At 39.5% G+C, this 72,089-nt stretch overlaps 3 protein-coding genes across 3 annotated transcripts; all 3 read right to left on the bottom strand.

Annotated features, from left to right (window-relative positions):
* Window positions 1–3,921: 3,921 nt before the first annotated feature.
* LOC134676893 (gastrula zinc finger protein XlCGF58.1-like) lies at window positions 3,922–10,255 on the bottom strand. Its single transcript, XM_063535277.1, has 4 exons — window positions 10,131–10,255; window positions 9,641–9,727; window positions 9,415–9,501; window positions 3,922–5,969 (listed from the first exon to the last, which is right to left on the bottom strand). Exons 1-4 carry the CDS (start codon window positions 10,240–10,242, stop codon window positions 4,054–4,056), a joined length of 2,202 nt encoding a protein of 733 aa, XP_063391347.1. The 5' UTR covers window positions 10,243–10,255; the 3' UTR covers window positions 3,922–4,053.
* Window positions 10,256–10,891: 636 nt separating this feature from the next.
* On the bottom strand, window positions 10,892–13,531 carry LOC134676733 (uncharacterized). Its single transcript, XM_063535119.1, has 3 exons — window positions 13,203–13,531; window positions 11,396–11,887; window positions 10,892–10,983 (listed from the first exon to the last, which is right to left on the bottom strand). Exons 2-3 carry the CDS (start codon window positions 11,859–11,861, stop codon window positions 10,892–10,894), a joined length of 558 nt encoding a protein of 185 aa, XP_063391189.1. The 5' UTR covers window positions 11,862–11,887; window positions 13,203–13,531.
* Window positions 13,532–39,357: 25,826 nt separating this feature from the next.
* LOC134676731 (zinc finger protein ZFP2-like) lies at window positions 39,358–48,359 on the bottom strand. Its single transcript, XM_063535117.1, has 5 exons — window positions 47,906–48,359; window positions 47,133–47,465; window positions 40,088–41,301; window positions 39,801–39,871; window positions 39,358–39,367 (listed from the first exon to the last, which is right to left on the bottom strand). Exons 1-5 carry the CDS (start codon window positions 48,357–48,359, stop codon window positions 39,358–39,360), a joined length of 2,082 nt encoding a protein of 693 aa, XP_063391187.1.
* Between the last annotated feature and the right edge of the window lie 23,730 nt (window positions 48,360–72,089).

The following is a 72,089-nucleotide window of genomic DNA, read 5'->3' as shown; positions in this document are numbered from 1 at the left end:
ATTAATTTATATTGTATTACTAACAAATTATATGGGCTTTTATGCCTGAAATAAAAAAAATGATTGATTGATTGATTGATAAGACCATAACGGAGTAGGTATAGACATAACGTAGCCGTGGTATGCTACTAGTACTAGGTCTGCCTCACGTGATACAGATTCTCGTAACTTTCGGAGTGGTGAGTATAATAAGCGTAAACCTTATTACAAAAGGCATAAGGTCCACCGATGGACACTTAAATGCCTGTGCACACCGGCTGCGTGTGCGTGACGTGCACGTGTGCGTGCGGCGTTGTAGTATACAGATCCTTATGCGAGAGGGCACACCCATAGACTTATAATATATAAAGACGGTGTCTCAGCGAGCTGTCACTGTTGCCACTTTTGTTTAGTGTACGATTAACAATGAGGCCCACGTTGCTGTAGCCATGTCGATAAAGTCATATCGATAAACTATCGACATTTCTTGCAATTTTAATTTTACTTCTTCTTCTTCTTTTCGTGTCGTACTTCAAAGGCTTAACGATACCTAAAATGACCAAAAACGCTTTTATTCTTTATTGTGGTTATCAGATCACAATTTTACAGTCACGCCCCAGCAGGGAACCAGGGGAAAGTTCAGATATTTAATTAAAATACATAAATACCTCCTAAAATAGGTGTTCCGCAATAATTGAATTATATTATTATATTATAATATATTCATTATCCATTAGCATTTCAATTATGTTAATGTTTAACGAAGATATTGAAGCTTCAATTAATCGCTATTTCGTTCCGCTGTGTAGCGTTTATCGATATATAACATGATTAAAATCGACTTTTCACATCCCTAAAAGAGCACACATATACGCTTTTACGCACACATACACAGCCTGGGCGCATCAAGAAAGGCAACACTTGATTTGAAGTCCACCTTGTCAACAGTATGGTTGTCCTTATTTGACAAACGGCATTTTAAAAGAGCGAGGAGAGAGAAATGATACTAGTTGCTGCGTCGTGAAAGAGAACAGAAAACGTTGGGCCCTTGGGCACACCGCTTGCGTGACGTGTGCGTGTGCGGCTCCAACATTTTAGCGCACGCACACGCGCACGTCACGCACACGCAAAACCGGTGTGCACAGGCCTTAAGAGTGTTGCCGTTCGTATTACCTACAATGGAGCCGCCATTAACAGGCGTTCCCCTCTGTCGAAAATAGGCGGCCAATGGTCAACCACATGTCAACCATATGTATGTACATTTGATGTGCCCCTCCCCCGCAAAAAACGGCAGACTATTTTGTACCGAAAATTTTAGACATGGCGTCTCCGTTGGTTATATCCTCTAAGTATTACCTATCTTAATACAAAAGTCAACCACGAAATGGATTACCTAGGATTATTTACATTTAAATACGTCACATACAGCCTGGCAAAAAAGAGTAGAAATCAAAAAGTGGCGACACTTTAGTGTCGTCTCTTTCAAATCAATATATATAAGAGAACGGGACGACACTACAGTGTTGCCACTTTTTAATTTCTACTCTTTTTTGCCAGGCTGTACCTATGACATGACATGAACAAACAAGGAAAGCTATATAAAAAGTGTTTTTTCAATGTCTTCTCATAATATAATTACATGGTTGGAAAATAACCTTAAAATTAATGTTAATAAAATAATATTTATAGAGTTTTATGCGCCCCAAGGGACCTAAATGTGTTAGTGCACTACTGTGCAATGAAAACTGTAATCAACAAATAGAACAAGTCTCTTCTATTCGTTTCTTAGGAGTTACTGTGGATTGTCATAATGATTGGAAACAGCACACTGAAAATCTTATTGATAAGTTGAACCGATTTGTTTTTGCACTTAATCGACTCAAATCCATCACATCCCAAAAAACCGCCCTTCTGGCTTTTCATGGTTACGTGATGTCAAATCTTAGGTATGTCCTAATATTATGGTGGGGCAACAGTACAAACGTTACAAAAGTATTTGCTCTCCAAAAAACGCGTGCGCGCAGTCTATGGGGCTCCACAAACTGACTCGTATCGACAAATTTGTTTTTTTTTTTTACATATTAACACTTCTTTCACTCTACATTTATGAAGCGAGTCTATTTGTTAAAAATAACATACTTAAGCTCATTCTGTAGCTTTGCTTCAACCTCAAGATACAATACCAGACATGGTTTCAACCTACATTATCTGGGAACAACCTCTGCCCTTGTTAATAAAAATTTATAACTATCTCCCTAACGGATTAAAGAAATTGGACTTAGGGGTCACTGACCTGTCCCAGTAAACTGAGATAGTGTGCGTGAACTTCGTTTGTGTGTGTAATTTGACAGAATTTGAAAATTTACCCTTCTCTACCCCTTCTTAATTATATGTAATAAGTAGCTACTATTCATAAAGTGCTTGTTGCTACTTGCTAAGCCTAGGTACTTGAATACAGTATATTTGAAGTTAAAGTTGAAATTATAAATAACCACGCTATATCGTGGTCCCACCGGGACCAGGAAACACGGGAAGCCGAAAGAAAGGTGGACCGATGAAATAGTGGCTACAGCCAGGCGTGGCTCACTCCGCGATTCCGTCGCTTTGCTACAGGTAGCTAAAAGTACATCCGTTCCACACCAATTTTGGTGGCTAGCTATAAGCCGCGCGTGGCGCTGTCGCCACATAGCGGTCATACCTGTCCTGATCGTAACAGACGCATTTTGTTAAAGAGTGAGTCTTCTGTACGTAGTATTATTACTCGTATTTATTCTGTGCTACAGCTGGCAAGGACTGGCCACAGAAGGCCAAGGATAGAAAAACTTGGCGTAACTGGAGAAGGCCCTCAGTCAAACAGGGCCCAGGGGTCTTTACGAACAAACTTATTTAAACATACTTAATGATATTCCATACAACATACTTTAATCTCGTAGAGAATAGGTAATGTTACGCGAAAGCTGCGTAGGTGGCGTCACTCCCACAATAAGTCCCAATCTAAGGCAGGCAGCTGAGTTTCGATATCGCGTTTCCCAGTAAGCATTTTGTAAACAAACCGCCTTGATGTATCAATGTCATGTTTGATTGTCTGTGAAAACTTGTCAAAAAACAGTTTAAGGAACAATTAGGGAATGCAATCTCGCACCAAGATTGGCGATTCGAGATCTCGCACGAAAAATCTGAATCGAGATAGGGTGTTTCGAGATCTCGACCGTCATACTTTCGAGATCGAGATTAATCTCGACGAGATCGAGATTTGACAAAGTAATTAATAATGTGTTATTTTGCTCAAAAATCTCTAAGAATTCCGTATATACTACTTATTTAGAGTACCTATGTCGAGTTTTATTATGAAGATCTTCAAATTAATCAACATTTAATAAATAAAACTGCTTTTATTAAAAAACTAATATAATATGTATGTAGCTCTAATTTGCACGTAATTATGAAAAAGTGGTATAAATAATTTATATTTTTACAAAATTGTAAGCAGTGGCAGTAACATGATCAGTTGATAATTTGACAAGCACTCAGGAACTTAAAAAAATAGGGTAAGCGAGCAAAAATCATAAATAATTGTGACTAGGTACGTTAAGTGCGTCCGATTTTTACGTACAGAGCGCGCCACAGTGCTTTTATCGTCAGCTAAAGCCGGCCGCATACAATAGCACTGCCTGAACATGAAGCTAAAGTCAAAAAGATTATTCAAAACAAAGTAATTCACACGGATCAATCATTCAATCTCGTTCGAGATCTCGAAAATATTAATCAAGATCTCGACCGAGATTGCTAAAATCGAGATTTCCTGTTAACGAGATTGAATCTCGAAAATTTGTGCGAGATCTTGAAATTGCGAGATCGAGATTGCATTCTCTAGGTACAATCAATGAATCAATTGAAGAATAAGGTACAGTATGTATAAGTTACTCTATGGTATACTTAAGTCACTAGTGTAATACTCCCTATTAATAAAGGTTTTTTATTTTATCAATTTATTTATTTTACATTTAAAATACATTTAAACGAACATGTCGAGTGCTAAAAGTTCATTTAACGTACATCGCATATTATGGTTTTTTAAATTCTTAAAATATCTGATCTTAAACAAGAATAAGGCTTCGCTCCAGTATGGTTTCGTATGTGTGTGTTCAAACTGCTCTTGTGCGCGAAACGTTTTTTGCAGATTTCGCAAGAATAAGGCTTCGCTCCAGTATGGCTTCGTATGTGTGTGTTCAAACTGCTCTTGTGCGCGAAACGTTTTTTGCAGATTTCGCAAGAATAAGGCTTCGCTCCAGTATGGTTTCGTATGTGTGTGTTCAAACTGCTCTTGTGCGCGAAACGTTTTTTGCAGATTTCGCAAGAATAAGGCTTCGCTCCAGTATGGCTTAGTATGTGTCTGCTCAAACTGCAATTTTGCGAGAACCGCTTTTTGCAGATTTCGCAAGAATAAGGCTTCGCTCCAGTATGGCTTCGTATGTGTGTGTTTAAATTGCCCTTTAGCGCGAACCGTTTATTGCAGATTTCGCAAGAATAAGGCTTCGCTCCAGTATGGCTTCGTATGTGTGTGTTTAAATTGCCCTTTAGCGCGAACCGTTTATTGCAGATTTCGCAAGAATAAGGCTTCGCTCCAGTATGGCTTCGTATGTGTCTGCTCAAACTGTAATTTTGCGAGAACCGTTTATTGCAGATTTCGCAAGAATAAGGCTTCGCTCCAGTATGGCTTCGTATGTGTGAGTTCAAATTGCCCTTATGCGCGAACCGCATTTTGCAGATTTCGCAAGAATAAGGCTTCGCTCCAGTATGGCTTAGTATGTGTCTGAAACTGCAATTTTGGGAGAACCGTTTTTTGCAGATTTCGCAAGAATAAGGCTTCGCTCCAGTATGGCTTCGTATATGTGTGTTTAAATTGCTCTTTAGCGCGAACCGTTTATTGCAGATTTCGCAAGTATAAGGCTTCGCTCCAGTATGGCTTAGTATGTGTGTGTTCAAATTGCTCTTTTGCGCGAACCGTTTATTGCAGATTTCGCAAGAATAAGGCTTCGCTCCATTATGGCTTAGTATGTGCCTGTTCAAATGGCCTTTTTGCACGAACCGTTTTTTGCAGATTTCGCAAGAATAAGGTTCCATTCCAGTATGGCTTAGTATGTGTTTGCTCATAGAATCTTGTTCCGAATATTTCTTATCACACATCTGGCAGGAGAACGGTTTTTCACCAGTGTGATACCGATTATGTCTCGTTAAATGAGAAGCTCGTGTATACCGCTTTCCACATATTCCACATGCGTATGGCCTCTCGTTTATATGTGTTCGTTTGTGCGCATTGAATTTCCAGACACTTGCAAACTTCATATTACACAGCGCGCACGTATATATCGTCCCGCCTGTGTGAGTTCGCTTATGAATTCGAAATTTTTCCCATTGCCTAAAATGTTCTTTACAAATTTCACACGTAATACCCGTGTGGGTAACTTTGTGTATATTTAAAAACATTATGTTCGAAAACTGCTTTTTACATATTTCGCACATATATGGTTTTTCACCTGTATGAACTTTTTTATATTTCTTTAATAGTCGCACATCCTGAAACTGCTTGTTACACGGTTCGCTCGAATATGGCTTTACACCAGTATGAATACGTTCATGAATTTTCAAACAACCAGAAGTTTTAAAACGTTTTTCACATAAGTTACACGAATAAAGCCTTTCGGCAGTGTGAATTCGTTTATGTATAATCGAATACACTTTTTGTGTAAAATGTATTCCGCATGTTTCGCAGGGGTATGTTTTCTTATCTTCTTTATTACATTCGAAGATCGTTCGCACTGTTTTTATTATTTTAGAATCCGTGTCAGTATGTGTTGTGACTCGGGTAGTGTCGTTGCCGGCGAGAACCTCGTGGTGTTGGAGACGTTCGAGCCGCACGCAGCAGTCTCGGAGCGCAAGCGGAGAGTTTCGACTAAGCACGCGCTCTTGTGACGGTTTTTCTTCAAATACTGAAATCAAATTGTTACACTGATTGACGTATATACAGGGTGGAAAGATAAGTCGGGCCCTGGAGGGAAACTACCTTAAATCCTTAAGCTGGCTCGTTTTACTTAAAGGAGACATTCCTTTATTTTTAAAAAGAAACAAAACTGCATTCAAAGTATTTTTCTTTTTTTCTTCACTTTGGCTTCTGTAAAAAAATCTTGAGTACTAAATATTAGAATTTATGGCTATTTTGTACGACGGACGAGTGTAAGACCTAATGTTTCTTGGAGAAATGTTATCATTAACATTAACTGTATCGACTAGTAGAATAAAATTGTGAGTTTTTATTTTTTTTAATTTTTAGTCGGTTCGAGTCCCGGGCGAGGCAAGCGAGTTTTAGAAAATCTTTGAATGCAGTTTTGTTTCTTTTTAAAAATAAAGGAATGTCTCCTTTAAGTAAAATGAGCCAGCTTAAGGATTTAAGGTAGTTTCCCTCCAGGGCCCGACTTATCTTTCCACCCTGTATATCTCAGGACTGGCCTTACGGCAATATGAATGGGGGCATGAATGGGGCTAGTTTTTATGTGGAACGTGAATTAAATGTCTTTATAAAACATTGACGTATAGATCTAAAAACTGGCCTTACGTGCACTAAAAATGGCATTAGTACAATGGTGTCACTCACGAATTTGAGCCAATCGTGCAGTCTAACGCAACTAGTTGTGATGCGTACTCATCAGCCAATCGCGTTGTAGCGGTGTCACACCACTATACCACTCATGCCCCATTCTTATTGCCCGTAAGGAGTCCTGAGATATATAGGTATAAAAATACACCCAAGGCCAAAAGTGTGGAAACAACGTTGTTTTCTTTAATATCTCATGTATATATCTTTGTTGTATATTTGTCTCCTAAAATTTGCATTGGGCAACACCAAAATACATATTAAAAATTCCCGCTACATATCAAAATATCCAAAAATATTGTCGAAAAGATAAAAAAAGTTAGGACAAAGATGATAGTTGAGGACAGTCTTTTCAAAAGGGCTTATTTCTCTATGGACACCATACAAAAATCCTCCTCTCTTTCAAATCCAGCATTTGAGTAATTTACTATTCAAATTGTTTTCAAATCGCCAATGAATAATATAAAATCTAACTTTTCTATCGAAGTATAAGCTTCCATACTTTTGGCCTTGGGTGTAGGTACTTAGGTACTAATTAATTATGGATCATATTGTCTGTGAAATAAATAATAATTTGTAAATTGTCAAGTTGAAACGATAATTTAATTCACTGATATTTACCTACATTCTTGTACTAGTAGTAGTAAAACACTTTATTGTACAAAAATCAAATTAAAACAGGAAAAAAAACAATCGTCATTAGTACAAAGGCGAACTTATCCGTATACTATGTATAATCCTTCCTTTTTTATAATCCTTGTACTATAATTATAATCTTCATTGTTTTGCAAAATAAGCACCTAACTTACACTACATTGACCTACAATCACGATATATAGGCCAAGCAATAAGAAGTTATAGAGGGAAATGCTAGGAACACAATTTTTGACTACGTAACTTTGTTTGGGCTAGTTAGGAGGTGAACATATCAAAAGTCCCCGGCCGTAGCCCCGGTGCTGGGGGGTAGAGGGGGGAAAGAAGGTCTCATTTTTCGGTTTTTCACTTATATCTTGGAAACTTTGCGTCTTAGCGACATGACTACTAAGACAAACCAAAAGCTGATAAAATTTGTTACAAGTTTTATTCAGTCAACTTTTTCGATATCTTGAATAGTTTTTAAGATATCCACTCTTGAAAGTTTATTTAGGGCTTTCAATTTTATCTTGATATCTACATTAGTGACGCTGCTAGACCGTGTTTGGTATCATTTTCGTATAAATCGGGGGTGCTGAATTCAGTTTTGGTATCACATTGACACCATTCCTAAGAAAAAACATATAAACTTTAAACAAATACCTTTTTTTTTAAATTCCTCTTCACGCTTAAACCGCTCAACCGATTTAATTGAAATTTGGTATACAGATATTTCGAGTCCCAAGACAGGACATAAGATACTTTTTATCTCTATAATCATCCTTTAAAGTTGTGAAATGGAGTATGGGGGGAATTCAACTTCGTCGACGAAACTGAATTCCTGAGGTTAATACTGCTCAAGGTAAGGTTTGAAGTCATGTTTGGTATCATTTTCATCTAAATCACAGATGTATTCCGTCCTAAATTTCATCTAAACCGGTTCAGCGGTTATTGACTCCCCATACAAACTTCCACCCCACTTTTCACACCCTCAAAAGATGTTTTTGGTTATTAAAACTATTCTATGTTCTGTGTCGAGACTGAAACTATTTCTATACCAAATTTCAACGAAATTGGTTCAGCAGTTTAAGCGTGAAGAGGGATATAAAAAAATATGTTTTTTTTAATTTTGGTTTTACTTCGGAATAGTGTCAATGTGATACCATAAATGAATTCAGCACCCCCGCTTTATACGAAAATGATACCAAACATGGCCTAACAGCATCACTGACGTAGATATCAAGATAAAATTAAAATCCCTAAATAAACTTTCAAGAGCGGGTATCTCAAAAACTATTCATGATATCGAAAAACTTGACTGGATAAAACTTGTAACTAATTTTATCAGCTTTCGGTTTGTCTTAGTAGTCATGTCGCTAAGACACAAAGTTTCCAAGATATCAATGAAAAACCGAAAAATTCGACCTTCTTACCCCCCTCTACCCCCCAGCAGCGGGGCTACAGCCGGGGACTTTTGATATGTTCACCTCCTAACTAGTCCAAACAAAGTTGCGGAGTCAAAAATTGTGTTCCTAGCATTTCCCTCTACAACGTTTTTTGAGCATTCATTTCCTGACCTAATACCTAAGATACAAGTATTAAGTTACTTAGTTTAGGTATTGATGTAAAATAATTATGTTAAAGCCAGTTGCAATTTTTGCTTATAGGATCTTTTATTTTATTTGTTTTCTTTTCTAGACCATGATTGTACATTAATAATATTTAAGTAACTATTTAAACGTATTATGATTGTTTGTAATTGTTGGATATTTTTCAATGAAATAAATTTTATTTATAATAAAATAAAAATAAAAAAACCGGCCAAGTGCGAGTCGGATTCGTGTTTCTAGGGTTCCGTACATAAGTCCGACCTAGTCACGCTTGACTTCTAATAGGTTTTACTGTCATCTATAGGTAAAGAACTATTTTGTGTATTTTTTTAACTTCGAACCTATGAATTTTAAAATTATAAAAAAAACATGTCCATCTATGGGTCAATTTACATATGTGTACCAAATTTCAACTGAATTGGTCCAGTAGTTTCGGAGAAAATAGGCTGTGACAGACGGACAGACAGACAGACACACGAGTGATCCTATAAGGGTTTAGTTTTTTCATTTTGAGGTATGGAACCCTAAAAATCAACTTACCTACTGCTGTTGAAGATTCTTTTGCATAATTGTGGTCTCCGAGGTAGTGTGGTAGAGGTTGCACGTCACAGAAGATAGATGTTGATTCTATAAAAAAATAAAGCCATTATTAACGATGCTCCGATATAAAAACAATGCCGCGCGACGCAGTGCGGCGTAAGCGCCATCGACAATAAGGTCCCTTTTCATAGATAATGCCCCATATATTGTTATATTGTTTACTAACCTACTGCTGTTGAAGATTCTTTTGCATAATTGTGGTCTCCGAGGTAGTGTGGTAGAGGTTGCACGTCACAGAAGCCAGATGTTGATTCTATAAAAAATATAGGGTAAGTGTGGCTACCACCAGCTTGGCACTGACATAAATGCTAGCGTGAATGTAACATACTTTCTGTGCATCTTGCTCATACTGACATATTAGTTATAAGTATCCAGGCCGATCAATCCAAATGGGTTAGTATGGAGAAGTCAGAAACTATTAGAGACAGCGAAATCTGTTCTTAGGAACCATGGCTTTGATTTTAGATTTAATAATAATGACATTACATTTTTTTTAACTCTCATACATAACCGGGAATCGAAGTTAAACCATACTTTTTTGCTCAGTATGAATATCAAGTCAACAGATTAAATTTGATTACATTATTGGTATAGACATTTGTTATTGGAAAACTTTAGTATTGACAATTTAATAAATATAACTCAGGACAACTTACCGAGGCCTACCAGAGATACATCTGGCCGATGTGGATGCTCCGGCCCCAGCATTAACTCATCCTTTACGACATGGTCAGCATACAGGTCTGCCAGTATTGCCGCTTCACTCATTCCATACTCTATGCTCTCTGACAATGAAGGCTCTTCCTTCACATGCTCTGATCTGAGCACAAGCCCATCCAGGAGTGGTCATTTCTCCATACAAACATACTCGACTGTTTCCTCAGTGGGTTTTGATGCTAGAGCAATAATTTTTTCAACACAGGTTAATATTGTCAATATCTGTGTCCGACCGTTTTGCTTTTTTTGATATTTTTGTTTTTTAAGGCGCTAGAGCCCTTCAAAAATGGCCATAATGGCCTCATTGACTATGCCGCAATGAGAGGCGTAGTATTCAAAACTGATATCAATTAGCCAAAAATGCAAACCGGTCCAACACAGATAATTTCATAATCATTTAGATTTCCAAATTTGGTAACGATTGGTTAAGTTTTGGAGGAGGAAACAGTCGAGTACGAAACCTCGATTTTTGAGATTATTACGCAGGATTTTTCGCCTTGTCCTTATCGCACTAGTTTTAGGAGCCGCTTCCGTTAGCGAGACGAGTATATTTACCTAAAATGTTTAAAACTCAGCTCCTGTTTCGTCTTAACGACGCTCCGATATAAATACAATGCCGCGCGACGCAGTGCGACGTAAGCGCCATCGACAATAAGGTCCCTTTTCATAGATAATGCCCCATATATTGTTATATTGTTTACTAACCTACTGCTGTTGAAGATTCTTTTGCATAATTGTGGTCTCCGAGGTAGTGTGGTAGAGGTTGCACGTCACAGAAGCCAGATGTTGATTCTATAAAAAACAATACAGGGTAAGTGTGGCTACCACCAGCTTGGCACTGACATAAATGCTAGCGTGAATGTAACATACTTTCTGTGCATCTTGCTCAGACTGACATATTAGTGATAAGTATCCAGGCCGATCAATCCAAATGGGTTAGTATGGAGAAGTCAGAAACTATGAGAGATAGCGAAATCTGTTCTTAGGAACCACGGCTTTGATTTTAGATTATTTAATAATAATGACATTACATTTTTTTTTAACTCATGCATAACTGGGAATCGAAGTTAAACCATACTTTTTTGCTCAGTATGAATATCAAGTCAACAGATTAAATTTGATTACATTATTGGTATAGATAGACATTTGTTATTGGAAAACTTTAGTATTGACAATTTCATAAATATAACTCAGGACAACTTACCGAGGCCTACCAGAGATACATCTGGCCGATATGGATGCTCCGGCCCCAGCACTAACTCATCCTTTACGACGTGGTTAGCATACAGGTCTGACAGCATGGCTGCCTCACTCATTTCATACTCTTCGCTATCCGACAAAGGTTCTTCCTTCACATGCTCTGATCTGAGCACAAGCTCATTCTTTACATCACAATCAGTATCCACACCGGCCAGAATGGCCGACTCTCTCATGCCAGTCATGCCACACTCCATGCCGTCTGACAGGGCCTCCTCCTTTAGCTTATCAGCTAGCTTTTCTGCCTCATTCACACCACAGCCTGAGCTGTCCGAAGATAAGGGCTTGTGGTTAGTGTACAGGCTGGCCAGCATCACTGCCTTACTCATGCTGCACTCCTCATCCAAGCATGAGGACTCCTCTTTAATTTGATCCTCACACTTGATCTCCATCTGACAGCCAGAATGCTGCATATCGTCTGTCTCCTCCTTAATGTGCACTGCCAAGTTAAAAAGCATTTAAGTTAGATGAGTATAAAATTTCTGCCCAAAAATATTTATACTTGTAAAATTTCAGAAAAAAAAATAGGTGGGATAAAACTGAAATGCAAGATTTAAAATTTAACTCGGAATAGAGTGCTCACTCCATACATTAGTTTTAGTACCAAAACGAATATTATTTTCGCAGTCGACATCTAGCATCGAGTAGAGGAATTATCAGTACTGCTACGAGCCCCGATGCAAATTATTTCGTCTAGTTCCATGCAACAATTTTGTTATTTTAATGAAATTTACACATGAACATAAAATGACCCAGTAATGGGAACCATAATAGCAATGTTTAATGTAGTTTATTTTGATCGTATAATAAAATTGCATGAGACTTTTATTGCTGAAAAAAAGGACTTTTCAAAGACGTTGTCCAAACCATATTGTCCTCTCCTACAGCACTGCTGCATGCATGGGCTCAAAACAAAATTGTCAGTACATTAACAGAGCCCTATTGCTTTCCCTAGTAATAGCCCTTTTCACATATGTTGTAATCCTACACGTCAATAAAAAAATAAAAAATCATTATTTTTTTTCTTTGAGTACAAACGGTATTTCTTGTATATGGATTTAGTTATTGCAGTGTATTACCATATAAAATTAAATTACATTAGTATAAGCCTTAAATATTAGTAAATTTTAAACTAAAACATTATTTTTGAACAAATGCGAGAACCTCAAAAAATGGTCTCACTAGACGAAAACATGTGCATCGGGGCTCCTACTTGATACTAGAATTCTTAGAATTCTCCAGTGTCACACCTCAACTCAACAATTTTTTTTCGCAATTTCGGGGTTGATGGATTGACGCGCGAGGAAATTTCCTCACGACCTCGCTTTCTGTGGGCCTCTTATAATCTTATTGCCTGAAACGTACACAAAGATGTAAGGTGTTTTTATTGTTGTACTAGCTGACCTTGTGAACTTCATATCAAAAAGTCGTGATTTTGTTTCGCCATGAAGCAAGGAAGGCATTGGCTCCGGAATCAATATTGGCAATAATGGCAATTTAACTTTACCAAGACAGCACAGGAAACTTCAATGCGCCAAAATATTTGCAAACAACATCCATTTGCCCAATGCAAACGAAAGTATGCGAGCTGTAGCGCAGAATAAATAATAGTACTAGGTACAGAAGACTAAAACGCGTCTGTTACGATCAGGAGTATCACGACAGATATGGCCGCTAGGTGGCGACAGCGCCACGCGCGGCTTATGGCTAGCCACCAAAATTGGTGTGGAACGGATGTACTTTTAGCTACCTACCTGTAGCAAAGCGACGAAATCGCGGAGTGAGCCAAGCCTGGCTGTAGTCAATTCTGCAATCGTATAGAAACGCTGCTCGACTCAAGTCAACACTTGAAGCATTTCTTGTACTTTCTTTGCGACAAGCACGAGGTAGGGTTATTCCAACGCGAGTCTTTTCTCGTTCTTCATTAATTAATTCATTCGCAATTCAATAGTTCGTCGGGAGAAATTAGATCTTCTACATCGCGGCATTATAACAATACTCAAAGTGAGTATTATATTCTTTGGACATGACCAAATCCGCGTGCAAAACCGAAGTTTGACAGCGCCCACTGCCAAAGAGAATATAATCACTACGTTTTAAGAGACGGGACTTCCATACTAGCGATTTGATTAGTCTGTTTGTATGTTTGGTTATCCAATCATTACCAACATGTATGACAAACAACTGTCAAAGAGCAATAGTACCAACATAACAGACTTAAATAGTGTAGTATGCATAGACATAATATATATATATATGTATATATAGACGGTGTCTCAGCGAGCTGTCACTTGCCACTTTTGTTTAGTGTACGATTAACACGCCCACGTTGCTGTAGCCATGTCGATAAAGTCATATCGATAAACTATCGACATTTCTTGCAATTTTAATTTTACTTCAAAGGCTTAACGATACCTAAAATGACCAAAAACGCTTTTATTCTTTATTGTGGTTATCAGATCACAATTTTATAGTCACGCCCCAGCAGGGAACCAAGGGAAAGTTCAGATATTTAATTAAAATACATAAATACCTCCTAAAATAGGTGTTCCGCAATAATTGAATTATATTATTTCAATTATGTTTATGTTTAACGAAGATATTGAAGCTTCAATTAATCGCTATTTCGTTCCGCTGTGTAGCGTTTATCGATATATAACATGATTAAAATCGACTTTTCACATCCCTAAAAGAGCACAAATATACGCTTTTACGCACATATACACAGCCTGGGGGCATCAAGAAAGGCAACACTTGATTTGAAGTACACCTTGTCAACAGTATGGTTGTCCTTTTTTGACAAACGGCATTTTAAAAGAGCGAGGAGAGAGAAATGATACTAGTTACTGCGTCGTGAAAGAGAACAGAAAAGGTTGGGCCCTTGGTAGTATGCTACACGCTTGGGTATTTAGGATAAACATGTTGGAATGTCAATGGCACACTTTATTAATTGACATGCACGTATATAGGTGTCTTTAGAATATTTTGACTCTGGCAACTTGTGCGCTGTCATTCTTTCTCTTTGCTATCACGGATCGACCCATAGACATAATATATATATAGACGTAGTCTCAGCGAGCTGTCACTGTTGCCACTTTTGTTTAGTGTACGATTAACAATGAGGCCCACGTTGCTGTAGCCATGTCGATAAAGTCATATCGATAAACTATCGACATTTCTTGCAATTTTAATTTTACTTCAAAGGCTTAACGATACCTAAAATGACCAAAAACGCTTTTATTCTTTATTGTGGTTATCAGATCACAATTTTATAGTCACGCCCCAGCAGGGAACCAAGGGAAAGTTCAGATATTTAATTAAAATACATAAATACCTCCTAAAATAGGTGTTCCGCAATAATTGAATTATATTATTATATTATAATATATTCATTATCCATTAGCATTTCAATAATGTTTATGTTTAACGAAGATATTGAAGCTTCAATTAATCGCTATTTCGTTCCGCTGTGTAGCGTTTATCGATATATAACCTGATTAAAATCGACTTTTCACATCCCTAAAAGAGCACACATATACGCTTTTACGCACACATACACAGGGTGGGCGCATCAAGAAAGGCAACACTTGATTTGAAGTCCGCCTTGTCAACAGTATGGTTGTCCTTTTTTGACAAACGGCATTTTAAAAGAGCGAGGTGAGAGAAATGATACTAGTTGCTGCGTCGTGAAAGAGAACAGAAAAGGTTGGGCCCTTGGATCGACCGGTAAACATCTCATTAGATTTACTCTCGATATTATAAGTTATTTACTTAATGTTAATGTCCTTATTGACGACTTTACATTTGTGCATTTTGGAAATACACGGAGTGTTAAAGGACGACGTTGTTTTAGTTCACTATCGCACCACTTCCTCCTGCTGCGTATGCACCCAGTGACGGGCTCTGCTTAACAGGTTAGATGCCCAGCATACCACGAGAAAAGGAGAAATCGTGATCCATCTAGTAAGTGGCTGTCGATCGAGTGGCAAAACCTACAAAATATAACCTCTTACGTCGTCCTACAACGTTAATTCTGAATATTTTTTATCATAAATTGCCATGATGGCTGTTAATGCCACTAATGTCGTCATGGGCACTCCCGTCATCGAGAAGCTGGACGGGAACAACTATCTAACGTGGAAGTTCGCTTTGAAGATGATTTTGATCACGGAAGGATTGTGGGACACAATTGACAGGGAGTCGGACGAGGCTTTGACGGGCGCAGATGCCGCGCGCGACCAGCGCGCTTTGGCACGTGTCTGTCTCAACATAAAACCTGCATTATTTCAATACGTTCGGACTGCGACAACAGCTAAGAAGCGTGGAAAAACTTGTCGGAAATATTTGAGGACAAAGGGCTGTATCGGCGAGTGTTACTTTTAAGGCAACTACACAGGGTAGATTTTACCGAGCATGCAGACATGGCTACATATATTGAACATGTAATGTCCCTAGTTCACCAACTCGCTGACATCGGCAGGGTGGTCGAAGATAAAGAAGTGGCCGAAATCTTATTAAGTGGCCTTCCGGCAGACTATGACACCTTGGTGAGCAACCTAGAAACGTATTGTATATCTTCTGAAGAGCTGAAAAGCGACCTGGTGCGTACTCGTCTTCTTCAAGAGGCGCAAAGGAAATCTGCAAATAATGGGAGCTCAACAACAGCGTACATTACAAGCAAAATTAAGTGTACATACTGTCACAGAGTAGGTCACATCAAGCCGAAGTGTTTTAAATATTAGAGAGATAGGAAACAAAGGGATTCTTCCAAGTCTGCCACCGCCACCGCAGCTTTCTTCGCCCAGGACCGGATGGATGTCTTCTTGGACTCAGGAGCGTCTTCTCACCTTTCTAATGATCCAAACTTGCTCAGCAATATAAGGGATACATAGAAGCAATCCATAAATTTGGCTAACAGTGAAACAATGTCAAGTTCCAAAACTGGAGATCTTAGTGTTGCTTTAAATGGACAGGTGAGGACCTTTGAGAATGTCTTGTTAGTTCCCAACTTATCAGCAAATTTACTTTCTGTGTCTAAATTATGTAAAGATGGTCATTCTGTTTTATTTAATAATGATGGGTGTTTTGTTTATGATAGGGGTCATAGTCTCAATAAAGCACCTAGCGACTATATTGCTATAGCTAACTGTGTTAATGGAATCTATAAACTCTCTGGGGATGTGTCTAGGGCTGAGGGATATAATCCTAACAGGAAGCACTCTTTGGACCTGCAACCTAGGCAGGTCACACCGAGCACTGCAGTTGCCGTCTCTACCCCATCTGTGATGGACTTGTGGCATTTTAGACTTAGTCACCTGCACTCAGCTGGGATGTGTAAGTTGAGGGATGCATGTGGTGTGTTGTTTCAGGATAAAAACCTCAAGAACTGTGAAGCATGCATTAAGGGGAAGCTTTGGGCCGAGCCTTTCCCTAAGGCTAGTAACAGTACTACAACACAACCACTACAGCTGGTGCACACTGACGTCTGCGGACCAATGCCTGAGACGAGCCATGGAGGAGGAAAATATCTGCTCACCTTCACGGATGACTACAGCCGGAAGAGTTTTGCCTACATAATGAAGAACAAATCACAGGTATTTGATTGTTTTAAACATTTTAAAACTATGGTAGAAAAAGAAAAGAGTTTGCCTATCCTTTGCCTTCGTAGTGATAATGGTGGAGAGTTTACTAGTTCTAAATTTACACAATATTTAAAAGAACATGGTATTATCCACCAGACCACTATTCCCTACTGTTCTGCTCAAAATGGAGTAGCAGAGAGGACTTTTCGCATTATATTTGATAAGGTACGCTGCATGTTACAGCATTCAGGTCTCAGCAAACGATTTTGGAGAGAAGCAGCAATGACTGCTGTGTATTTAAAGAATAGGTCTCCCACGTCGGCTTTGGCTGGACGTATACCTGAGGAGGTCTGGTCTGGCAAAAAGGTCAACCTTGGACACCTCAGGGTTTTTGGCTGTACTGCTTTTTCATTGTTACCTGAACATAAGCGAGATAAATTGGATGCTAAGGCAAAGGAATACATTTTTGTGGGATATTGTGATACATCTAAAGGCTATCGCTTAGCTGATCCTTTGGATCCCACAAAGGTTATTAAATCTCGAAATGTTGCTTTTATTGAGAATAGATTTTACAACCCCTGTACAAACCCCTTTCAAGAACTTTCCACGAGTGATAGCATTTTAACTTATGATGATATTTCTAATGAGATCTGTGATATTGGTAATGTTTCTAGTCAGAATAGTCAAGTAAATTCAAATAATGATAATGAAATGATAATATTTTAATCAATGATAATAATAATGAGAATAATTTGAATTTATCTGACAGAGATTCATCATCATTTTCAGGTGGAGAAACCGATGAGTACTGCACTGGGAGCAGCGACTCCAGCACAGCTGATTCACCAGGTGCCGGCGGCCCACAACCAGTGAGCCTTCCCCCTGTGGCAGCTGAAAGTGATGGAGCGTCTCGTCCTGTGGCCGACGCTACACCACAACGATCGTCTCGCTCCACGCGTAATGTACTCCCTGCGAGGTATTTAGACTATGATTTATCCTTACTCGCTCATGGTCCCTCTCCATCGACTGATGAACCCATTACCTATGAAGAAGCTGTAAGTGGCTCTAATAGCCAGCAATGGCTAGATGCCATGAAAAGTGAGTATGATGCTCTAGTTAAAAACAATGTCTGGGAATTGGTAGATAGGCCCGTTGGTAAAAATGTAATAAAATGTAAATGGGTTTATAAAACTAAATATGATGCTTCTGGTAATTTTGATCGTTTTAAAGCAAGATTAGTCGCCAGGGGCTTTACCCAACGGGAAGGCATTGATTATAACGAAACGTTCGCCCCTGTTGTCCGTCACTCGACAATGCGAATTTTATTTTGTATAGCTAATCAGTTAGACTTAAACATTGACCATCTAGATGTGGCAACAGCTTTTCTCAATGCTGACCTTAATGAGACTGTATATATGGAACAGCCTATTGGTTTCAGTGATAATAATAAAAATATAGTATGTTTGTTAAAGAAAAGCATTTATGGCCTCAAACAGGCAAGTAGAATGTGGAACTGTAACTGTAAAATACATAGTTTACTTAGTGAGCATAATTTCACTCAATCCAAGTGTGAACCCTATGTATATGTAAAAAGTAACAAGGATGATTTAGTGATTTTGGCTTTATATGTTGATGACTTTTATGTGTTTTACAGCCAAAACAGTTCAATTAAGCGAAATTTGTTAAACATTTTAGAAAGTAAATTTAATGTTAAAAATGTAGGTCCGCTTAAGAGCTGTTTAGGTATAAACGTGTCTAGGGATAAAGTTAAGGGAACTTTGACTCTAGATCAGAGTGAATATATCAGAAAACTACTTGTACGTTTTGGCATGGAAAATTGTAAGGCCGCAGCCACACCTATGGAAATTAACTGTAAACTTGTAAAATCTGAAAATAATGACTGTTTGCAGGATGATGTTTTTAACTATCGACAACTTTTGGGTTGCTTGATGTATCTGTCTGTATGTACACGGCCAGATATATCATATGCATGTAGCCAACTTAGCCAATTTAACAATTGTTTCGATAGGTCACATTGGTTAGCAGCTAAGCGTATATTGCGTTATTTGGCAGGTACAATTCATTATTCTCTATGTTTTCATAAGAATAAGAATTGGTCTATGTATGCTTATACTGACGCAGACTGGGCCAATGATATTACTGACAGAAAATCCTATACTGGCTATGTCATTAAATTGGGAAATTGTACAGTTAATTGGGAGTCTCGCAAACAAAGGTGTGTCTCTTTGTCATCGTGTGAATCAGAATACCTAGCAATATCTGATGTATGTAAAGATGTATCATTCATTAAGAGTCTATTGTCAGAGATTTTGCCTAAACAAATTAATTGTATTATATATAATGACAACCAAAGTGCTCAAAAACTTTTACAAGCTAAGGAATACTGTCATAAACGAACGAAACACATCGACATAAGGTACCATTATGTTAAAGATTTAATATCTAAAAATGTAATTAAAGTAGAGTATTTGCCTACAGACAAAATGATTGCCGATGTGTTGACAAAACCTTTAGGTAGAGTTAAGCATAATGAGTTTATCAAAGCTATGAACGTTTGTTAACAATAACTAGAGCATATAAAGTAAGTTGTGATTGTACTCTAAATTTATATTAAGTATTTTTATCTGTTGTTTTTTTCTTTTGTGAAAAGCTAACAGGTATATTATTATTATTAGTATATGGTAGAGTCAATATGAATTTGTTTTAAATGTACATTCAATGTTTATTTGTGACATTTAATATGGTAGAACCAAATTTAGTTGTTTCATGTTAGTTTTCTCTTTGAAATATTTGACTCTACTATGGTTATTATTGACAAGTTTACCAATATTATTTATTATGTTATTCATATATATGGTACAAAAACTGGATATGGCTGGCACAAACACCATAATACTTCCTGTACCACATATAACGATTCTGACAGGCGGGAGCCTCTCTACGAATGGACTACCATTTCAAGAGTATTGCGTGATGCCTACCGGTGCGACTAATTTTTCGGATGCAATGAGAATGGGGACTGATATATATCACTACGTCAAGCAAGTTGTGAACGAAAAGTATGGCATTTTAGCTACTTATGCGGCTGATAACGGAGGCCTATCCATTCCTATGGAAGCGCACCGTGATGCTCTCGTCTTTCTCACCGACGTCATAAAGCAGTGCGGTTATATGGGTAAAGTAGAAATTTCCATCAATGCGGCAGCCAATGACTTTTACAAGGAAGGGTTCCGTACTATATAAGGCAAAAATACGAACATAATTTTCGGTCCACAGTTCGTTGGGTCTCATAGGTAAAATCCTTCGCACAAACTATGAGATCCCGGGCTTGGAAGACGCAAAGAATGCGTGGCTGCGTGCGTGTCCCGGTCAAGACCTCCCTGAACATCCAAATTCACAAAGAAATTGGGACGACCCAGTGTGCAAATTGGCTTCAGCTACCCTTCTTGACCAGTGCGGCGGCGCTGCGGAAAGAGCTAGACTCTTGGCAGTAGGTACTAGAGAGGCTGGGCACTGGCTCCGCGCGCATCCTTCTCCTAAAATTGGAACTTTTTTAGAGCCCAACACACTCCGGCTCTCGATTTGCCTCCGTTTGGGTATCCCGGTGTGTGCCCCTCATCGTTGCCCCTGCGGTGCGGACGTAGACGAGTTAGGCCACCACGGTCTCTCCTGCCAGCGGAGCGCGGGCCGCTTCTCCAGGCATGCCGCCCTTAACGACATCATCCGTCGGTCTCTTGCGTCGGTCAATGTGCCTGCTCTATTGGAGCCGACCTGCATATTGAGAAGTGACGGCAAGAGACCTGACGGGATGTCCTTGATTCCGTGGAGTATGGGGCGGGTGCTAGTGTGGGACGCAACCTGCGTAGACACGCTGGCCCCGTCACATCTCCACGGAACCTCTGCGAGGGCGGCAGCTGCTGCGGAGGCGGCCGAAAACGCAAAGGTTGGGAAGTATCGCGGTCTCGGCGCCGAATACATTTTCGTTCCTTTCGGCGTCGAGACCCTGGGTCCGTGGGGTCCTGGCGCCTTGAGTCTCTTTGGAAACCTTTCAAAGAGACTCAGGGACGCAACTGGGGACCCGAGAGCTGGCAGTTACCTCGCTCAACGCTTTAGTCTGGCAGTTCAGCGGGGTAACGCAGCCAGCATCTTGGGGACCTTGCCACAGGGGCCTTTTTTAGATTTAGTTTAGATTAGTTTTATTTTATTTTAGAATAGTTTGTATTTTAGTTTAATTTTAAGTTATTTTTATTTATTGTTTTTTGACTTGTTATTATTTAGATCACAGTGTGCCCTTGAGGGGAAGTGTTGGAAAGTCAATGGCACACTTTATTAATTGACATGCACGTATATAGGTGTCTTTAGAATATTTTGACTCTGGCAACTTGTGCGCTGTCATTCTTTCTCTTTGCTATCACGGATCGACCGGTAAACATCTCATTAGATTTACTCTCGATATTATAAGTTATTTACTTAATGTTAATGTCCTTATTGACGACTTTACATTTGTGCATTTTGGAAATACACGGAGTGTTAAAGGACGACGTTGTTTTAGTTCACTATCGCACCACTTCCTCCTGCTGCGTATGCACCCAGTGACGGGCTCTGCTTAACAAAACAGACTGATCAAGTCGCTAAGTAGACTGTAGTATGGAAGTCCCGTCTCTTAAAACGTAGGGATTATATTCTCTTTGCTAGCGACTGACGTGCTGTCACTGTGACTTCAATCATATCATTACAAAATTAGCGTATTTGTTTTCGAGCTGAGGTTATGTTCACTTAATTTTTAATTCCTTCATACAGCATTCGTACCGAGTACATTAATAAATAAATAAATAATAGTATCGAGTTGCGAACCGATACCCACTATACCCAGTATTCACGTTCAGGGCGAAATGGAGAGTCATTATGGACAGTCACAAAACTTAGTGCAAGTGAAAGAAGAGACTGAGACAGATTCAGGTAACTTGCCCTCGTCTGGCGCAGCGATCGCACTTCTAGGTGAGTTAAGGTCTCTGCCCACTACACCGTATCATACCATGATGAAAAAATATTTTGAATTAGGTACCTATTGTATAAAAGTATGAGACTATGCCCACTAGCCGTCACCGACCATACTCGTCGCGTGCTATTGCGCCTGCCGTCGCGAAGACGACCAGGAGCAACATCGGTGTGAGCGGTTCAGGGGTGTCGAGAGGTGTGCGCCGCTTTCTACCCAGTGGCTGTTACATTACCGTCAGCCACTGTGCCAACTCGCGTCTTATGCATCTTTCACTTCCACCCCTGGAGCATATAGCTCTAGTGACCCTTCTCTGGACGGCCAATGAAGGCAAGCCAGAGCTGAGAGTCCTGTGGGTCCCCGTGGGGTTCACTCTGACTGACGAATACACGCTGGAGATGGAGACCCTGACCGACTCCCGGGAGCCCTCTGGTCAGTGGGATCGTTACTCCCTGTTATATATTGACATGTGGGTAGATGAGAAGATCTGCGGGTACCCCAGTTCGGTTCTAGCTAGCAAGCCAGCACACGTACGTAACATTCTGGCGACGGGATTTAATTCGGGAATACGCTAAAAGTGCTTTTAATATAGTGTTTGAATGTTTAAAAGTGTGTTTTAACTGTGATGAATAAAATGCCGGTAAAATTTAGTGAATTTCATATGGACAAAGACAATTGGAAAAATTACGTGAATAGGTTCGAATATTGTTTGCTCGCGAATAGTATTCAAACGGACGAGTTAAAAAAAGCGAATTTCTTTGCGGTTTGTGGTCGTGATTTATATGATCTAGTTGAGTCGTTAATTTCACCGAAAAAGATCGCGGACATAACCTATACAACTGTAAGGTCCGCGTTAGACGATCATTTTAATCCAAAACAAAATGAAATAGTGCAATCGTATAAGTTTCATATGAGGTGTCAATCGAGCAGTGAAAATATAAAAGAGTACGTGGCTAGTTTGCGTAAATTGGCTATAGAGTGCAATTTTACCGATTTGGATCGCACGTTGCGCGACCGGTTAGTATGTGGCATTCGTGATAAAGAGATGCAAAAACAACTGTTGCAGCAGACAACATTAACTTTTGATCAAGCGGTAAAATTGGCGTTAACGGCTGAAACGGCGGATGCCGGAGTGATAGTCATGACGACGCCAACGACGGTAGCGACCTCTAGCGTGGCGCCTACTGGTACAAGCGGTGACGAGCCAATGGAGGTTAATAAAATTAAAGCGAAACCGTTGGAACCGAGCAAGGATTGTTGGCGGTGTGGCAAAAGGCACGGAAATTTCTGTAGGTTCAGATATAGTCGGTGCTATGTGTGTAAAAAACAGGGCCATATTGCAGAGGTATGTTCGGATACACGAGACAAAAGTAAGTCAAAAGAATCAAGTCGTTTTAATGGACTGTATGAGGATGTTTTGTGTAATTTAGTGTCGAACAAAGTGGATCCTTTTTATGCAAGTGTGCAATTAAATGGTCGACTAGTAAATTTGGAAGTCGATTCTGGAGCTGCATTTACTATGTTGAGAGAAAGTACAGCGAGGAAAATTTGGAATGGGAACTTGCCAAGGTTGGATGAGTCAAGAGTTAGGTTAACAACCTGGACTAAGAACCAGGTGGAGTTGTTAGGAGAAGCGGCAGTTGATGTAAGGTTTAAGAATATACATAAAAAATTAAACTTGCTGATCGCGAGAGGTAACGGGCCAGATCTGATGGGCCGTGATTGGTTTCCAGAGTTAAAGATAGATATCCAGGGAGTATATAACGTGAAATTAGAGGATGAAGGTATAGATACTTTACTGGAAAAATATAAAGAAGTTTTTCAGTCTGGTTTAGGAAAGTACACCGGCCCAGTAGTAACCATACCTTTGAAACCCGAAGCAAAACCAAAATTTTTGAAGTGTAGGCCTGTGGCGTTTGCAATTAAAGAGAGAGTGTTACAAGAGATTGATAGATTAGTTGCAGAAGATGTTTTGGAACCTGTCAGTCATTCTGAGTTTGCCAGCCCTATAGTACCTATCGTTAAGAAGAATGGGAAAGTCAGGCTTTGTGGGGATTACAGGGCCACAGTGAATATGGCTACTGAGACTGATACTTACCCTCTGCCAACTTTAAATGAAGCTTTTGCGGTTTTGCAAGGAGGAGTTATTTTCAGTAAGATAGATTTAGAGCAAGCTTACACCCAGGTTGTAGTTGATGAACCAACTTCAAAATTACTGACTTTAAATACTCCTAAGGGATTATTTAGGTGTAAAAGATTAGCATTTGGGGTTAAAGCCTGTCCTGGAATTTTTCAGCGCATGATGAGCAACTTATTGGCAGGTGTATCAGGAGCAGCGGTACTGCTGGATGATATTGTGGTCACCGGACGCACAATACAAGAACATAGTGACAGACTTCAACGGATATTACAGATCCTTAAGGAAGCCGGGCTGAGAGTCAACAAGGAAAAGTGCAAGTTTGGGAAGGCAAGCGTGGAGTTTCTAGGACATGTGATTGATGCCAATGGGCTGCATCCTTGTGGAGACAAGATCAAGGCTATAATGGAGACGCCAGCGCCAAAAAATGTAAAGGAGATGCAAGCATTTCTTGGATTATTGAATTTTTATGACAGATTTATAGCACAGAAAGCAACTGTAGCAGAACCACTGTACAAGTTATTGCTGAAAGGAGCCAAATGGGTATGGTCACCAAATTGCCAACAAGCTTTTAGTCTTTTAAAAAGAATGTTGACTACCGGGAACACATTAGTACATTATGATTTAAAGAAACCAGTGGTTATTACATGTAATGCTTCGCAGTACGGTCTTGGTGCGGTTCAAGAACACAGGATGGAGGACGGTTCTTTGAGACCAATCATGTTTGCTTCCAGGACGATGAGCTCTCATGAACGGAATTATTCGCAGATTGATAAAGAGGCTGCTGCTATTATTTTTGCTGTACAGAAATTTTACTCATATATTTTTGGCCGTAAGATAGTCATTCAGACGGACCATAAACCACTCTTGGGTATATTTGACCCAAAGAAGCCAATACCTAATGTGATATCACCCAGGATGTTGAGATGGGCTTTATTGTTAAACTCATACGATTATGAGTTACAATATGTTGAAGGGAAAAAAATTGGGAACGCTGATGCCCTAAGTAGATGGCCCGGTCCTGAAAGCAGTGGAATAGAAGAAGAGCTGCAAGAGGTGAATGTTTTGTTGCTCAATGAGACACCAGTTGAGTTACAGATGACGGCTAAGGATGTGGCTAAATTGAGTAAGACTGATGGTATATTAGCAAAGGTGATGTTCTGGATTAGGAATGGTTGGCCAAGTACAGTAGAAGAGAAATATAGAGATTATTATGTAAGAAGGGATGAATTAACAGAATACAATGATTGTATATTGTGGGGAGGTAGAGTGATTGTGCCTCTGAAGCTACGTGAAAGTGTTCTCAAAGAGCTCCATAGCAATCATGATGGTATAGTCATCACCAAAGCAATAGCAAGGAGTTACTTCTGGTGGCCTGGTCTCGACAGAGATATAGAGAGCTTGATACATAATTGCCAGACTTGTAGAGAAGTAAGGAATATGCCAGCCAAAGTGACCCACAGATGGATTACCCCACCAAAGGCTTGGTCCCGGCTGCATATTGATTTTGCAGGGCCTTTCATGGGCAAAGTTTTCTTAATATGAATTGACTCGTACTCAAAATGGCCGGAGGTCAAAATAGTTAATGAGCAAAGTTCAAGTATGGTAATTAATAAGTTAGATGAGATATTTGCTGAACAAGGGCTGCCAGACACCATAGTGAGCGATAACGGAAAAGCGTTTGCGTCAGAAGAGATAAGTCAATATTTTAAACAGAATGGTATTAGACATATACTGGTACCTCCATATCATCCTGCGTCCAATGGACAGGCGGAAAGAACGGTACAGACAATAAAATTGAAGTTAAAGAAGATGCCACATCTTCCATGGTCAACCAGACTGCAAAAGATATTGTATGGTTTGCGGACAACACCCAGTTCTGTCACTGGTAAGACACCCGCGGAACTCCTGAACAATAGACGTTTCCGAACTACATTTGATAGGCTTCACCCCCTTTCGATTCAAGAAAAGGAGACAGAAGATATTGAGGAAAATGAAACAAAACGTGTGAGAGAATTTAGAGTGGGAGAGACAGTCTGTTTCAGGAACTATAGAACTGGGCCTAGATGGTTGGAAGGAACAATAGTCAAAAGGATTGGAGTGTTAAGATATAAAATTAAACAAGGAAATAAATTATTTATTAGACATGTCAACCAGATGCTTGGTTTTACTAGAAGTGGCACAGAAGAAGAAAAACAAGTTGAAATCAAGGCAAGACCATCAAGTAATGGTAAAGAAGTTCAACAAGGGGAAGAAGAAAGAGAAGATGAGGGTTTTGGCACAATAAGAATCCCTCCACCGAGACAGTGGGCAGAGATGATTGGTGTGAAAGGTCCTGAAGAGTGCTTAGTACGGGATTCGGTTGATACAGTGCCTAGAAATGAACTGAACAGTAACAAGCGATCCCGGTCGAGTGAAAGCCCACCGTCCAACAGACCATCCTTGAAAAAGATAGCTCTTCAAGAATATGGTAGTACAGACGTTGAGTCTGATAGTGGAGATGATGAACATTATAGTGCAGATAGCCAATAGTTAAATAGTTACTAAATAATTACAAAAGACTATGAAAGCATGTTAGGGTATAAGTGAACAATATAGTTAAGTGCATAAACAGTGTAGTTCAAAACTGACTTCCAATATTAAATTCTAAAATGTAGTGAAGTGTCATCTATCCAGAGGGAAAGGCATGTTATATATTGACATGTGGGTAGATGAGAAGATCTGCGGGTACCCTCAGTTCGGTTCTAGCTAGCAAGCCAGCACACGTACGTAACACATATATTATGAAATATCTGGGAGACCGAGCTTTGCTAAGATTATTCTCTTGTCGGTGGAGTATCTTCCAGCATTTCCTATCTTGCACCAGCTCTATTACTTTTTGATAGGACACAACCCCTACTGTTTTTTTCACTTGTTCTAAAAAGCTGCCTCTGGGTTTTCCTCTACCCCTTTTGCGTCCTATCCCTCCAGGATAGTTTTAAAGAAGTGGTTGTGTCGTATTAAGTGTCCAATCTTAAAAAACATATAAATCTCAAAAATGAGCGTTTTCACAGTGATAAGACCTGAGTAGATCAATTTTTCGTCCCCGAAAACCATGGGGGTTAGCAAATTGCATCGAAATTGTTAGAGCCGTTTTGGAAATTCCCGAAATATACATAGAAATACATAAGAATTGCTTGTTTAAAGGTGTAAGATGTACCTGGACTTTTAAATTGGTCCCCATACTGCAAAGAGGATTGACATCCTGTAATAACTTGTTCTCTGTCTGGTTGACATGCAAATTTCGTGGGAACATATCCTGGTTTCATGTTCACTTGTGATACCCGACCCCTTCACATGATACTGCATGTAATTTTAAGAAAGAAAAGAAAAGAACAAAAATATGTACTTGTAGTAGTCAAAGGTCGGCAAGGGTGCGCTATAGTGTGTCAAAGGACTGTCTCATTTCAAACATAGACAGAGAGAATCATATCTTTGTCTTAAACTAGTACCCAAAAGGATGAGTATAGTTTTTATGGTTTCTATTTATTGACAACTGGTTTGACCAACTATATTAGCCTTATAATATGACCTTATAATAGATGGTAAATAGCTCACCCTCTCCAACCTCTGGTAACTAGTAGTGCATTGATATGATAGCTAAGACCAAAACAGGCATAACCTAATAAATGGCCTAAGTATTTCATTTTAAAACAAATATTTTGAGTAATGTACGATTCTCACCGACTGGGCAGAGTCGGGCAGCGCCGGAGCGCATTCTCAATGTGCCTAAACATTATGTGGGTAAGGCAGAAGCGATTGAGTCCGTCTGGACGCGTCCGCGAGTAGCGGACCGGCTTGCGGCCGTACAAATGTGAAATGCGCTTCAACTGCGCCCGTTCGGTGGGAATCGTACTTAATATGGCATCTCATTCATTAAACAATACTTACATCAAAGCGAATTTCACAAAACCATATTGTGGAAGTCGGTATGCATCTAAAAGTCAAGTTGACATTCTTGACAATGATTGTTTTTTTTTATTCGTCATTCTCGCCAGGTTAAGACCATAGGCCAAACTGCCTCGTCTTCGGTAGGATTAAAAGTGTTAACACACTATCGCACCGCACCACGTAAAGTGGAGTCCAGAGGAGATGGGCAAATCGACCGATTTGATAAGGAAATAATTGACGCCACTCTCATCTAGCGTCCACACGTACACAAATTTAATCACCAATTTACATTCCATAGATACTAACTTCATTTTTAAGTCCGCACCTGCTGATTTGATCGGACAATTTCATCAGATTGGCGAAAAATTGTATTGTCGAGACCAAGGCCTGTTCACTTCCTAAGAAAGTTATGTCCCCAAACAATTGCGCATGTGTGAGCCTGAACAGGACCATGCAGTAAAATTTTGTGCACGGTTGGGGTCATTTTATTCATGACTGCATCAAGTTTTTGTAGAAATTGGGGTTCGTTACAGTCTTTCATCATACGAAAAATGTATTCTCTGGTCACTACTCTCACGCCAGAAGGACATGCCATGATAAATCACAAAATTATTTTTTCCGTGTAAAAAATCTCGTAATTCGTTAATGGGCACTTCTGGGCACCCTAATTTTAAATAAAATTGCTAGAGAATTAAATGTCCTGTCGAATAGAACTACAAATTTAGCCCAAATAGCCCAAAGCCCAATAGAACAACTTTCGGCCTTTTGAGTTCAAGTCAAATTCGTAAATTCATAGTGCAAGAGAGTACTTACTGAAATTTGATATTAAATGTATATAACCCTTAGTAAGAAAATAATAATAAACAAATTAAATTAAGCATACCTGGTGAATCCATTTCCCGAACAGACATCGTAAAATAATATCACCTTATTTGTTGTCTAAACAACGCATAACAATTGTAATATTTATTATCGAATTTCTGCTTTCGTAGATGTGTTTTAGTAAGAGCCAAGTAAGAGCCGTTAAATGACACCGATTTCACAAATACCCACCACACGCAGCGAAAAATAAATATTGTTCTAGTATCTATGAATTATATGACTAAGGAGTTCGGCTACCCTTTTCCCGGGATTCTACGTCTTGAAACATTCTACTAATGGCCAGCTTTTTTAGTGAAATACCCCTATGTGAGGCGCGAAGGGATAGCGTCTCATAGAAAATTTGAATTTCGCGCCTTTTTCTACTGACAAGATGTGCTTGACCAGCTATACCTACAATATTCAGAGCGGCTACCGCGAAAACCGAAATTCGCAAATTGCGGGGATCTTTCTCTTTTACTCCTATGAAGGCGTAATTAGAGTGACAGAGAAAAATCCCCACAATTTGCGAACTTCGATTTTCGCGGTTATAGCCCAGATCAAAGCCCGGATTAACTTTCACGGCTTCGGCAAACATTGCCATTCGTCCAGGGAATGGCTGCCAAGGATGGCCAAAAGATGAAATGGCGATGGCGCTAGGTCCAATGGCGTAAAACAAAAATACAAAACTGATAGCAAGTTATGGAGCCCATCAGTAAGTTAATAATTATTATACTTCAATGACTTTGGAGATATGCAATTCGGGGACTGTTTTTCGGGTAATACGATACGACTCGACCAGGTAGGATTTTTTTCTTCTTGCTGAACAGTCACTATTAGATTCTCAGATATCAGAATCTGAACAATGTCAATTATAATGAAGTTAAAGTGCATGTTCAGATATTTTTGAGCGACCTTGGCTGCTCCGATATATATCTAATGGAGACTACAAATTCATGAAGCAAATGTACAGTCAGCATCTAATAGATAGTGAAGGCTAAAGTAGCCAAATATATCGTTTGTTGCTATAGAAGTAATAGAAGTGAGAGGAAGAGAGACTTGGAACAACCAAATGGGAGACACCCAATTGGACGTCCCGTCCTAGGTATCAGCAGGGGTGCGAAACTCCTGACGTCGGTCAAACTCTGCTCAGATTGCTCCGAGCAATTATTAGGGTTGGCACCACTTGACTTCCTTTTGCGTGCACGGCCACAGATAAGATAATCACTTGATTTTTGGCAACCCTAAATAGGCGAAAGGGATAGTGCCATATATTAGAAAGGGACAGCATGATTCGACCCTGAACCGCTGTCAAACTTCATTTTTTGTAGGAAGTTTTCTTTCTGTACGGTAGTAGGTACTATTAATTATTCTGCGGTATCACCTGAAACAACGTAGTATAGCTCAAGACTTGCTCAACCTCTGGCATGGCGACTGGCGAGAGCTGTCGCAAGACCGAGAGAGCCACGCTTGGCGTGATCTGGAGTCGGAGGCCAGGACCAACGTGACAAATGTCGCATTTGTCGACATCACTGTTACCGATGTCACAGGCCTCCATAGGCTACGGTAACCGCTTACCATCAGACGGGCGGTATGGTTGTTTGCCACCAACATGTTAATTTAAAAAAACTCCACTATATCGCCAGTAAATAAGTATTTATTTTGCGAAGCTAATGACAATTGTCACAAGAAATACGACAATTGTCACGAAATTCCGACACAGAACTCATTTGCTGTCAAGAATTACCGAAAGTTCTTTGAAATCTTGTGACAATTATCATCATTATCATCATAAACATCACAAGAGAATACCTGTTTTTTGCCGATATAATAAAGTTTTTATAAATAATAAAATGATGGTGACAAACAGGAATACGGCCCGCCCGATGGTAAGCGATAACCGTAGCCCATGGATGCCTGTGACGCCAGCAACATTGAGACTTGTCGAATTGTCGCACCTGTCACGTTGGTGAAATAGGGGCCTGGACTAACTTTTGGTCGTTGCGTCACCGTAGTACGTAACGTAAGTAAGTAAAGTTAATATCCAGGAAGGAAAATGGGGACTACCTACGTTTGTATGAAAAGGCGGTTTATGGGCGGGTCGTCCACTTTCGTCTTAAGGCGGCGATTCATCTAATGAAAGTTTTCGAAACTGGGCTTATAAAAATAATGATAATTTTATGTTGAAAAGTAAGCAAATAAATACGTCTATGAAAAAATACAATTTAGCCTATTATCTAATCACATAATTTATGAACTAGGTTTAGATAACCTACAACAATAAGGTGCTCTTTCGAGTTTGGTATGTACCACTGGCCTCCTTTGAGGAATTGAAACTGTCAAAGCGTTCCTTGAAATGAAATGAAATATTTATTTGTAAAGAAATGGGTATACATAAATGATCTTATTCTATAGACAGTGTCTCCATTTTCAGCCTGTTACTTAAATACAAATTAAATAACCTTACAACTATATTTACAGAACTTATTATATCTATATTTACCTCGGAGTAATTAACAATGGAGCCGCCATTAACAGGCGTTCCCCTCTGTCGAAAATAGGCGGCCAATGGTCAACCACATGTCAACCATATGTATGGACTGACGTTTATCTAACATGACGTACCTATACATTTGATGTGCCCCTCCCCCGCAAAAAACGGCAGACTATTTTGTACCGAAAATTTTAGACATGGCGTCTCCATTGGTTATATCCTCCAAGATATTTACATTACTTTCGAAACTCGAAAGAGCACCTTTAAAAAACATTAGGGGTCACTGACCTGTCCCAGTAAACTGAGATAGTGTGCGTGAACTTCGTTTGTGTGTGTAATTTGACAGAATCTGAAAATTTACCCTCCTCTATCCCTTCTTAAGATAATATAATTCTTCTTCTTCGTCGGTATCACTCTTAACAGAGTGGTCGTGGTCATCACTTCAGGTGTTGGTGGCAAGCTTCACAAAACGTCGCCACTTTTCTCTGATAATAATATAATTATATTATGTAATAAGTAGCTACTATTCATAAGTGCTTGTTGCTACTTGCTAGGCCTACATGAATGCAGTATATTTGAAGTTAAAGTTGAAGTTATAAATAATAAGTAAGTAAATAACCACGCTATGGCGTGGTCCCACTGGGACCAGGAAACACGGGAAGCCGAAAGAAAGGTGGACCGATGAAATAGTGACTACAGCCAGGCGTGGCTCACTCCTCGATTTCGTCGCTTTGCTACAGTTAGCTAAAAGTACATCCGTTCCACTCCAATTTTGGTGGCTAGCTATAAGCCGCGCGTGGCGCTGCCGCCACCTAGCGGTCATACCTCACACAGGCGAAAAATCAATAAAAGTCGGACAAAACCAAAAAACTTCTAAGTCCCAACAGGCAAAAACCAATCTTAGCGGGTAGTCCAATAAACAGTGCACGCTACTCGCATAATCATTTTCATGTTAGAGTCATCTACGCGACACGTTCTCATTCCAAAGTTCGACTTGTTCAAAGGCGAATATTTTACTGCTCTGCGAGTGTTACTTATGTGCTTACTTATTTAGTCGTCGTTTGCTTTCAGAAAGTTGTGATTTAATGATGGATACCCTTCTAGGAGGTAATAACCTAATTACTAATAGTTACTTTTGATAGCTATGCTTGCTTGTTTATTATAAAAAAAAATAAGTGTAATGTCTTGTATTTTTTGCATATTGTTCAACTTCACCAAGGAGAAAAGTACAACTTCCTGATAGATCCGGTTTTGATATTATCAATTTTAGAAACTACAGAACTTGGGTTTTAACATACAACCATTATTTTATGCGACCTTACGCGACGTTTTAACAAAATTTTCATTTTAATCGATGACTAGTGTAATCAAGCATGAGCGCTTAGTCACATTTTTTTTAGGCAAATGGCTATGGAAAAGACTTTTAGTGTCTTCCGATCCTTATATAACAGGACTAAGAAAATTGGGTAGTAAAAAGTCGCTTCCCATATGCCAAAATGTTTTAAATCTTTTAGAAGAACCAGATATTATGATCAAAATTTAATAAATGTCATAATATAATTGTAATTTTGTTTTTATTAGTTGGCAAACGTGCATTAATACGATTTCTATAATAATCCTGAATGTTTAGGTTTTGTCCGACTTTTATTGATTTTTCGCCTGTGTGTACCTGTCCTGATCGTAACAGACGCATTTCGTTAAAGAGTGAGTCTTCTGTACGTAGTACTATTATTTATTCTGTGCTACAGCTGACAAGGACTGGCCACAGAAGGCCAAGGATAGAAAAAGTTGGCGAAAACTGGAGAAGGCCCTCAGCCAAACAGGGCCCACGGGTCTGTGCGAACAAACTTATCTAGACACGCGGCAGCGTGTCAAGCCAAGTTCAAGCAAAGGAACTGGATAGCCAGCGCCGAGTGTAATATTACACGAACCACTTGGTGCCACTTTTGACCCTTCTATAACTCAAAACATCTTTGACGTAAACACATAAAACTACGTGTGTTTAATTATATCCATAAGGATATCTAGAAGCCCAAATTTCATGAAGCTAGCTCAAACGGTTATAAAGGTATGAAGGTCAAAAAGTCGTAAATTTTAAGACTGACTTATGACTTATAGTACCTAAACCTAACCTACTTCCAGATGACCTAGAAGGATGAAATTTGGAATCCAGCTTGGTTATTGTGTGTAACCGTAGGAAAAAATCTAAAAATAAAATAAAGTTAAAAAATAGGGGGGGACCCCATACAAAAAAACCACTTTTTATTGGGACTGACATATAAGTACCTAAACCTAACCTACTTCCAGATGACCTAGAAGGATGAAATTTGGAATCCAGCTCGGTTATTGTGTGTAAGCGTAGGAAAAAATCTAAAAATAAAAAAAAGTTAAAAAATAGGGGGGGTCCCCATACAAAAAAATATTTTTTTATTGTAGCGTTGGAACCGTTACAAGCAGATATTTGAAACTACCCCAATATATGTATTATTATATTTGCTATATTAAAATTTAGTCAAAAAATAAGTGGTGTCCCCATACAAAAAACTTGTAATACGCTCTAAACAACCGGCCAACGGTGTGTCGTCGGCGGCGCGCGGCACCACATAATTATACAAAGAACAGAAGTAAAAACCATACAGCGGAAACACAAGAAAAAACATTAAATCTCAATACCTGCCTAGTTTTCTTTACAAAAAGTATTGATATCCCACCAAAAACATAAATGTAAAAAAGGAGAGCCAAGTTCAATACAAAAATTATGCTTGGCTGTGGGGCTCGCCGCAAAAAGAATGGAGATCTAAATGAGTGCCACTGCCAAGTTCTATGCAAAATCCAAATATGTATTTATAGGAACAAAATAACATTATAAACAAGTATTAAACTCTATTTCTTTGCTTTATTGGATACCTATAACAATTGCTGTTATTTAAAAAAAATGTGAGATCTTAAAGTAGGTTAGATTTGGCTTGGCCAGGTTTTATCAGAATTACAATATAAATAAAATGATTGATATAATGAAAACTGGCCAAGTCAAATCTAACCTACTTTAAGATCTCACATTTTTTTAAATAACAGCAATTGTTATAATATGTCCATGTTCTAGACAGGTTAAGACCATAGGCCAAACTGCCTCGTCTTCGGTAGGATTAAAAGTGATAACCTGATAACACACTATCGCACCGCATCGCGTAAAGTAGAGTCCAGAGGAGATGGGCAAATCGACCGATTTGATTAGGAAATAATTGACGCCAATCTCATCTAGCGTCCACACAAATTTAATCACCAATTTGCATTCCATAGATACTAATTTCATTTTTGAGTCCGCACCTGCTGATTTGATCGGACAATTTCATCAGATTGGCGAAAAATTGTCTCGGGAATCCACTTTACGACGATCGGCCATTTCTCGGTAACTCTCGGTCAAAGAATATAATAGTGGTAACAGACTATCGCACCGCACCAAGGTCATTGTGCGACGCACCCATAAGTAAGAGCGAGAAAGCGATATCTCGTTCTCGCTCTTACTTATCGGTTAATCTATTATAGTATCTTAACTAAATCTGGCCTGGCATGAGGGGTGGGGGGAAATGACCGAACGGGATAGTCTTATGTATCTTTCAGTAGGAGTAGCAGCGACAGCGCTATTATTGTTTGTCCTTTTCACAGTCTCATATTTATTGTTATTTCCCACCGTAACTTTAGTAAGTATACCTGGTCAATCAGATCTTGTCAGTAGAAAAAGGCGGCAAATTTGAAAAAGTAGGCGCGAAGGGATAGCGTTTTAAGAAAATTTGAATTTCGCGCCTTTTTCTACTGACCAGATTTGCCTGACCATCTATATTATAGTGGGCAACAAATAAATTCGACCAATCATAGTGTCGCATTGCCTATGTTGAGTCCCTCACGGAGGCACGCGTATACCAATTTTATTCTATCCTACCTTCTATGCTCTCGGTTGTCTTCCTTGGACGTTGATGCTACAGATAAAATTATGTGACGTGGTCCTACAGACATACTTTCGTATTTTGTTGTTTTAAATCTCTGATTGAGTTTATTATATGTAGATGGTGAAGCAAATATTGTCAGTAGAACAAGGCGGCAAATTTAAAAAATGGAAAACCCGGGCAAGTGCGAGTCGGACTCGCGCACGAAGGGTTCCGTACCATAAAGCAAAAAAAAAACAAAAAAAAGCAAAAAGAAAACGGTCACCCATCAAAGTACTGACCACTCCCGACGTTACGTTGCTTAACTTTGGTCAAAAATCACGTTTGTTGTATGGGAGCCCCATTTAAATCTTTATTTTATTCTGTTTTTAGTATTTGTTGTTATAGCGGCAACAGAAATACATCATCTGTGAAAATTTCAACTGTCTAGCTATCACGGTTCGTGAGATACAGCCTGGTGACAGACGGACGGACGGACGGACAGACGGGCGGACAGCGAAGTCTTAGTAATATGGTCCCGTATTACCCTTTGGGTACGGAACCCTAAAAATGTAGGCGCGACGGGTTATCTTCCCATAGAAAATTTGAATTTCGCGCCTTTTTCTACTAACAGGATTTGCTTGACCAGCTATACCTACAATATTCAGATTAAGTTTCACGGCTTCGGCAAACATTGCCATTCGTCCAGGGAATGGCTGCCAAGGAGGGCCAAAAGATGAAATGGCGAAGGCGATAGGTACAATGGCGTAAAACAAAAATACAAAACTGATAGCAGGCTATGGAGCCCATCATAGTAGGAGATCCCACATATATGGTCGACCTTCACCAATCTGTGTGACGGATGAAACTATGAAAATATGAAAGAAAATGTATTTCAGAACATAAATAAATAGGGTTGCCTAAAGAAATATGGTCAAGGATATTTTTAATAAATTTTTGAAAAAAAAATTTTTTTCGGCCAATTTCACCGATTTGTCTGACGAACGAAACAAGTTTCAATGGAAAGTATACAACTTGTACAACATAAATCATCTAGGTTGCCTATCTTTTTCCGGTCACTATTATGTGGTCGCCGTGTTTAAAGAGGTGTCTAATAAAGATGTTTTTTAAACCTTATTTTCAATAAAGCCCTAAAAATTAAGTATAATGAATTCATTGATTAATTTAATTTGCGGAATACGGGTTACATAGGGTTGGTATAAACATACTATTTACAAGTTCTCCATATTCTACTTAGACAAGCATGCAAAAATAATCTGTATTTTGGTGGATTGTTAGTATATTAATGATCCAACAAGATACAGAGACTTAGTCTATTTACAAGTCTTATCCTACAACATACCATTATTATATACATTTTACATTAAAAAACTCATTAATAGTATACAAATATCTAAGTCACATATCCAGGCATACAAACTCGTTTTAAACTGATTAAGAGGTAGATTTTTAGATGGTGTTTAGAAAAAGCGGTGGTGGTCGAGTGGATATGACGCCCGACTTTCAATCCGGAGGTCGCGGGTTCAAATCCTGGCTCGTACCAATGAGTTTTTCGGAACTTATGTACAAAATATCATTTGATATTCACCACTAGCTTTTCGGTGAAGGAAAACATCGTGAGGAAACCTGCATACATCTGCGAAGAAATTCAAAAGGTGTATGTGAAGTCCCCAATCCGCATTGGGCTAGCGTGGGGACTATAGCCCAAGCCCTCTTGCGCATGAGAGGAGGCCTGTGCCCAGCCGTGGGACGTATATAGGCTGAATGGTGGATGGTGGTGGTTTAGATAAAATGTTTTATAATAATTTGGAACACTGTAATTTTAATAATATAGATATAATAAGTTCTGTAAATATAGTTGTAAGGTTATTTAATTTGTATGTCTGTAATAGGTTGAAAATGGAGACACTGTCTATAGAATAAGATCATTTATGTATACCCATTTCTTTACAAATAAATATTTCATTTCATTTCAAGGAACGCTTTGACAGTTTCAATTCCTCAAAGGAGGCCAGTGGTTAATACCAAACTCGAAACAGCACCTTTAAAAAAACATTAGGGGTCATTGACCTGTCCCAGTGAATTGAGGTGTGCGTGAACTGCGTTTGTGTGTAATGGGATAATTTGATAGAATCTGAAAATTTACCCTCCTCTACCCCCTCTTAAGATAATATAATTATTGCTTGTTGCTACTTGCTAGGCCGACATGAATACAGTATATTTGAAGTTAAAGTTGAAGTCAGTAATAACCACGCTATGGCGTGGTCCCACCGGGACCAGGAAACACGGGAAGCCGAAAGAAAGGTGGACCGATGAAATAGTGGCTACAGCTGGCAAGGACTGGCCACAGAAGGCCAAGGATAGAAAAACTTGGCGAAAACTGGAGAAGGCCCTCAGCCAAACAGGGCCCAGAGGAGCAATTTTTGAAGTTCGACCGCTTGATTTCGCGTATTTCGTTCAATAATATCTCCACTACATTGCATTTAAATTCTACTAATATAATTTAAAACGAGTGGTCAATACCACTTGACTCCCAATTTCTATCGGTCGTATTTCAAAAATTAGCATTTCGCCCTTTTCCACCGATTTCCGTGTGACCAAATCGAGCGAAATTCGAAAACGAACGAAACTCGAAATTCAAAAATCTGCCCCCTGGGGTCTTTACGAACAAACTTTTTTAAAACATACTTAATGATATTCCATACAACATACTTTAATCTCGTAGAGAATAGGGAATATTACGCCAAACTGCGTAGGTGGCGTCGCTCCCACAATAAGTCAAAATCTAACGGACTACCGCAAACGAAGAGAGTCGAAATGTTGTTATCTAACCTCTAAGAGTGATAGAGACCACTCTTGCATATTCGAGTGATAAAGAGGCAGGTAGCTGAAGTTCGATTTCGCGTTTCCCGGTAGGCCCTTTGTAAACAAACCGCCTTGATGTATCAATGTCATATTTGATTAATGATTGTCTGTGAAAACTTGTCAAAAACAGTTTAAGGTACAGTATGTATAAGTTACTCTATGGTATACTTAAGTCACTAGTGTAATACTCCTTATTAATAAAAAAAATATTTATTTTAAATGTACTCTAAACGTGTCATAGCATATTATGATTTTTTAAATTCTTAAAATATCTCATGTTAAGCAAGAATAAGGCTTCGCTCCAGTATGGCTTAGTATGTGTGTGTTGAAACTGCCCTTATGCGCGAACCGTTTTTTGCAGATTTCGCAAGAATAAGGCTTCGCTCCAGTATGGCTTCGTATGTGTGTGTTCAAATTACCCTTTTGCGCGAACCGTTTTTTGCAGATTTCGCAAGAATAAGGCTTCGATCCGGTATGGCTTCGTATGTGTGTATTCAAATTGAACTTTCGCGCGAACCGTTTGTTGCAGATTTCGCAAGAATAAGGCTTCGCTCCAGTATGGCTTAGTATGTGTGTGTTCAAATTGCCCTTATGCGCGAACCGTTTTTTGCAGATTTCGCAAGAATAAGGCTTCGCTCCAGTATGGCTTAGTATGTGTGTGTTCAAACTTCCCTTATGCGCGAACCGTTTTTTGCAGATTTCGCAAGAATAAGGCTTCGCTCCTGTATGGCTTAGTATGTGTATATTTAAGAAGCCCTTTTGCGCGAACCGTTTTTTGCAGATTTCGCAAGAATAAGGCTCCGCTCCAGTATGGCTTAGTATGTGTGTTTTTAAACTGCCCTTGTGTGCGAACCGTTTTTTGCAGAAATCGCAGGAATAAGGCTTCGCTCCAGTATGGCTTCGTATGTGTGTATTCAAATTGAACTTTCGCGCGAACAGTTTGTTGCAGATTTCGCAAGAATAAGGCTTCGCTCCAGTATGGCTTATTATGTGTGTTTTCAAACTGCCCTTATGCGCGAACCGTTTTTTGCAGATTTCGCAAGAATAAGGCTTCGCTCCAGTATGGCTTAGTATGTGTGTGTTCAAACTGCCCTTATGCGCGAACCGTTTTTTGCAAATTTTGCAAGCATAAGGCTCCGCTTCAGTATGGCTTAGTATGTGTTTGTTCAAATAGCCCTTATCCGCGAACCGTTTTTTGCAGATTTCGCAAGAATAAGGCTCCGCTCCAGTATGGCTTAGTATGTGTGTTTTTAAACTGCCCTTGTGTGCGAACCGTTTTTTGCAGAAATCGCAGGAATAAGGCTTCGCTCCAGTATGGCTTCGTATGTGTGTATTCAAATTGAACTTTCGCGCGAACAGTTTGTTGCAGATTTCGCAAGAATAAGGCTTCGCTCCAGTATGGCTTATTATGTGTGTTTTCAAACTGCCCTTATGCGCGAACCGTTTTTTGCAGATTTCGTAAGAATAAGGCTCCGCTCCAGTATGGCTTAGTATGTGTGTTTTTAAACTGCCCTTGTGTGCGAACCGTTTTTTGCAGAAATCGCAGGAATAAGGCTTCGCTCCAGTATGGCTTCGTATGTGTGTATTCAAATTGAACTTTCGCGCGAACAGTTTGTTGCAGATTTCGCAAGAATAAGGCTTCGCTCCAGTATGGCTTAGTATGTGTGTGTTCAAACTGCCCTTATGCGCGAACCGTTTTTTGCAAATTTTGCAAGCATAAGGCTCCGCTTCAGTATGGCTTAGTATGTGTTTGTTCAAATAGCCCTTATCCGCGAACCGTTTTTTGCAGACATAGCAAGAATAAGGCTTCGCTCCAGTATGGCTTAGTATGTGTTTGCTCAAAGAATCTTGTTCCGAATATTTCTTAACACACATCTTGCAGGAGAACGGTTTTTCACCAGTGTGATACCGATTATGTCTCGTTAAATGAGAAGCTCGTGTATACCGCTTTCCACATATTCCACATGCGTATGGCCTCTCGTTTGTATGTGTTCGTTTGTGCGCATTGAATTTCCAGACACTTGCAAACTTCATATTACACACCGCGCACGTATATATCGTCCCGCCTGTGTGAGTTCGCTTATGAATTCGAAATTTTTCCCATTGCCTAAAATGTTCCTTACAAATTTCACACGTAATACCCGTGTGGGTAACTTTGTGTATATTTAAAGACAGTATGTTCGAAAACTGTTTTTTACATATTTCGCACATATATGGTTTTTCACCTGTATGAACTTTTTTATGTTTGTTTAATAGTCGCACATCCTGAAACTGCTTGTTACACGGTTCGCTCGAATATGGCTTTACACCAGGATGAACACGTTCATGAATTCTCAAACAACCAGAAGTTTTAAACCGTTTTTCACATATGTTACACGAATAAGGCCTTTCGGCAGTGTGAATTCGTTTATGTGTAATTAAATACACTTTTTGTGTAAAATGTATTCCACATGTGCCGCAGGGATATGTTTTCTTATCTTCTTTATTACACTCGTAGACCGTTGACTTTGCTTTTATTATTTTATCATATGTTTGCGTGTGCGTGTTTTGTATATGACGAATCAAGTCATATTTGCGGCGAAATGTTTTTCTGCAAGTGTCACACACATATTCATCTATATCTGAGTTTTCATTCAAGATATTTATGCTTACTTTGTATTGTGAATTATTTGGCTCAATCGATCCGGCGTTAGTAGGTACGTGTATATGGATTACAACATGTTTCATTAAACCCGCCTTCAAAGCGAACTTTTTGCCACAAAGATCGCATATAAACATCCTCTTACGGTCTCTAGCATATATATTTTCATTATCATTGTCTGTGTCACTAGTTGTTGTACGATTGTTAACGATACAGTCTCTAGCATATATGTTTTCAGTAACAGATTCCGTGTCAGTATGTGTTGTGTCGTTGCCGGCGAGCGCCTCGTGGTGTTGGAGGTGTTCGAGCCGCACGCAGCAGTCTCGGAGCGCGAGCGGAGAGTCTCGACTAAGGATGCGCTCCTGTAACGGCTTTTCTTCAAATACTGAAACCACATTGTTAAGTTAAACATTAAGTGTAATACAAACATTAAGTTTGATTGGCATTTTACTCTTAAATACGACAACCTGATAAGAAAACGCAAACATAATTGAAGAGTTTGTATACTACATTGAAAAACACCGATTGAGTACAGGACTTGACCACACACATTGCTAATTTTTGACAGGAAGTACCGTTTGGAAAATTTTGATATTTAGGCAAGTAGTAGGCCAATGTCTTGCCTACAACTGGAAAAAAAATTAGAGGTGTCACTACTTCACAACGACATGAAAAGAATGTTTATTTTTTTACTTATTTTTTTTTTGATATGACAACTGGTATTCGTTTTTTGAGTATCGATGCATAACTAAATAAAGAAAACTATTTAAAAAAATTAAGCAAATCGCTTGAATACATCCCGAAAAACAATACAATAAAGAAAAAATAAATAAAATCAAAAGTCAAAAACTGTCACTAGTAGGATGTTGATACTCAGCAAAAAAATATCCTTCACCATATGAGGTACTCACAAAAAAAAACCCGAATCAAATTGATTTAAGGGCCAACTTACTACGGAAAACCGACTATGGCCTTTACTGTGACTACAAAATATAAAACAAAGTCGCTTCCCGTGTCTGTCTGTCCCTATACACCGTGAAATTTTAGTGGTTGTTTTCCCGCAACGAAATGATTCTGCTATCGATATACAGTCGATGTGTAATCTTTTTTTTAAATAATGTTAAGAAATGCCAGATTTATAAATGTGTCGAACGAAACTCGAAAGTGACCTAACACCAGTATACCAAAATAACCTAAAAAGTAGTTCCATTTATTTTTCCTTCACACATTTTACGTGCAGTTAGTTTGCAGATCCTTAAAAGTAAACATAACAAGTTAAGATCAAGCTTTTAATGATCAAAAACTTAACAAACACTTAAACTTCCCGATACCGCAATAATTGTTCGAACTGCAATCCGCCACGTTCAATACACAATCACCTCTGCCCTGTGCATGTGCTGGCGTTTGAAACTGACCGTGGTTAAGCAGCCGCTGTGTTGCGGCGACAATTGTTCGTCCGTGTGGAACTTGGGGGTTTAAAATCCCCCGAAGACGCAGCGACTGTAAATGGTCCGGTTCCGCGTACAGTCGCCGGGCGGCGTGGGAGTCGTAGTTAGCCCTAGCGTACAACTGCACCATCGCGACGTACTCTAAATTAGAATATTCGTAATGTCGATCCATTTTACTAGAAATAGCAGTGATGACATTGACAGGATCTGTTATCACATTAGTTTAATAAGCGAAGACTTGGAGGATATAACCAACGGAGACGCCATGTCTAAAATTTTCGGTACAAAATAGTCTGCCGTTTTTTGCGGGGGAGGGGCACATCAAATGTATAGGTACGTCATGTCAGATAAACGTCAGTCCATACATATGGTTGACATGAGGTTGACCATTGGCCGCCTATTTTCGACAGAGGGGAACGCCTGTTAATGGCGGCTCCATTGTTAATTACTCCGAGAGCGAAGAGGATGTAATTATTCGATTTACCAAAGTTGACACAACGTAATGGCAATCATCAAACTAATAAAAAGGTTTTATTTCAACTGCTGTTAATCGTGAAGGAACAGTCTAAGTAAATTTTAATTTCAGTTGTCAAACAGCAAAGCCGATTGTTTCGCGATTGTAAATAACTTTCTGTTTTTCTGTGCAACCTCTTAACTTAAGTCGTATAATAAGCCTTAATTCTGTTCTTTCGTATTTGGTCGCTTTACACTTTATATTCTACCTTCTTTCTATTTAATCTTTCGTTGACTTTGTCGTATAGATTCATGTTTAGTTTAGCTGTCATTAATGACATATCCGTTCAGTGTTGCCTTATTCAAAATTTGCGTTTTGTTTTTGCTTTGACTTGTAAAACACCATAATTAAATTGTAACTTTATATTTTTCTTCCAACATGCTGGCAGGTAGCGTTGGTAACCTAGTGCATTTGCGTTTAGGATTTTTTTTTTCTTCTTCTTATTACTTGTTATTTATTGATTTTTAATATACATTACATATTTATTTATGTTCAACCATAGCAGTGCCTCTGATTGTAGTGACAATTTCGTGTCTTGCTCATCTGATAAAAGTGTTTCTGACGACAGTTTCCAGAGCTTGCCACCTTCTCTCCATGACCATCTTAACTCAGAGTTTAGTGACGTCAGTAAAAATCTAAACATTGTCCATATCAATGCGCAAAGCATTCCTGCGCACTACAACGACTTGAGCGCAACTTTTGATTTAAATAATATACACGCAGTTCTAGTTTCCGAATCCTGGCTTAAGCCTTGCTTGCCGTCTACTTCGTTCTCCCTACCTGGTTTCCATCTAATTCGTAACGATCGCGTGGGCAGGGGTGGTGGTGGAGTTGCCATCTATCTTCGTTCTCACATCCCTTTTACAGTTATATGCACGTCAGCACACTCTCCTTCTTCAGATACTGCTGAGTATCTTTTTCTTGACATCTCTTTTTCGCACACGAAACTTCTCCTTGGGGTCTTTTATTCTCCGTCTCTTACTGTTAACTATTTCGCCTCTTTAGAGAAACTTATTGAAGACCTCATGCCTTCCTTTGATCACCACATCATTATGGGCGATTTTAATACCTGCCTCCACAAAAACGACAATCGGTCCCGATCTCTTAAATCTTTGGTACATGCATGTAAGTTAAATATCCTCCCTTCTGGCCCTACGCATCACTTTCCAAATTGCACTCCTTCTCTTTTAGATCTTACTCTCACATCCTCACTTTCTCACGTCGCCAAGTTCGGCCAGCATCCTGCTGATGCTTTCTCATACCATGACCTTCTTTACGTGTCTTATAAAATCAGACCTCCTAAACCTAAAGCTAAAGTCCTTCGTCAGCGTAATTTTGGTAGGATGGATGTGGGTAAACTTCGTGATGACGCTTCGAAAATTGACTGGGGTGTTATCTCTAGAACTGATAATGTAGATGACCAGGTGTTACTTTTTAATTCCCTTTTGACCCAACTCTACGACGAGCATGCCCCAGTCCGTTCGATTAAAGTAAAGCATCTTCCTGCTCCTTGGCTCACTAAGGAAATCAAGGCGCTACTAGACAAAAAGAACTTTGCCAAAGCGAGGTACAAGTCAAACCCCTCAGAAGCTAACAAATCTCGCTATCACGCATTACGCAACCGCTGTAGCACCATCTGTCGTGATGCTCAGCGACGCCATATCCACCAGTCTGTTGAGAATGGCGACCCTGCGAAGGTATGGAAATTTCTTCAGTCGCTAGGTGTTGGGAAATCTCAGCAGAACTGTCCCAAAAACATTAACTTCGATCAGCTTAACATGCATTTTTCTGCTTCTGCCGAATTTCGTGGCCCTGACAAATCTAATACCCTTCAATATCTCTCTTCTCTTCCAACTCCTGACTCGTCTCCTTTCTGTCTTGTTCCTTTTACCGACTGTGATATTAAAGAAAACGTTTTATCCATAGCGTCTAATGCCATTGGGGTCGACTGTATTAGCCGTAAAATGATCCTTCCCCTCCTTGACATAATTACTCCTGTCATTTCCATTATTCTCAACACTTCTATTTCCACCAGCTCCTTTCCTTCACTTTGGAAGGACGCCTGTATCGTTCCGATTCCTAAAAAATTTAATCCATCTTCTTTCTCAGATTACCGTCCCATCTCAATTCTTCCATTCCTATCTAAAGTTCTCGAACGACTTGTACACAAACAGCTGACATCGTACCTGAACACATATAGTCTCCTTAACCCCCTCCAGTCTGGCTTCCGTCCTGGTCATAGTACGGCTACTGCTCTCGTGAAGATCACTGACGACATTCGGGCGGGGATGAATGATCAAAAGTTGACGGTATTAACGCTGCTAGACTTTAGCAATGCGTTTAATACCGTCGATTTTGACGTTCTCCTTGGAATACTACGTTCCCTTAATATATCTCCTGCAGTAATCGGATGGTTCCATAGCTACTTATTTGGTCGTCGGCAGCGTATTAAAGTAGATGATGTCCTTTCTTCCTGGTGCAACACGTTGGCCGGCGTTCCGCAAGGCGGCGTGTTGTCCCCCTTGTTATTTTCCATTTTCATTAACTCTATCACTTCTAAACTTTCTTCTCACTATCACCTTTATGCCGACGACCTTCAGATTTACTCGCAGGGTGTTATTGGAGATCTACCGTCTATGATCGGTAAGGTGAATGGCGACTTAGAGAGCATCTCGAATTGGAGTCGTAGTTTTGGCCTTAAAGTTAACCCAGCAAAGACCCAGGCCATTATAATTGGTAGCCCAAAACTGCTTCCCCGAATTGACTTTGCTGGCGTTCCTTCTATTTATTTTAATGGCGTTCTAATTCCGTACTCGCAACAAGTAAAGAACCTTGGCATCATCATCGACAGTACTCTATCATGGGGACCTCAGGTGGGCGAAGTCAGCAGGAAGATGTTCGCGGCAGTAGGCTCACTTAGAAGATTACGGAACTTCCTTCCCATTCCCACCAAAATTGCACTCGCACAAACTCTTCTCCTCCCCATTCTGGATTATGCTGACGTGGCTTATCTCGATCTCACTGAGGAGCAACTTAATAAGCTTGAGCGTATCCAAAATGTCTGCATTCGGTTTATATTTGGGTTACGCAAATATGACCATGTTTCTCACTTCCGTTCACAGCTCAAGTGGCTCCCTATCCGCTTCCGTCGTAACTTTCACGTTTTGTCCCTTCTATATTCTATTCTTTTCAACCCTGCAACTCCACGCTATCTCAAAAATCGCTTCAGTTATCTCTGTTCCGCTAGGTCCGCCCAGAAGTTAATTCTTTCTGTACCCTCTTCCGCTTCAAAATACTATAATAATTCCTATACTTTTCAAGCTGTTCGACTTTGGAATTCTCTGCCTCTTGACCTAAGGTGCGCTCAGTCTCCTAATTCTTTTAAGAGACTACTTAAACTCCATTTCTTATCTCTTCCTTAATGCTTTTATCTGGTTACTCTTTCTCTATGGCTGACACTGCTATATTATATTATATTATATATAATATATGTATTTATTTATGTATGTCTATGTAAGTATGTTTATGTATTGTATATGTATTTTTATTCTGTTTATTTTTATTTTTTGCATGGTAATTTGTCTGTTTTCGATGTATTTAGTGATAAGTTTCTTTCATTGCACTTGCAACACCTACTGACATATGTAAATTTATTAATTTCCGCTACCCAAAGGTTGTCTGGAAGAGATCGCTTTTTAGCGATAAGACCGCCTGTTGTTTACCTCTGCCTGTATTTCTGTTTTCTTTTGTATTGTCTTATTTTATTGAGGTGTGCAATAAAGAGTATTTGTATTGTATTGTATTGTAAAGCACTCTAGCCACAACAAGCACACAGTTTAAAAAAGTAACATGTGCTTTTTTATTTGTTTATCTGTTTACAATATCGGGAACTGTCGTCGACTTGCGGTTTTAGTGTGTTACTATTGTTTTTCGCTTGTTCGAGTTTGGGTTATTTTTTTGAATTTTTTTTTTCGGAAAACAGTTTATTTATAAGTTTGTCTATCATAATTCGAAAGTACTACCGATAGCAAATCGCCCTGCCGCGGGAAAACAACCACTAAAATTTCACGGTGTATATGCTTAGATCTTTAAAACTACGCAACGGAATTTGATGCGGTTTTTTTTAAATAGATAGAGTGATTCAAGAGGAAGGTTTGTGTATAATTTGTTAACCCATCCGAAGCCGGGGCGGGTCGCTAGGTACCACTATATGAGGCCTGCTGCAGCCATTTTTGAATTTTATCAAGAACTCACCATAATCAGCGACAACAGGCCGGCTGCCTTCTTGCTCCACACTAGACATGTGAATGTGGGTCATGACATGTTTCAATAAATCAGACTTTAGAGTAAACTTCTTGCCACAAAGATCACACACTGGTTCAGTCACACTCTCACAGTCAACTTGAGTGTACATTTCATCTTCAGAATAAGGTTCACTGTCAGTGCGAGTGGTGTCTTGTATGGTGTACTTGGCAGGGGCTCCGTAGTGGAGGCGCTCGAGCCTCACGCAGCAGTCCTTCAGTGCCGGCTGTGAGGTGTGCTCCTGAGACTCCTGCAGGCAACCGTCCTCGTCAGCTAGCGCCCAGTCTGCTCAGAATAAAACCATGATGTTAGAAGACTGACTGAAGACTAGGTTGATTTGTGTAAGAACACAAATCAAACTAGTCCCTGTTAGGCCTGTGTACAGTCGCCATCAGATATATCGATATATCTGATGGCGACTGTACTAGACAAAAATAGATAAACAGATACATATACGTATATAGTTACATAACAGATAATTTTCAGGAACAAATATTCATGTTTAAATTTTTTAAATATATTTACATAATTGGTTTAAGCCAAAAAATTTGGTTAACCACACAATATTTTTGGCTTAAGTTAGTATGACTTATGACTTACGACAGAACATATTCGATTAAATAACTGGTATTGACATTTGTTATAAAAATATTACCTTTTTACCGGTTCTTGAAAAATGTTAGTATTGACTATCTCACAAATACATACAACTCAGGATAACTTACCGAGGGCTACCAGAGAAACATCTGGCCGATGTGGATGCTCCGGCCCCAGCACTAAATCATCCTTTACGACGTGGTCAGCGTATAGGTCTGCCAGCATGGCCGCCTCACTCATTCCATACTCTACGCTCTCTGACAATGAAGGCTCTTCCTTCACATGCTCTGATCCGAGCACAAACTCATCCTTTACATCATGGTCAGTATCCACACCAGCCAGCATGGTTGACTCGCTCATGCCAGTCATGCCACACTTCATGCCGTCTGAACACAGTGCCTCCTCCTTTAGCTCATCAGCGAGCTTTTCTGCCTCGCTTACACCATAGCCTGTGCTGTCTGAACATAAGGGTTTGTGTTCGGTGCACAGGCTAGCCGGCATAGCTGCCTTACTCGTGCTGCATTCCTCACTCTCCGAGCATGAGGACTCCTCTTTAATTCGTTCCGCACACTGTGTCTCCATCTGACAGTCAGAATGCTGCATATAGTCTGTCTGTTCCTTAATGTGCACTGCCAAGGTAAAAGCATTTAAGTTAGACAAGTATTAAATTTCTGCCCAAATATATGTATACTTACTTGTAAAATTTCGGAAAAAAGGTTAAAATTGAAATGCAAGATTTTATTTCATAGTTTGTTACAAGTGAAACTAATTGCGTTAGCTAAGGTCTCCATTTCAGCTTGGGCAAAAATTATTAGGGTTTAGTATGTCCAGATGTTCTCTACAGGTCGCATTTCTCAACAGATTCTTGTGAAATTTTGTGAGCAGGTTCGATGATTAAATCAATTTATTAAAAATGTAAACAAGTAAGTAAATATGCAAAAAATTATAAATTATAATTAAAAAACTACAACCAACTACAATAACTAAAATTATGATTAAATAGAATTTATTTGTTGATTCAGTTATTGGAATTATTTCAAAATAGCGGAGCCATACATTTATTCCGTTTTAACTTACGCTCGTGAGTCTAGAGCTCACAGTATTTCCAACAACGACCTTGATGAAACCAGAAATAAATATATTATGAAATATCTGGGAGACCAAGCTTTGCTAAGAGTTATTCTCTTGTCGGTGGAGTATCTTCCAGCATTTCCTATCTTGCACCAGCTCATTGACTCTTTGATACGACACAACCCCTACTGTTACTTTCACTTGTTCTAAAAAGCTGCCTCTGGGTTTTCCTCTACCCCTTTTGCGTCCTATCCCCCCTCCAGGACAGTTTTAAAGAAGTGGTTGTGTCGTATTAAGTGTCCAATCTTAAAAAACATACAAATCTCAAAAATGCGCGTTCTCACAGAGATAAGACCTGAGTAGATCAATTTTTCGTCCCCGAAAACCATGGGGGTTAGCAAATTGCATCGAAATTGTTACAGCCATTTTGGAAATTCCCGAAATATACATAGAAATACATAAGAATTGCTTGTTTAAAGGTGTAAGATGTACCTGGACTTTTAAATTGGTCCCCATACTGCAAAGAGGATTGACATCCTGTAATAACTTGTTCTCTGTCTGGTGGACATGCAAATTTCGTGGGAACACATCCAGGTTTCATGTTCACTTGTGATACCCGACCCCTTCACATGATACCGTCATAACAGGTCATGGACTTTTTAACAAACATCTTTTTATAACAGGTGTCACAGACAGTCCCCTATGCCGTGGATGCATGGAGGAAGAAGAAACAGCCTCTCACGTGGTGTTGGAATGCAGCGGATTGGCCCCATACAGGGCAAAACATCTCGGATCCCCGAGTGACCTCCCCGAGGTCCTACTCAACATCAAAGGTTTGATAGGATTGCTCGAGGAGCTGGGCTGGCAAGACTGGTCCACCCCCTATCACGCAAAATAGGCGCAAGACGTCGAGTTGCGGAAAATCGCCCGAACTACAATACAATAGCGCATGTAATTTTCCATATCATTTAGCAAATGAAAAGAACAAAAATATGTAGTTGTAGTAGTCAAAGGTCGGCAAGGGTGCGCTATAGTGTGTCAAAGGACTGTCGCATTTCAAATATAGACAGAGAGAATTATACTATCCTTGTCTTAAACTAGTACCCAAAAGAAAAGGATGAGTATAGTTTTTTTGGTTCCTATTTACTGACAAATTGATTTGACCGACTATATTTGACTTATAATAACGACGTAATGCATGTCAAATTATAAGGTAAATATAACATACATACATACATATAATCACGCCTATTTCCCGGAGGGGTAGGCAGAGACTACGGATTTCCACTTGCTACGATCCTGACATACCTCTTTCGCTTCCTTCACATTCATAACATTCCTCATACATGCTCGCATTGCTCGCCGGTTTAGGGTGCTCTTGACCTGGCCTTTCTTCAGGATTTCCCCGATCTGATCAGAGAAAGTCCGCCGAGGTCTACCCCTTCCAACTCCGACTTCCACTTCTCCCTCATACACTCTCTTTGTCAGCCTTCTTTCACTCATTCTTTCCACATGTCCAAACCATCTCAACATACCTTTCTCAATGTTTGTCACTACATCTACATTCAGTCCACACTTTTCCCTTATCACGCTGTTCCTAATTCTATCTTACAATATCACACCACACACACTTCTCAACAAATATAAATAGATGGTAAATAGCTCCTCTTTTCAACCTCTGGTAACTAGTAGTCCATTGATATGATAGCTAAGGCCAAAACAGGCATAACCTAAAAAGTGGCTTTAGTATTTCATTTTAAAACAAATATTTTGAGTAATGTACGATTCCCACCGAGCGCATTTTCAATGTGCCTAAACATTATGTGGGTAAGGCAGAAGCGATCGAGTCCGTCTGGACGCGTCCGCGAGTAGCGGACCGGCGTACAAATGTGAAATGCGCTTCGACTGCGCCCGTTCGGTGGGAATCGTAATTAATACGGCATCTCATTCATTAAACAATACTTACATCAAAGCGAATTTCACAAAACCATATTGTGGAAGTCGGTATGCATCTAAAAGTCAAGTTGACATTCTTGACAATGATTGTTTTTTTTATTCGTCATTCTCGCCAGGTTAAGACCATAGGCCAAACTGCCTCGTCTTCGGTAGGATTAATAGTGGTAACACACTATCGCACCGCACCACGTAAACTGGAGTCCAGAGGAGATGGGCAAATCGACCGATTTGATAAGGAAATAATTGACGCCAATCTCATCTAGCGTCCACACGTACACAAATTTAATCACAACATTCCATAGCTACAAACTTCATTTCATAGATACACCTGCTGATTTGATCGGACAATTTCATCAGATTGGCGAAAAATTGTATTGTCGAGACTCCACTTTACGACTCTCGTTCATGAATTTATTATCTTATGCCGGCTACATACGTAACGATAAATCGTTGCGATAAAACTGTGCAGTCCGATTTGTCATGCACACGGTTCGATTTATCTGCACAGTCGGACTGCACAGTTTTATCGGAACGATTTATCGTTACGTATGTAGCTGGCATTAACTGGATCTGGCATGAGGGGAGGGGGAAATGACCGAACGGGATAGTCTTATCTTTCAGTAGGAGTAGCAGCGAAAGCGCTATTATTGTTTGTCCTTTTCACAGTCTCACATTTTTTGTTATTTCCCACCGTAAATTTAGTAAGTATACCTTGTCAAGCAGAACTTGTCAGTAAAAGAAGTCTTGGCGGCAAATTTGAAAAAAGTAGGCGCGAAGGGATAGCGTCTCAAAGAAAATTTGAATTTCGCGCCTTTTTCTACTGACAAGATTTGCTTGACCAGCTATACACAATATTCAGAGCGGCTACCGCGAAAACCGAAATTCGCTTATTGCGGGGATCTTTCTCTTTTACTCCAATAAAGGCGTAATTAGAGTGACAGAGAAAAATCCCCACAATTTGCGAACTTCGATTTTCGCGGTTATAGCCCAGATCAAAGCCCGGATTAACTTTCACGGCTTCGGCAAACATTGCCATTCGTCCAGGGAATGGCTGCCAAGGAGGGCCAAAAGATGAAATGGCGATGGCGCTAGGTCCAATGGCGTAAAACAAAAATACAAAACTTTTTACAAAAAAAAGAAAACCGACTTCAAAAAGGATGAAATAAAATATTATCCTTTTTAAGTCTATGCGTTACCAACTGATATGTTTGAAGTCGGTGCCAAGCCAACTTTTGAAGCATACCATGATTTTGGTGCGATTCGATAAGGATGTACGTTGGATTGCCTTACAATGAACGTACTTTCTGTAGGTATAGTCGACGTTAAAAATATGTTTACACTTTTCGTCTTATTACAAAGGAGTAAAGTGCAAAAGTGTATAATACATATCTTTGACGTCGACTGTACCTAAGAACACACCTCAGGACACACGATCAAACCTTCTTGGCACAGTCCGTACCATGTTTGTCGGCACGCAAGCGTGGGATTGGGACTGAAGTTATTTCCCGTCCCTTATTCAGAGGACTACATTTCAAAATATAAAACAATTCAAGGAATTTACGTTCTTGCCAAATTTCACCTAAAGCGGTTCAGTTGTTTAGCCATGAAAAGGCGACAAAGAGGCAGACAGAATTACTTACACATTTATAACAGTTCTAATGGGATTTATAGTCATAAAGCTGATTATTTTTGACGGGTATTCTTTACTACTTGGCTTGGCACCGACTTCAAACATATCAGTTGGTAACGCATAGACTTAAAAAGGATAATATTTTATTTCATCCTTTTTGAAGTCGGTTTTCTTTTTTTTGTAAAAAGTTTTTATTTTTCCATTTTTAGTTTTAACGCATTGTTAATAGCGCGACGCGTGAATGAAAAACAACATCATGATTAACACTAAATTCGTGTATCTACTTAATTAAATATGTAATCTGGAATTTTCTCGAGTCCGTCTGGGAAATTATAATTCCTGTCACTACACTAAATCCATCCTCCGCCCCGCCACTGACTCAATCCCTCAACCCCCCCGATCACTCAACCTCATATAGCGTATCAACCCCTGATCCATGTACCCCTCGGCCCTGAACCAGCATCCCTTCAACCACCATTACCCGACCCCTTAATCCCCGACCCCTTAACTCCTAACTCTAACCCCCGATCAGTATAGCCTTACCAGCTTACCAAGAGTTTGACATTGATTTATTCGCTAGCGTGTGTGTAACTTACTTTCTTTGCATCTCGCTCGTACTGGCATATTAGTGCGAGCGAGATGCATAAAAAGTAAGTTACGAAGACGTTAGCGTCGCTAACTTAGCGAATATGTCAATGTCAAACTCGTGGTAAGGCTACACTTGCACTACATCAAATTGGCGGTGTTCGGAAGCAAATGCTCAAGTTGCTTTAGAAAACACCGAAATCACGTTACACGTGCCTTTAAAAACTGAGGAGTTCCCTCAATTCCTCATGGATTCCATCATCAGACCAGAACCAAAAATAATACGGAAACACCTTGGAGGCAACTCATTCCAAACAAAAAAAGAATTACTCAAATCGGATCACAGGTGCCGCAGTAATCGCTGAACATACTACATTTAATAATCAAAACAATCATCATCATCAGGTCTACTTCATCAAAGTGGTGGTTTCCGGGAGAAAATGCTCGAGTTGCTCAAGAAAACACCCAAATCACCGTGTATGTGCCTTTAAAAATTGAGGAGTTCCCTCAATTCCTCATGGATCCCATCATCAGAACAGAACCAAATTAAAATGGGACCAACTCGGAGGTAGCTCCTTTCAAACAAAAAAAGAATTACTCAAATCGGACAACGGATGTCGGAGTAATCGGTGAACGTACATAGAAAAAAAAAAATAGCCACAACCGAATACAGAACCTCCTCCTTCTATGAAATGGAAGTCGGTTAAAAAATGATAGCAAGTTATGGAGCCCATCAGTAAGTTACTAATTATACTTCAATGACTTTGGAGATATGAATATTCGGGGACTGTTTTTCGGGTAATACGATACGACTCGACCAGGTAGGATTTTTTTCTTCTTGCTGAACAGTCACTATTAGATTCTCAGATATCAGAATCTGAACAATGTCAATTATAATGAAGTTAAAGTGCATGTTCAGATATTTTTGAGCGACCTTGGCTGCTCCGATATATATCTAATGGAGACTACAAATTCATGAAGCAAATGTACAGTCAGCATCTAATAGATAGTGAAGGCTAAAGTAGCCAAATATATCGTTTGTTGCCATACAAGTGAGAGGAAGAGAGCGTACTTGGGACAACCAAATGGGAGACACCCGATTGGACGTCCCGTCCTAAGGATCAGCTGAAACAACGTAGTATAGCTCAAGACCTGCTCAACCTCTGGCATGGCGACTGGCGAGAGCTGTCGCAAGACCGAGAGAGCCACGCTTGGCGTGATCTGGAGTCGGAGGCCAGGACTCGCTTTTGGTCGTCGCGTCACCGTAGTACGTAACGTAAGTAAGTAAAGTTAATATCCAGGAAGGAAAATGGGGACTACCTACGTTTGTATGAAAAGGCGGTTTATGGGCGGATCGTCCACTTTCGTCTTAAGGCGGCGATTAATCTAATGAAAGTTTTCGAAACTGGGCTTATAAAAATAATGATAATTTTATGTTGAAAAGTAAGCAAATAAATCACGGATTTAGAATTAATAATCCGGATTGTGTACACTGGCCAAAAAGTGTGTCCACATGAGAGGTTAAACCTGAGCCCTGCATCTCTTTCTAATTAGGGTGACCATAAGTCACATGAATGTGAATGAACGCACATAATCAGAGAGAATAATACAGTATTTTCCGTATGCTAGTATAATTGCCCCAGAAAAGAGATGGATAGTCATTTTCCCTTCTGTAAAACGCTTCACACAACCTTACTTAATTTAGTCGTTATAAAATCTGTTACAGATGGGATGAGCGTATTGGATCGCGATCAATGCGATCATGTTCGATTGTGAGGAAGGTGGTCCGCCGTACGTCCATCAAAGACACAGCTATAAGAGAGAGCGAGACAGATATCCAGGGTCGGGTAAAACGTTGTAGTTGCACTAGGTAACTAGGTAATTCGCAAATCGTATCGATCAAAAACACTGCCATCGGTCGTGTTTTAATTATACACCACTCATTGCGAATTTAATTTCTACTTTTAACACTTGTTTCGCAAATAACTTTGTAGTTATTATTACTATGCCGACTGGTTATCGATACTAGTCATTTTGTCAAGCCCTAGCGTTGCGTAACAATTTATGTTTTTACACGAAATTATCTTGATTATTGACTAAAATGATAAAATATTAGCACATAACGAAATAAAAACTTACATTTAACCGTGTAAACCGGCATCTTACACTATTTATGCTCTGCATAATTTAACAAAATACCTATCACTATCAATATCATACTCATGGTGTGTTAATATACGTGATGACTTCCCTTTTGCATACTTTAGCTATTCTTTAAGCGTAAGCGTCATCGTAGATCTGTTATTGCAACAAAATTTTCAAATTTGCCGCCGTTGTATACGGACGGAAATATGTGTTCAACCTATATAGAATCGATTACATATATATAAATAGTTAGAATTAACGTTTCTGTAATTAAATATTATGTATAAATATGAGTCTGTAATGTCTAAGGACTTTGGATTTAATTTTTGGCAATTATTAGCTCTCATTACGTGAACCGAATAATTAAACATGCCGAAATAAGTATAGTTACCTTATTTTTACATTAAGTACGTAATAATTCTGTAAGACCGATCTAAATCGTACCGACATCATGGTCACCCTAATGAGTTTGACAATGTTTTCTTGTATTTTTATCGTAAAATTGAATAATTGTGACCAACCTGTAAAAGATATTCCACAATCAGCGTAGCTTTCACTTCTACAACCCCACACACAACATGTTTTAACCATTTTTTTAAATATTTTACGAATAAATGCTAAGCGGCGCCATTTACGTATTTTGTAAATACACGAAAAATACGTCATCAAGTTGGGGATACCAATTAATATTCAAAGTTACTACAATTTCTACCATATTCAATTTACTGTTTTTTTTTGTTGTACACATGCTTGGCTTAATCAGTTAATAATATTAACATCATAATAATTAACAAATTACTTAAAAGATATCAGAACTGTAATCGGAATATAGCACTAAAATAGTATAAGAATATAATGAATTTCAGTAGTATATTGATATAATTTCTACCACAATGGTATCTTTTTAACATTGGTAACATGTGCGAGTGAAACACAGGGCTCGGGTTTTTCTATCTCATGTGGACCGTTTTCTCTAGTCTGGTACGAACAACTTTCTGTCTCGGTGATAAGGTTCAAATTAGTGTGGCAAAAAAAGAGACAAATCGCTCCAGTTTAAACAATATAACTTCATGAAATAAATACGTCTATGAAAAAATACAATTTAGCCTATTATCTAATCACATAATTTATTGAGAAATTTATGAACTAGGTTTAGATAACCTACAACAATAAGGTGCTCTTTCGAGTTTGGTATTTACCACTGGCCTCCTTTGAGGAATTGAAACTGTCAAAGCGTTCCTTGAAATGAAATGAAATATTTATTTGTAAAGAAATGGGTATACATAAATGATCTTATTCTATAGACAGTGTCTCCATTTTCAGCCTGTTACTTAAATACAAATTAAATAACCTTACAACTATATTTACAGAACTTATTATATCTATATTTACATTACTTTCGAAACCCGAAGGAGCACCTTTAAAAAACATTAGGGGTCACTGACCTGTCCCAGTAAACTGAGATAGTGTGCGTGAACTTCGTTTGTGTGTGTAATTTGACAGAATCTGAAAATTTACCCTCCTCTATCCCTTCTTAAGATAATATAATTCTTCTTCTTCGTCGGTATCACTTTTAACAGAGTGGTCGTGGTCATCACTTCAGGTTTTGGTGGCAAGCTTCACAAAACGTCGCCACTCTTCTCTGATAATAATATAATTATATTATGTAATAAGTAGCTACTATTCATAAGTGCTTGTTGCTACTTGCTAGGCCTACATGAATGCAGTATATTTGAAGTTAAAGTTGAAGTTATAATTAAGTAAATAACCACGCTATGGCGTGGTCCCACCGGGACCCGGAAACACGGGAAGCCGAAAGAAAGGTGGACCGATGAAATAGTGGTTACAGCCAGGCGTGGCTCACTCCGCGATTCCGTCGCTTTGCTACAGGTAGCTAACAGTACATCCGTTCCACACCAATTTTGGTGGCTAGCTATAAGCCGCGCGTGGCGCTGTCGCCACCTAGCGGTCATACCTGTCCTGATCGTAACAGTCGCATTTTGTTAAAGAGTGAGTCTTCTGTACGTAGTACTATTATTTATTGTGCTACAGCTGGACTGGCCACAGAAGGCCAAGGATAGAAAAACTTGGCGAAACTGGAGAAGGCCCTCAGCCAAACAGGGCCCAAGGGTCTTTACGAACTAACTTTGTTAAACATACTTAATGACATTCCATACAACATACTTTAATATCGTAGAGAATAGGTAATGTTACGCAAAACTCTGCGTAGATTGCATCACTCCCACAATAAGTCTCAATCGCGGGACTACCGCAAACCATTGTTATCTAACCTCTTTATCATTCTTGCATATTAGAGTGATATTGATTGTATGTGAAAACTTGCCAAAAACAGTTTAAGGTACAGTATGTATAAGTTACTCTATGGTATACTTAAGTCACTAGTGCTGCACTCTGGCGGCAAAACATTGCAGTAATACTCCCTATCAATACGGGCTTTTTATTTTATTTTATCTATTTATTTATTTTAAAAGTACTCTTAAACGTTTCGAGTGCTAAAAGTTCATTTAACGTACATCGCATATTATGATTTTTTAAATTCTTAAAATATCTGATCTTAAGGAAGAATAACGCTACGCTCCCGTATGGCTTAGTATGTGTCTGTTCAAACTGCCCTTATGCGAGAACCGTTTTTTGCAGATACCGCATGAATAAGGCTTCGCTCCAGTATGGCTTAGTATGTGTGTTTTTAAACTGCCCTTGTGTGCGAACCGTTTTTTGCAGAATTCGCAGGAATAAGGCTTCGCTCCAGTATGGCTTCGTATGTGTGTATTCAAATTGAACTTTCGCGCGAACCGTTTGTTGCAGATTTCGCAAGAATAAGGCTTCGCTCCAGTATGGCTTAGTATGTGTGTGTTCAAACTGCCCTTATGCGCGAACCGTTTTTTGCAGATTTCGCAAGATTAAGGCTTCGCTCCTGTATGGCTTAGTATGTGTATATTTAAGAAGCCCTTTTGCACGAACCGTTTTTTGCAGATTTCGCAAGAATAAGGCTCCGCTCCAGTATGGCTTAGTATGTGTGTTTTTAAACTGCCCTTGTGTGCAAACCGTTTTTTGCAGAAATCGCAGGAATAAGGCTTCGCTCCAGTATGGCTTCGTATGTGTGTGTTCAAATTACCCTTTTGCGCGAACCGTTTTTTGCAGATTTCGCAAGAGTAACGCTTCGCTCCAGTATGGCTTCGTATGTGTGTGTTCAAATTACCCTTTTGCGCGAACCGTTTTTTGCAGATTTCGCAAGAATAAGGCTCCGCTCCAGTATGGCTTAGTATGTGTGTTTTTAAACTGCCCTTGTGTGCGAACCGTTTTTTGCAGATTTCGCAAGAATAAGGCTTCGCTCCAGTATGGCTTAGTATGTGTTTGTTCAAATAGCCCTTATCCGCGAACCGTTTTTTGCAGACATAGCAAGAATAAGGCTTCGCTCCAGTATGGCTTCGTATGTGTGTATTCAAATTGAACTTTCGCGTGAACCGTTTTTTGCAGATTTCGCAAGAGTAAGGCTTCGCTCCAGTATGGCTTAGTATGTGTGTGTTCAAACTACCCTTTTGCGCGAACCGTTTTTTGCAGATTTCGCAAGAATAAGGCTTCGCTCCAGTATGGCTTAGTATGTGTTTGTTCAAATAGCCCTTATCCGCGAACCGTTTTTTGCAGACATAGCAAGAATAAGGCTTCGCTCCAGTATGGCTTAGTATGTGTTTGCTCAATGAATATTGTTCCGAATATTTCTTATCACACATCTTGCAGGAAAATGGTTTTTCACCAGTGTGATACCGATTATGTCTCGTTAAATGAGAAGCTCGCGTATACCGCTTTCCACATATTCCACATGCGTATGGCCTCTCGTTTGTATGTGTTCGTTTGTGCGCATTGAATTTCCAGAGACTTGCAAACTTCATATTACACACCGCGCACGTATATATCGTCCCGCCTGTGTGAGTTCGCTTATGAATTCGAAATTTTTCCCATTGCCTAAAATGTTCCTTACAAATCTGACAAGTAATACCCGTGTGGGTAACTTTGTGTATATTTAAAAACAGTATGTTCGAAAACTGTTTTTTACATATTTCGCACATGTATGGTTTTTCACCTGTATGAACTTTTTTATGTTTGTTTAATAGTCGCACATCCTGAAACTGCTTGTTACACGGTTCGCCCCAATATGGCTTTACACTAGTATGAAAACGTTCATGAATTTTCAAACAACCAGAAGTTTTAAAACGTTTTTCACATATTTTACACGAATAAGGCCTTTTGTCTGTGTGAATTCGTTTATGTGTAATCAAATACATTTTTTGTGTAAATTGTATTCCACATGTCTCGCAGGAATATGTTTTCTTACCTTCTTTATTACATTCATAGACCGTTGGCTCTGGTTTTATTATTTTAGAACTTGTTTGCGTGTGCGTGTTTTGTATATGACGAATTAAGTCATATTTGCGGTGAAATGTTTTTCTGCAAGTGTCACACACATATTCATCTATATCTGAGTTTTCATTCAAGATATTTATGCTTACTTTGTATTGTGAATTATTTGGCTCAATCGATCCAGCGTTAGTAGGTACATGTATATGCATTACAACATGTTTCATTAAACCCGCCTTCAGAGCGAACTTTTTGCCACAAAGATCGCATATAAACATCCTCTTACAGTCTCTAGCATATATATTTTCATTATCATTGTCTGTGGCACTAGTTGTTGTACGATTGTTAATGATACAGTCTCTAGCATATATGTTTTCAGTATCAGATTCCGTGTCAGTATGTGTTGTGTCGTTGCCGGCGAGCGCCTCGTGGTGTTGGAGGTGTTCGAGCCGCACGCAGCAGTCTCGGAGCGCGAGCGAAGAGTCTTCACTAAGGACGCGCTCCTGTAACGGCTTTTCTTCAAACACTGAAACCACATTGTTAAGTCATCGGTTAATTAACTCCGTAGGTATAAGTAAAGTTTAAGGAAATAACGTGCCTCGGAAATCAAGAAAAAGTTATGCTCGAATAGATGGCGCCACACCTTAGGCCTTTACTGATGTAGATGGCGTTGGCGACACCGATGGATATTTAACAACATATCAGTGAAAGAACATGGGTCAGTCATATGGCGTTATAAAAAAATTAAAAATCATTTATCAATATAATCTTTTCGATACTTTTATACATTTTTATTTCAGTTTTAATCATGTGTCGATAGATGGCAGTAAATTTACTGTGACTACAAAATATAAAACAAAGTCACTTCCCGCTGTCTGCCTGTTCCTATGTATGCTTAGATCTTAAAAATTACTAACGGATTTTGATGCGGTTTTTTTAATAGATAGAGTGATTCAAGAAGAAGGTTTGTGTATAATTTGTTAACCCGTCCGAAGCCGGGGCAGGTCGCTAGGTATGACTATATGAGGCCTGCTGCAGCCATTTTTGAATTTTATCAAGAACTCACCATAATCAGCGACAACAGGCCGGCTGCCTTCTTGCTCCACACTAGACGTGTGAATGTGGGTCGTGACATGCTTCAATAAATCAGACTTTAGAGTAAACTTCTTGCCACAAAGATCACACATTGGTTCAGTCACTCCCTCACAGTCAACTTGAGTGTACATTTCATCTTCAGAATAAGGTTCACTGTCAGTGCGTGTGGTGTCTTGTATGGTGTGCTTGGCAGGGGCTCCGTAGTGGAGGCGCTCGAGCCCCACGCAGCAGTCCTTCAGTGCCGGCTGTGAGGTGTGCTCCTGAGACTCCTGCAGGCAACCGTCCTCGTCAGCTAGCGCCCAGTCTGCTCAGAATAAAACCATGAAGTTAGAAGACTGACTGAAGACTAGGTTCCCTGTTAGGCCTGTGTACAGTAGCCATCAGATATATCGGACAATAGAGGCGTGTTCGGATATTTGTCAGCGTCTTGATGAGCGCTCCGATATATCTGATGGCGACTGTACTAGACAAAAATAGATAAACAGATACATATACGTATATAGTTACATAACAGATGATTTTCAGGAACAAAATAAATATTCATGTTTAAATTTTTTTAATATATTTACGTAATTGGTTTAAGCCAAAAAATTTGGTTAAGCACTCAATATTTTTGGCTTAAGTTAGTATGACTTATAACTTACGACAGAACCTATTCGATTAAATAACTGGTATTGACATTTGTTATAAAAATATTACCTATTTACCGGTTCTTGAAAAATTTTAGTATTGACTATCTCACAAATACATACAACTCAGGATAACTTACCGAGGGCTACCAGAGAAACATCTGGCCGATGTGGATGCTCCGGCCCCAGCACTAACTCATCCTTTACGACGTGGTCAGCGTATAGGTCTGCCAGCATGGCCGCCTCACTCATTCCATACTCTACGCTCTCTGACAATGAAGGCTCTTCCTTCACATGCTCTGATCCGAGCACAAACTCATCCTTTACATCATGGTCAGTATCCACACCAGCCAGCATGGTTGACTCGCTCATGCCAGTCATGCCACACTCCATGCCGTCTGAACACAGTGCCTCCTCCTTTAGCTCATCAGCGAGCTTTTCTGCCTCGCTTACACCATAGCTTGTGCTGTCCGAACATAAGGGTTTGTGTTCGGTGCACAGGCTAGCCGGCATAGCTGCCTTACTCATGCTGCATTCCTCACTCTCCGAGCATGAGGACTCTTCTTTAATTTGTTCCGCACACTGTGTCTCCATCTGACAATCAGAATGCTGCATATAGTCTGTCTGCTCCTTAATGTGCACTGCCAATTTAAAAAGCATTTAAATTAGACGAGTAAGTATTACATTTCTGCCCAAAAATATGTATACTTGTAAAATTTCCGAACAAAGGTTAAAATTGAAATGCAAGATTTTATTTCATAGTTTGTTACAAATGAAACTAATTCCGTTAGTTACGGTCTCCATTTCAGCTTGGGCAAAAATGCTTTCGTATGTCCAGATGTTCTCCTCTACAAGTCGCATTTCACAACAGATTTTTGTGAAATATTGTGAGCAGGTTGGATGATTCAATAAATTTCTGAAATAAGTAAATCATATATGCAAAAAATTATAAATTAAAATTAAAAACTACAACTAACTACAATAACTAAAATTATAAATAAAAATCCGGCTCCATGATTAAATAGAATTTATTTGTTGATTCAGTTTTTGGAATTATTTCAAAATAGCGGAGCCATACATTTATTCCATTTTAAGTTACGCTCGCGAGGTCTACAGCTCACAGTATTTCCAACAACGACCTTGATGAAACAAGAAATAAATATATTATGAAATATCTGGGAGACCGAGCTTTGCTAAGAGTTATTCTCTTGTCGGTGGAGTATCTTCCAGCATTTCCTATCTTGCACCAGCTCATTGACTCTTTGATAGGACACAACCCCTACTGTTTCTTTCACTTGTTCTAAAAAGCTGCCTCTGGGTTTTCCTCTACCCCTTTTGCGTCCTATCCCCCCCCCCAGGACAGTTTTAAAGAAGTGGTTGTGTCGTATTAAGTGTCCAATCATAAAAAACATACAAATGTCAAAACTAAGACCTAAGTAGATCAATTTTTTGTTCCCGAAAACCATGAGGGTTAGCAAATTACATCGAAATTGTTAGAGCCATTTTGGAAATTCCCGAAATATACATAGAAATACATAGGAATTGCTTGTTTAAAGGTGTAAGATGTACTTTTAAATTGGTCACCATACTGCAAAGAGGATTGACATCCTGTAATAACTTGCTCTCTGTCTGGTTGACATGCAAATTTCGTGGGAACACATCCTGGTTTCATGTTCACTTGTGATACCCGACCCCTTCACATGATACCGCATGTAATTTTCCATATCATTTAGCAAATGAAAAGAACAAAAATATGTAGTTGTAGTAGTCAAAAGTCGGCAAGAGCGCACTATAGTGTGTCAAAGGACTGTCTCATTTCAAATATAGACAGAGAGACTCATACTATCTTTGTCTTAAACTAGTACCCAAAAGAAAAGGATGAGTAGTTTTATTGGTTCCTATTTACTGACAAATTGATTTGACCAACTATATTTGACTTATAATAACGACGTAAGGCATGTCAGATTATAAGGTAAATATAAATAGATGGTAAATAGCTCCTCTTTTCAACCTCTGGTAACTAGTAGTCCATTGATATGATAGCTAAGGCCAAAACAGGCATAACCTAAAAAATGGCTTTAGTATTTCATTTTAAAACAAATATTTTGAGTAATGTACGATTCCCACCGACTGGGTAGAGTCGGGCAGCGCCGGAGCGCATTTTCAATATGCCTAAACATTATGTGGGTAAGGCAGAAGCGATTGAGTCCGTCTGGACGCGTCCGCGAGTAGCGGACCGGCTTGCGGCCGTACAAATGTGAAATGCGCTTCGACTGCGCCCGTTCGGTGGGAATCGTACTTAATACGGCATCTCATTCATTAAACAATACTTACATCAAAGCGAATTTCACAAAACCATATTGTGGAAGTCGGTATGCATGTAAAAGTCAAGTTGACATTCTTGACAATGATTGTTTTTTTTATTCGTCATTCTTGCCAGGTTAAGACCATAGGCCAAACTGCCTCGTCTTCGGTAGGATTAAAGTGGTAACACACTATCGCACCGCACCACGTAAAGTGTAGTCCAGAGGAGATGGGCAAATCGACCGATTTGATAAGGAAATAATTGACGCCAATCTCATATCACGGTCCACACGTACATAAATTTAATCACCAATTTACATTCCATAGATACTAACTTCATTTTTAGGGTTCCGTACCCAAAGGGTAAAACGGGACCCTATTACTAAGACTTCGCTATCCGTCCGTCCGTCTGTCCGTCTGTCTGTCACCAGGCTGTATCTCACGAACCGTGATAGCTAGACAGTTGAAATTTTTACAGATGTTGTATTTCTGTTGCCGCTATAACAACAAATACTAAAAACAGAATAAAATAAAGATTTAAGTGGGGCTCCCATACAGCAAACGTGATTTTTGACCAAAGTTAAGCAACGTCGAGCGTGGTCAGTACTTGGACGGGTGACCGTTTTCTTTTTGCATTTTTTTCCGTTTTTTATTTTGCTTTATGGTGAGGAACCCTTACGGAACCCTTCGTGCGCGAGTCCGACTCGCACTTGCCCGGTTTTAAGTCCGCACCTGCTGATTTGATCGGACAATTTCATCAGATTGGCGAAAAATTGTACTGTCGAGACTCCACTTTACGACGCTCAGCTATTTCTCGGTAACTCTCGGTCATGAATTTATTATAGTATCTTAACTGGATCTGGCATGAGGGGTGGGGGAAATGACCGAACGGGATAGTCTTATGTATCTTTCAGTAGGAGTAGCAGCGAAAGCGCTATTATTGTTTGTCCTTTTCACAGTCTCACATTTTTTGTTATTTCCCACTGTAAATTTAGTAAGTATACCTTGTCAAGCAGAACTTGTCAGTAAAAAGAGGCGGTAAATTTGACAAAAGTAGACGCGAAGGGATAGCGTCTCATAGAAAATTTGAATTTCGCGCCTTTTTCTACTGACAAGATTTGCTTGACCAGCTATACCTACAATATTCAGAGCGGCTACCGCGAAAACCGAAATTCGCAAATTGCGGGGATCTTTCTCTTTTACTCCAATGAAGGCGTAATTAGAGTGACAGAGAAAAATCCCCACAATTTGCGAACTTCGATTTTCGCGGTTATAGCCCAGATCAAAAGCCTCCTCCACACTCGTGCGCGAATCGCGGCGCGAAGCCGCGAACGCGAGTGTGGCGTCGATTTTCGCGGACAGCGAAATCGATTCCACACTCGCGTTCGCGGCTTCGCCCGCGATTTACGCGCATAGTCTGGAGGGGGCTAAAGCCCGGATTAACTTTCACGGCTTCGGCAAACATTGCCATTCGTCCAGGGAATGGCTGCCAAGGAGGGCCAAAAGATGAAATGGCGATGGCGCTAGGTCCAATGGCGTAAAACAAAAATACAAAACTGATAGCAAGTTATGGGGCCCATCAGTAAGTTACTAATTATACTTCAATGACTTTGGAGATATGCATATTCGGGAACTGTTTTTCGGGTAATACGATACGACTCGACCAGGTAGGATTTTTTTCTTCTTGCTGAACAGTCACTATTAGATTCTCAGATATCAGAATCTGAACAATGTCAATTATAATGAAGTTAAAGTGCATGTTCAGATATTTTTGAGCGACCTTGGCTGCTCCGATATATATCTAAAACCTCCTCCACACTCGTGCGCGAATCGAGGCGCGAAGCCGCGAACGTGAGTGTGGCGTCGATTTTCGCAGACAGCGAAATCGACTCCACACTCGCGTTCGCGGCTTCGCCCGCGATTCACGCGCAGTCTGGAGGGGGCTTAATGGAGACTACAAATTCATGAAGCAAATGTACAGTCAGCATCTAATAGATAGTGAAGGCTAAAGTAGCCAAATATATCGTTTGTTGCCATACAAGCGAGAGGAAGAGAGCGTACTTGGGACAACCAAATGGGAGACACCCGATTGGACGTCCCGTCCTAGGTATCAGTAGGGGTGCGAAACTCCCGTGGCCTATTTTATAAAGCTACAAGTTACAATTTACAAGCGGAAGTCTCTTTCTAACCCTATGTGTTAGAACGAGACTTCCGCTTGTAAATTGTAACTTGTAGCTTTATAAAATAGGCCACCGACGTCGGTCAAACTCGGCTCGGCTCAGCATTGCTCCGAGTAATTATTAGGGTTGGCACCACTCGACTTCCTTTTGCGTGCACGGCCACAGATAAGATAATCACTTGATTTTTGGCAACCCTAAATAGCCGAAAGGGATAGTGCCATATATTAGAAAGGGACAGCATGATTCGACCCTGAACCGCTGTCAAACTTCATTTTTTGTAGGAAGTTTTCTTTCAGTACGGTAGTAGGTACTATTAATTATTCTGCGGTATCAGCTGAAACAACGTAGTATAGCTCAAGACCTCCTCAACCTAGCATGGCAACTGGCGAGAGCCGTCGCAAGACCGAGAGAGGACTCGCTTTTAGTCGTTGCGTCACCGTAATACGTAACGTAAGTAAGTAAAGTTAATATCAAGGAAGGAAAATGGGGACTACCTACGTTTGTATGAGAAGGCGGTTTATCGGCGGGTCGTCCACTTTCGTCTTAAGGCGGCGATTAATCTAATGAAAGTTTTCGAAACTGGGCTTATAATAATAATGATAATTTTATGTTGAAAAGTAAGCAAATAAATAAGTCTATGAAAAAATACAATATAGCCTATTATCAAATCACATCATTTATTGATGAACTAGGTTTAGATAACCTACAACAATAAGGTGCTCTTTCGAGTTTGGTATTTACCACTGGCCTCCTTTGAGGAATTGAAACTGTCTAAGCGTTCCTTCCAAGGAACGCTTTGACAGTTTCAATTCCTCAAAGAAAGTTCCTGAAATGAAATATTTATTTGTAAAGAAATGGGTATACATAAATGATCTTATTCTATAGGCAGTGTCTCCATTTTCAGCCTGTTACAGAAATACAAATTAAATAACCTTACAACTATATTTACAGAACTTATTATATCTATATTTACATTACTTTCGAAACTCGAAAGAGTACCTTTAAAACAACATTAGGGGTCACTGACCTGTCCCAGTAAACTGAGATAGTGTGCGTGAACTGCGTTTGTGTGTAATGGGATAATTTGACAGAATCTGAAAATTTACCCTCCTCTATCCCTTCTTAAGATAATATAATTCTTCTTCTTCGTCGGTATCACTCTTAACAGAGTGGTCGTGGTCATCACTTCAGGTGTTGGTGGCAAGCTTCACAAAACGTCGCCACTCTTCTCTGATAATAATATAATTATATTATGTAATAAGTAGCTACTATTCATAAGTGCTTGTTGCTACTTGCTAGGCCTACATGAATGCAGTATATTTGAAGTTAAAGTTGAAGTTATAATTAAGTAAATAACCACGCTATGGCGTGGTCCCACCGGGACCCGGAAACACGGGAAGCCGAAAGAAAGGTGGACCGATGAAATAGTGGTTACAGCCAGGCGTGGCTCACTCCGCGATTCCGTCGCTTTGCTACAGGTAGCTAACAGTACATCCGTTCCACACCAATTTTGGTGGCTAGCTATAAGCCGCGCGTGGCGCTGTCGCCACCTAGCGGTCATACCTGTCCTGATCGTAACAGTCGCATTTTGTTAAAGAGTGAGTCTTCTGTACGTAGTACTATTATTTATTGTGCTACAGCTGGACTGGCCACAGAAGGCCAAGGATAGAAAAACTTGGCGAAACTGGAGAAGGCCCTCAGCCAAACAGGGCCCAAGGGTCTTTACGAACTAACTTTGTTAAACATACTTAATGACATTCCATACAACATACTTTAATATCGTAGAGAATAGGTAATGTTACGCAAAACTCTGCGTAGATTGCATCACTCCCACAATAAGTCTCAATCGCGGGACTACCGCAAACCATTGTTATCTAACCTCTTTATCATTCTTGCATATTAGAGTGATATTGATTGTATGTGAAAACTTGCCAAAAACAGTTTAAGGTACAGTATGTATAAGTTACTCTATGGTATACTTAAGTCACTCGTGCTGCACTCTGGCGGCAAAACATTGCAGTAATACTCCCTATCAATACGGGCTTTTTATTTTATTTTATCTATTTATTTATTTTAAAAGTAGGGTACATCGCCAATTATTAGCCAGTTTTCAATTACTGGCCACCTATACTAAAATGAATTCTGTGTATAGGTGAATAGAACTCATTTTTGTAAGAGGCGGCCAGTTATTGAACGAGTGGGTTGTGGATAAATTTCAGTTACTGGCCATTTTCCTTATACTGAAAATGAGTTTTATTTATCTGTAAATAGAATTCATTTTTGGAATAGGTGGCCAGTAATTGAAAACTGGCTAATAATTGGATTTTCGTACCTTATATACTAAAATGAACTTTGTTCACCTATAAATAGAAATCAAATTAAGTGGCCAGTAATTGGGGGGGTGGCTAGTAATTGGCGATGTACCCTACTCTTAAACGTTTCGAGTGCTAAAAGTTCATTTAACGTACATCGCATATTATGATTTTTTAAATTCTTAAAATATCTGATCTTAAATTGTTTATACGACAACGGTTTCACTCACTTGAATTTTTAGTCGCTATTGGCGACATGTTTCGGGCCCGTCGGGGGTCCTTCCTCAGGCTCGAGTGCTCGCGGCGGCTGCAACTCGTGCACTCAACAGTAGCAGCAGTGCGTGCAGTTGTCGTATAAACAATTTAAAATATGTCTCACGAAAGTTTAATATCGGATATCTGATCTTAAGGAAGAATAACGCTACGCTCCCGTATGGCTTAGTATGTGTCTGTTCAAACTGCCCTTATGCGAGAACCGTTTTTTGCAGATACCGCATGAATAAGGCTTCGCTCCAGTATGGCTTAGTATGTGTGTTTTTAAACTGCCCTTGTGTGCGAACCGTTTTTTGCAGAATTCGCAGGAATAAGGCTTCGCTCCAGTATGGCTTCGTATGTGTGTATTCAAATTGAACTTTCGCGCGAACCGTTTGTTGCAGATTTCGCAAGAATAAGGCTTCGCTCCAGTATGGCTTAGTATGTGTGTGTTCAAACTGCCCTTATGCGCGAACCGTTTTTTGCAGATTTCGCAAGAATAAGGCTTCGCTCCTGTATGGCTTAGTATGTGTATATTTAAGAAGCCCTTTTGCACGAACCGTTTTTTGCAGATTTCGCAAGAATAAGGCTCCGCTCCAGTATGGCTTAGTATGTGTGTTTTTAAACTGCCCTTGTGTGCAAACCGTTTTTTGCAGAAATCGCAGGAATAAGGCTTCGCTCCAGTATGGCTTCGTATGTGTGTGTTCAAATTACCCTTTTGCGCGAACCGTTTTTTGCAGATTTCGCAAGAGTAACGCTTCGCTCCAGTATGGCTTCGTATGTGTGTGTTCAAATTACCCTTTTGCGCGAACCGTTTTTTGCAGATTTCGCAAGAATAAGGCTCCGCTCCAGTATGGCTTAGTATGTGTGTTTTTAAACTGCCCTTGTGTGCGAACCGTTTTTTGCAGAATTCGCAGGAATAAGGCTTCGCTCCAGTATGGCTTAGTATGTGTTTGTTCAAATAGCCCTTATCCGCGAACCGTTTTTTGCAGACATAGCAAGAATAAGGCTTCGCTCCAGTATGGCTTCGTATGTGTGTATTCAAATTGAACTTTCGCGTGAACCGTTTTTTGCAGATTTCGCAAGAGTAAGGCTTCGCTCCAGTATGGCTTAGTATGTGTGTGTTCAAACTACCCTTTTGCGCGAACCGTTTTTTGCAGATTTCGCAAGAATAAGGCTTCGCTCCAGTATGGCTTAGTATGTGTTTGTTCAAATAGCCCTTATCCGCGAACCGTTTTTTGCAGACATAGCAAGAATAAGGCTTCGCTCCAGTATGGCTTAGTATGTGTTTGCTCAATGAATATTGTTCCGAATATTTCTTATCACACATCTTGCAGGAAAATGGTTCTTCACCAGTGTGATACCGATTATGTCTCGTTAAATGAGAAGCTCGCGTATACCGCTTTCCACATATTCCACATGCGTATGGCCTCTCGTTTGTATGTGTTCGTTTGTGCGCATTGAATTTCCAGAGACTTGCAAACTTCATATTACACACCGCGCACGTATATATCGTCCCGCCTGTGTGAGTTCGCTTATGAATTCGAAATTTTTCCCATTGCCTAAAATGTTCCTTACAAATCTGACAAGTAATACCCGTGTGGGTAACTTTGTGTATATTTAAAAACAGTATGTTCGAAAACCGTTTTTTACATATTTCGCACATGTATGGTTTTTCACCTGTATGAACTTTTTTATGTTTGTTTAATAGTCGCACATCCTGAAACTGCTTGTTACACGGTTCGCCCCAATATGGCTTTACACTAGTATGAAAACGTTCATGAATTTTCAAACAACCAGAAGTTTTAAAACGTTTTTCACATATTTTACACGAATAAGGCCTTTTGTCTGTGTGAATTCGTTTATGTGTAATCAAATACATTTTTTGTGTAAATTGTATTCCACATGTCTCGCAGGAATATGTTTTCTTACCTTCTTTATTACATTCATAGACCGTTGGCTCTGGTTTTATTATTTTAGAACTTGTTTTCGTGTGCGTGTTTTGTATATGACGAATTAAGTCATATTTGCGGTGAAATGTTTTTCTGCAAGTGTCACACACATATTCATCTATATCTGAGTTTTCATTCAAGATATTTATGCTTACTTTGTATTGTGAATTATTTGGCTCAATCGATCCAGCGTTAGTAGGTACATGTATATGCATTACAACATGTTTCATTAAACCCGCCTTCAGAGCGAACTTTTTGCCACAAAGATCGCATATAAACATCCTCTTGCAGTCTCTAGCATATATATTTTCATTATCATTGTCTGTGCCACTAGTTGTTGTACGATTGTTAATGATACAGTCTCTAGCATATATGTTTTCAGTATCAGATTCCGTGTCAGTATGTGTTGTGTCGTTGCCGGCGAGCGCCTCGTGGTGTTGGAGGTGTTCGAGCCGCACGCAGCAGTCTCGGAGCGCGAGCGAAGAGTCTTCACTAAGGACGCGCTCCTGTAACGGCTTTTCTTCAAACACTGAAACCACATTGTTAAGTCATCGGTTAATTAACTCCGTAGGTATAAGTAAAGTTTAAGGAAATAACGTGCCTCGGAAATCAAGAAAAAGTTATGCTCGAATAGATGGCGCCACACCTTAGGCCTTTACTGATGTAGATGGCGTTGGCGACACCGATGGATATTTAACAACATATCAGTGAAAGAACATGGGTCAGTCATATGGCGTTATAAAAAAATTAAAAATCATTTATCAATATAATCTTTTCGATACTTTTATACATTTTCATTTCAGTTTTAATCATGTGTCGATAGATGGCAGTAAATTTACTGTGACTACAAAATATAAAACAAAGTCACTTCCCGCTGTCTGCCTGTTCCTATGTATGCTTAGATCTTAAAAATTACTAACGGATTTTGATGCGGTTTTTTTAATAGATAGAGTGATTCAAGAAGAAGGTTTGTGTATAATTTGTTAACCCGTCCGAAGCCGGGGCAGGTCGCTAGGTATGACTATATGAGGCCTGCTGCAGCCATTTTTGAATTTTATCAAGAACTCACCATAATCAGCGACAACAGGCCGGCTGCCTTCTTGCTCCACACTAGACGTGTGAATGTGGGTCGTGACATGCTTCAATAAATCAGACTTTAGAGTAAACTTCTTGCCACAAAGATCACACATTGGTTCAGTCACTCCCTCACAGTCAACTTGAGTGTACATTTCATCTTCAGAATAAGGTTCACTGTCAGTGCGTGTGGTGTCTTGTATGGTGTGCTTGGCAGGGGCTCCGTAGTGGAGGCGCTCGAGCCCCACGCAGCAGTCCTTCAGTGCCGGCTGTGAGGTGTGCTCCTGAGACTCCTGCAGGCAACCGTCCTCGTCAGCTAGCGCCCAGTCTGCTCAGAATAAAACCATGAAGTTAGAAGACTGACTGAAGACTAGGTTCCCTGTTAGGCCTGTGTACAGTAGCCATCAGATATATCGGACAATAGAGGCGTGTTCGGATATTTGTCAGCGTCTTGATGAGCGCTCCGATATATCTGATGGCGACTGTACTAGACAAAAATAGATAAACAGATACATATACGTATATAGTTACATAACAGATGATTTTCAGGAACAAAATAAATATTCATGTTTAAATTTTTTTAATATAAATATATTAATACATAATTGGTTTAAGCCAAAAAATTTGGTTAAGCACTCAATATTTTTGGCTTAAGTTAGTATGACTTATGACTTACGACAGAACCTATTCGATTAAATAACTGGTATTGACATTTGTTATAAAAATATTACCTATTTACCGGTTCTTGAA

Source organism: Cydia fagiglandana, chromosome 25 (genome assembly GCF_963556715.1).
Source record: "Cydia fagiglandana chromosome 25, ilCydFagi1.1, whole genome shotgun sequence".
NCBI classification, from domain to species: domain Eukaryota; kingdom Metazoa; phylum Arthropoda; class Insecta; order Lepidoptera; family Tortricidae; genus Cydia; species Cydia fagiglandana.
This window is presented reverse-complemented; position numbering and strand designations above follow the sequence as displayed.

What these genes read in the sequence shown, in the direction of transcription:
- LOC134676893 (XM_063535277.1), bottom strand. Translation starts at nt 10,242, where the DNA reads ATGAGTGAAGCGGCAATACTGGCAGACCTGTATGCTGACCATGTCGTA. An exon ending in TGTATCTCTGGTAGGCCTCG is followed by an intron (nt 9,728 to 10,130) that starts GTAAGTTGTCCT and finishes TATTTTTTATAG; the next exon opens with AATCAACATCTGGCTTCTGT. An exon ending in AGAATCTTCAACAGCAGTAG is followed by an intron (nt 9,502 to 9,640) that starts GTTAGTAAACAA and finishes ATTTTTTTATAG; the next exon opens with AATCAACATCTATCTTCTGT.
- LOC134676733 (XM_063535119.1), bottom strand. Translation starts at nt 11,861, where the DNA reads ATGCAGCATTCTGGCTGTCAGATGGAGATCAAGTGTGAGGATCAAATT. An exon ending in TGTATCTCTGGTAGGCCTCG is followed by an intron (nt 10,984 to 11,395) that starts GTAAGTTGTCCT and finishes TGTTTTTTATAG; the next exon opens with AATCAACATCTGGCTTCTGT.
- LOC134676731 (XM_063535117.1), bottom strand. Translation starts at nt 48,359, where the DNA reads ATGGAGACACAGTGTGCGGAACGAATTAAAGAGGAGTCCTCATGCTCG. An exon ending in GCCTGTTGTCGCTGATTATG is followed by an intron (nt 41,302 to 47,132) that starts GTGAGTTCTTGA and finishes ATGTGGTTTCAG; the next exon opens with TATTTGAAGAAAAGCCGTTA. An exon ending in ACATACTAAGCCATACTGGA is followed by an intron (nt 39,872 to 40,087) that starts GCGAAGCCTTAT and finishes TTCGCGCGAAAG; the next exon opens with TTCAATTTGAATACACACAT.